A 72,089-nucleotide genomic window follows, 5' to 3' on the forward strand; every position below is an offset into this window, starting at 1 on the left:
TGATTTTCATCTTGACATTCAAAGTGTTCTTGGTGTTCATCTTGACATTCATAGTGTTCTTGCATGCATTGTGTGTTTTGATTCATAATTTTTATGTTATGAGTCTTTTTCATGTTTTTCTCTTTCTTCATTAAAAATTCAAAAATAAAAAAATATCTTTCTCTTTTTCACTCATAAATTTTTGAAAATTTGAGTTGACTTTTTCAAAACTTTTTAAAATTTAGTTGTTTCTTATGAGTCAAATCAAATTTTCAATTTAAAAATCTTATCTTTTTCAAAATCTTTTTCATTTTTCTTATTTATTTTCGAAAATTTTAAAAATATTTTTCAAAAATCTTTTTCTTAATTTTATTTCATAATTTTTGAAAATATCATCAAAAATTAATGTTTTGATTCAAAAATTTCAAGTTTGTTACTTGCTTGTTAAGAAAGATTCAAACTTTAAGTTCTAGAATCATATCTTGTGATTACTTGTGAGTCAAGTCATTAATTTTGATTTTTAAAATCAAATCTTTTTCAAAACTAATTTCAATCATATCTTTTCAAAAATATCTTTTTATCCTATCTTTTTCAAATATCTTTTCTAACTTCTTATCTTCTTATCTTTTCAAAATTGAATTTCAAATCTTTTTCAACTAACTAATTGACTTTTTGTTTGTTTCTTATCTTTTTCAAAACTACCTAACTAACTATCCCTCTCTAATTTTCGAAAATACCTCCCTCTTTTTCAAAAATTCTTTTTAATTAATTAATTGTTTTAATTTTTAATTTTAATTTTAATTTTATCTTAATTTTCGAAAATCATTAACTCTTTTTCAAAATTAATTTTCGAAATTCCCTCTCCCTCATCTTCTTCTATTTATTTAATTACCTACTAACACTTCTCTTCATCTCATATCTCTGCTCTCCTCACCCTCGTGTTCTCCTCCCTTCTCTTTCTTTACATTACATTCTTTTCTTCTTCTACTCACACAAAGGAATCTCTATACTGTGACATAGAGGATTCCATATTTTCTTTGTTATTCCCTTCTTTGTCATATGAGCAGGAGCAAGGACAAGAACATTCTTGTTGAAGCAGATCCTGAACCTGAAAGGACTCTGAAAAGGAAACTAAGAGAAGTTAAAATACAACAATCCAGAGACAACCTTACATGAATTTTTGAACAGGAAGAGGAGATGGCAGCCGAAAATAATAATAATGCAAAGAGGATGCTTGGTGACTTTACTGCACCTAATTCCAATTTACATGGAAGAAGCATCTCAATTCCTACCATTGGAGCAAACAATTTTGAGCTTAAACCTCAATTAGTTTCTCTGATGCAACAAAACTGCAAGTTCCATGGACTTCCATCTGAAGATCCTTTTCAGTTCTTAACTGAATTTTTGCATATCTGTGATACTGTTAAGACTAATGGAGTAGATCCTGAAGTCTACAGGCTCATGCTTTTCCCTTTTGCTGTGAGAGACAAAGCTAGAATATGGTTGAATTCTCAACCTAAAGATAGCCTGAACTCTTGGGATAAGCTGGTCAAGGCTTTCTTAGCCAAGTTCTTTCCTCCTCAAAAGCTGAGTAAGCTTAGAGTGGATGTTCAAACCTTCAGACAAAAAGAAGGTGAATCCCTCTATGAAGCTTAGGAGAGATACAAGGAACTGACCAAAAAGTGTCCTTCTGACATGCTTTCAGAATGGACCATCCTGGATATATTCTATGATGGTCTGTCTGAATTAGCTAAAATGTCATTGGATACTTCTGCAGGTGGATCCATTCACCTAAAGAAAATGCCTGTAGAAGCTCAAGAACTCATTGACATGGTTGCTAATAACCAGTTCATGTACACTTCTGAGAGGAATCATGTGAGTAATGGGACGCCTCAGAAGAAGGGAGTTCTTGAAATTGATAAATTGAATGCCATATTGGCTCAGAACAAAATATTGACTCAGCAAGTCAATATGATTTCTCAGAGTCTGAATGGAATGCAAGCTGCATCCAACAGTACTCAAGAGGCATCTTTTGAAGAAGAAGCTTATGATCCTGAGAACCCTGCAATAGCAGAGGTGAATTACATGGGTGAACCATATGGAAACACCTATAATCCCTCATGGAGAAATCATCCAAACCTCTCATGGAAGGATCAACAAAAGCCTCAACAAGGCTTTAATAATGGTGGAAGAAACAGGTTTAGCAATAGCAAGCCTTTTCCATCATCCACTCAGCAACAGACAGAGAACTCTGAACAAAGTACCTCTAATTTAGCAAACTTAGTCTCTGATCTATCTAAGGCCACTCTAAGTTTCATGAATGAAACAAGGTCCTCCATTAGAAATTTGGAGGCACAAGTGGGCCAGCTGAGTAAGAAGATCACTGAAACCCCTCCTAATGCTCTCCCAAGCATTACAGAAGAAAATCCAAAAGGAGAGTGCAAGGCCATTGATCTAACCATCATGGCCGAATCCAAGGAGGAAGGGGAGGACGTGAATCCCAGTAAGGAAGACCTCCTGGGATGTCCAGTGATCAACAAGGAGTTTCCCTTTGAGGAACCAAAGGACTCTGAGGCTCATCTAGAGACCATAGAGATTCCATTAAACCTCCTTACGCCCTTCATGAGCTCTGATGAGTATTCCTCTTCAGAAGAGAATGAGGATGTTACTGAAGAGCAAGTTGCCAAGTTCCTTGGTGCAATCATGAAGCTGAATACCAATTTATTTGGTAATGAAACTTGGGGAGATGAACCTCCCTTATTCACCAATGAACTAAATGCATTTGATAAACTGAGATTGCCTCAGAAGAAACAGGATCCTGGAAAGTTCCTAATACCTTGTACCATAGGCACCATGACCTTTGAGAAGGCTCTGTGTGACCTTGGGTCGGGGATAAACCTCATGCCACTCTCTGTAATGGAGAAACTGGAAATCTTTGAGGTGCAAGCTGCCAGAATCTCATTAGAGATGGCAGACAACTCAAGAAAAGAGGCTTATGGACAAGTAGAGGACGTGTTAGTAAAGGTTGAAGGCCTTTACATCCCTGCTGATTTCATAATCTTGGATACTGGGAAGGATGAGGATGAATCCATCATTCTTGGAAGACCCTTCCTAGCCTCAGCAAGAGCTGTGATTGATGTTGACAGAGGTGAACTAGTCCTTCAATTGAATGAGGACTCCCTTGTGTTTAAAACTCAAGGTCATCCTTCTGTAAACATGGAAAAGAGGCACAGTAAGCTTCTCTCAGTACAGAGTAAACTAAAGCCCCCACAGTCAAACTCTAAGTTTGGTGTTGGGAGGCCTCAGCCAAACTCTAAGTTTGATATTGAACTCCCATATCCAAACTCTAAGTTTGGTGTTGGGAGTCTATAAAATTGATCTGATCACCTGTGTGGCTCCATGAGAGCCCACTGTCAAGCTATTGACATTAAAGAAGCGCTTGTTGGGAGGCAACCCAATTTTTATTTATCTAATTTTATTTTTATTTTATTGTTCTTTCATGTTTTATTAGGTTCATGATCATGTGGAGTCACAAAATAAATAGAAAAATCAAAAACAGAATCAAAAACAGCAGAAGAAAAATCACACCCCGGAGGAAGGGCTTACTGGCGTTTAAACGCCAGTAAGGAGCATCTGGCTGGCGTTCAACGGCAGAACAGAGCATGGATCTGGCGTTGAACGCCCAAAACAAGCAACATTCTGGCGTTCAGATGCCAGGAATGCACACTGAGGAAAGCTGGCGCTGAACGCCAGAAACAAGCATAGAACTGGCGTTCAACGCTAGAAACATGCTGCATCTGGGTGCTGAACGCCCAGAACAAGCATCAATTTGGCGTTTAAACGCCAGAATTGCATGCAAAGGCATTTTACATGCCTAATTGGTGCAAGGATGCAATTCCTTGACACCTCAGGATCTGTGGACCCCACAGGATCCCCACCTACCTCCACTCATACTCTTCCCTCTTCTCATTCATCCTCTCTTCCCAATAAGAACCTAACCCCTCTCCCTCCACTATATAAACCCCTCCATTCTTCTTCATTTTCACACAACACAACCCTCTCTTCCTCTTCTTGGCCGAAACATAAACCTCTCTCCCTCTCCTCCATTTCTTCTTCTTCTTCATCTCTTCTTTCTTCTCTTGCTCGAGGGCGAGCAATATGCTAAGTTTGGTGTGGTAAAAGCATAATATTTTTGTTTTTCCATTACCATTGATGGCACCTAAGACCGGAGAATCCTCTAGAAAAGGGAAAGGGAAAACAAAAGCTTCCAACTCTGAGTCATGGGAGATGGAAAGATTCATCTCCAAAGCCCATCAAGACCACTTCTATGATGTTGTGGCCAAGAAGAAGGTGATCCCTGAGGTCCCTTTCAAACTCAAGAAAAATGAGTATCCGGAGATCCGACATGAGATCCATAGAAGAGGTTGGGAAGTTCTAACAAACCCCATCCAACAAGTCGGAATTCTAATGGTTCAAGAGTTCTATGCTAATGCATGGATCACTAGGAACCATGATCAAAGTAAGAACTCGAACCCAAAGAATTATCTCACCATGGTTCGGGAGAAATACTTATATTTTAGTCCAGAAAATGTGAGGTTGGCATTCAACTTGCCAATGATGGAAGAGAACGCACGCCCCTACACAAGAAGAGTCAACTTTGATCAAAGGTTGGACCAAGTCCTCATGGACATATGTGTGGAAGGAGCTCAATGGAAGATTGACTCAAAAGGCAAACCGGTTCAACTGAGAAGACTGGACCTTAAGCCTGTAGCTAGAGGATGGTTGGAGTTCATTCAACGCTCAATCATTCCCACTAGCAACCGGTCTGAAGTTACTATAGACTGGGCCATCATGATCCATAGCATCATGATTGGAGAAGAGGTGGAGGTTCATGAGATTATACCTCAAGAACTCTACAAGGTGGCTGACAAGTCCTCCACTATGGCAAGGTTAGCTTTTCCTCACCTCATTTGCCATCTATGCAATTCAGCTGGGATTGACATAGAGGGAGATATCCTCATTGATGAGGACAAGCCCATCACTAAGAAAATGATGGAACAAACAAGAGAGCCTATTCATGGAACTCAAGAGACGCATGAAGAAGCTCATCACCAAGCAATCCCTGAGATGCCTCAAGGGATGCACTTTCCTCCATAGAACTTTTGGGAGCAAATCAACACCTCCCTAGGAGAACTGAGTTCCAACATGGGACAACTAAGGGTGGAACACCAAGAGCACTCCATCATCCTCCATGAAATTAGAGAAGATCAAAGAGCTATGAGGGAGGAGCAACAAAGACAAGGAAGAGACATAGAAGAGCTCAAGGACATCATTGGTTCCTCAAGAAGAAAACGCCACCATCACTAAGGTGGACTCATTCCTTGTTCTTAAATTTACTATTTTTCGATTTTTGAGCTTTATGTTTATTTATGTTTGTGTCTTATTACATGATCATTAGTATTTAAGTGTTTATGCCTTAAAGTAGTGAATATGAATCCATCACCTCTCTTGAATGAAAAATGTTTTAAAAACAAAAGAACAAGAAGTACATGGTTTCGAATTCATCCTTGAAACTAGTTTAATTATTTTGATGTGGTGACAATACTTTTTATTTTCTGAATAAATGCTTGAACAGTGCATATGTCTTTTGAATTTGATGTTTAAGAATGTTAAATATGTTGGCTCTTGAAAGAATGATGACAAGGAGACATGTTATTTGATAATCTGAAAAATCATGAAAATGATTCTTGAAGCAAGAAAAAGCAGTGAATACAAAGCTTGCAGAAAAAGCCAAAAGCTCTTAAAACCAAAAGGCAAGAGCAAAAAGCCAATAGCCCTTAAAACCAAAAGGCAAGGGTAATAAAAAGGATCCCAAGGCTTTGAGCATCAGTGGATAGGAGGGCCTAAAGGAGTAAAATCCTGGCCTAAGCGGGTAAACCAAGCTGTCCCTAACCATGTGCTTGTGGCGTGAAGGTGTCAAGTGAAAACTTGAGACTGAGCGGTTAAAGTCAAGGTCCAAAGCAAAAACAGAGTGTGCTTAAGAACCCTGGACACCTCTAATTGGGGACTTTAGCAAAGCTGAGTCACAATCAAAAAAGGTTCACCCAATTATGTGTCTGTGGCATTTATGTATCCGGTGGCAATATTGGAAAACAAAGTGCTTAGGGCCACGGCCAAGACTCATAAAGTAGCTGTGTTCAAGAATCAACATACTGAACTAGGAGAATCAATAACACTATCTGAACTCTAAGTTCCTATAGATGCCAATCATTCTGAACCTCAATGGATAAAGTGAGATGCCAAAACTATTCAAGAGGCAAAAAGCTACAAGTCCCGCTCATCTAATTGGGGCTATGTTTCATTGATAGTTTGGAATTTATAGTATATTCTCTTCTTTTTATCTTATTTGATTTTCATTTGCTTGGGGACAAGCAACAATTTAAGTTTGGTGTTGTGATGAGCGGATAATTTATACGCTTTTTGGCATTGTTTTTAGTATGTTTTTAATAGGATCTAGTTACTTTTAGGGATGTTTTTATTAGTTTTTATGTTAAATTCACATTTCTCGACTTTACTATGAGTTTGTGTGTTTTTCTGTGATTTCAGGTATTTTCTGACTGAAATTGAGGGACCTGAGCAAAAATCAGATTCAGAGGTTAAAGAAGGACTGCTGATACTGTTGGATTCTGACCTCCCTGCACTCAAAGTGGATTTTCTGGAGCTACAGAACTCCAAATGGCGCGCTTCTAATTGAGTTGGAAAGTAGACATCCAGGGCTTTTCAGAAATATATAATAGTCTATACTTTTCCCGAGTTTAGATGACGCAAAAGGGCGTTAAACACTAGTTTTACGCTGCAGTCTGGAGTTAAACGCCAGAAACACGTCACGAACCAGAGTTGAACGCCAAAAACACGTTACAACTTGGCGTTCAACTCTAGAAGAAGCCTCTGCACGTGTAAACTTCAAGCTCAGCCCAAGCACACACCAAGTGGGCCCCGGAAGTGGATTTATGCATCAATTACTTACTTCTGTAAACCCTAGTAGCTAGTTTAGTATAAATAGGACTTTTTATTTACATCTTTTACATCTTGGGACGTCTAGTTCTTAGATCATGGGGGCTGGCAATTCGGCCATGCCTGAACCTTTCACTTATGTATTTTTCAACGGTAGAGTTTCTGCACTCCATAGATTAAGGTGTGGAGCTCTGCTGTTCCTCATGATTTAAAGCAAAGTACTACTGTTTTTCTATTCAATTCAACTTATTCCGCTTCTAAGATATCCATTCGCACCCAAGAACATGATGAATGTGATGATTATGTGACGCTCATCATCATTCTCACTTATGAACGCGTGCCTGACAAACACTTCCGTTCTACATGCAAACAAGCTAGAATGAATATCTCTTGGATATCTAATACAGGGGACCGAGTCCGAGTTATTAGTGTCTTCGTGGTATAAGTTAGAACCCATGGATGGCCATTCTTGAGATCCGAAAAGTCTAAACCTTATCTGTGGTATTCCGAGTAGGATCTGGGAAGGGATGGCTGTGACGAACTTCAAACTCGCGAGTACTGGGCGTAGTGACAGACGCAAAAGGAGGGTGAATCCTATTCCAGTATGATCGAGAACCTCCAGATGATTAGCCGTGCCGTGACAGAGCATTTGGACCTTTTTCACAGAGAGGATGGGATGTAGCCATTGACAACGGTGATGCCCTATATAAAGCTTGCCATGGAAAGGAGTAGGAATGATTGGATGAAGACACCAGGAAAGCAGAGGTTCAGAGAAACGAAAGCATCTCTATACGCTTATCTGAAATTCTCACCAATGAATTACATAAGTATTTCTATCTTTATTTTCTGTTTATTTATTATTATTATTCGAAAACTCCATAACCATTTGATATCCGCCTGACTGAGATTTACAAGATGACCATAGCTTGCTTCATACCAACAATCTCCGTGGGATCGACCCTTACTCACATAAGGTTTTATTACTTGGACGACCCAGTGCACTTGCTGGTTAGTTGTATCGAAGTTGTGACAAATTATGAATTAAGATTAGAGCACCAAGTTTTTGGAGCCATTACCAGGGATCACAATTTCGTGCACCACATGCTTTCCAACAAAACAATAAGTACAAGTATTTAAAGTTGTACCTTTCACGGGAAGTGAGTGCTTCTTGGCTAAGATGCTTAGTCCTTTCTCGCTCAAGTGAGCAAGACGTATATGCCACAAATCAAAAGAGGAATCATCAACTACATTCACCTCTTCTTTGCACAACTTTTCTTGTAACCGGTAGAGAGTAGTAAGACTATTGTCTTCTTTAGCAAATATGAGAGCCCCTTTAGTAATCTTGCATTTTTCACTACCAATGGAAGTGTAATACCCCTCTTGATCCAAAGCCTTCACTGAAATAAGATTAAACCGTATATCTGGCGCATGTCTAACATTCTTCAACTGCAACTTGCATCCCATGTTGGTTTCAAGCCACATATCACCCATACCAATGATATCACACACTCTTTTATCTCCTAATTTGATCTTGCCAAAATTTTTAGTAGCATAGAAAGTGAAAAATTCACGCCTCGGAGTGACATGACATGAGGCACCACGGTCCATAATCCAAGTGGAATCATCACAGACAAGATTCACATAATTTTCATCATATGTGATAAGAACATCTTCATAAACAATAGCAGCAGTTTCTTTATCACTATCTTTACCTTTGTCTTCGTTTCTTCCTCTTAATTGTTCTCTTTTCAAGAACCTACAATACCTCTTGATATGGCTCGACTTGCCACAATGGTGATAAATGAACTCCTTTCTTGGCTTGTACTTTCCTCTTGACTTGCTTCAACTCTCTGACTTGTCGGAACTGTGAGGTTTTCTACTTTGACTTCTTTCCCGTGACTCTGAAATAAATGCTTCTGATTGGGAGGAGGCATTAGTCAAACCTAGCTCTCTTTTTCTGGCTTCTTCATTCAACATACCATTGCTAACGTCAACTTTCCTTTTGGAGCTGAATTAGTCAGTGTCACAACTAGAACTTCCCAACTATCAGGCAAAGAGCTCAACAACAACAAAACTTGTAACTCATGATTCAAAGTGATTTCATTATTTTTCAGTTGGTTCACCATCTCCTGAAAAGTGCTAAAGTGCTCCGGCATTGATTTACCTTCAATATACTTTATATTAACAAGCTTCCTAATCAAGAATGCTTTGTTTTGCACATTCTTTCTCTCATATAACTCCTTTAATTTCTTTCACATATTCTCAGCATTCGTTTCGGTGTCAACATGTGGATACACACTAAGATCAAGCCATTGCCTAATCAAAGCAACTGTCTTCCAATTCAGCTTCTTCCATTCAGCATCCGATTTAGTACCTTTGGATTTATCCCCCTTCAAAAGATCATACAAGTCCTTTCTATACAACATATCTTCCATGAGGGTCTTCTAAATTGAATAATTTTGGAAATTTAGTTTGACCATATTCGGTCCATGAGTATTTTCTTCCATTTAATCAATACAGAGATAAACAACCAAAGCTCTAGATATCACTTTGTTGGAAAAACTCAATAAAGGTTCAAACAAGAACCTGTCTAACAGCGGAAGTACCAAAAATAAATTTTCCACAACATGTGCGATTAAATAGGCAATACCAAAAATACTCCAAACAGTAAATATAATGGTAGATAATCAGACACCAGAATTTTAATGTGGAAATACCCCCAATACAGGGACAAAAAACCTACAGGACCTAGTCCAGAAAAATCTTCCACTATCAAAATAATGGGTACACAAACAGTCTTCCTAGTAGCACTAGTGTAATGACCCAATTTTTAGTATGTCTAGATCATACCGGAGACTGAGCGTTACCAACTTGTCTTCCTAATTATTATCTATTATTTACTATATGAGCCTGATTCGCTGTTAAAAATGTAGTTATTTTGGGAGGTTTTTTTTTTTTGAAACGTTTGGATTAATAGACGAAATCATTCATAATCAATTCACAAGTAATAATAGATAAAATAGTTATAAACAACCACACATACATACATCACAAGTAGCTGACAACATTCGGTGATTCAGCCTTTATTAGAGTATAGACTTTTAGTTAGAACACCCCTAGATATAGATAGATAATAACTATATACATATATATACATACAACATCCCAAGCCCTGACTTGTTCATGAAGTCCCTAAGCTGGCACCCAAGCTAGCCTAGACTCTATACTCACCTAGTCTTTCTAAACTACTAAGCGAGGGAAAGTATGTTCTAAGTCTTCAAAACTGAAGTCAGGTGGAACGTCATCGAAAGGTAGAACATCATCTGTTACTCCTCTGCACAATCAGACATTGCCACATGACGTCTCTCTGGTACCTCATCAAGTAGCCACACAACAGGAGTCTCGTACACAGGATTTAGGTTAAAGTTCACGTACAAACGGGGTGCAGACATTGGCTGGTCTCACTGTATATACATATAAACAGAGAACGAGATTCACCCTAGACTCAGAAGACTACCTAGAGCGGAATCTTTTTTGGGAACGATCATCAGCGAACTACGGAAGGGTACTCATGCTTCCATCTGAAGGGGGAAGGGAGAGAGAAGGGATAAGAACTGGGGAGTTCTTAGTAGGGTCGGGGTTATTAGTTAAGTTCATTAATTCTATGTTGTTTGGTAGACGAATAACAGAATATAAAGAAGCAGTAAACAGAAGACAGATAAATAGAGAAGATAGAGAAAACAGATAGCAAAACACAAACAGAAGAATACAAGAAAATAACACAAACACAGACATAGAGAATAGAATACAAACAAAGAAAGCATACATTCATGCAACAATCATAATAGAGAAAATGCACAACCAAGTATGATGCATGTCTGTCCTATGCAGGCCATGAGCTCACGTGTCAGTTTACACCCTGTAGCCCGACATTACCTAGGAACAAGTCCTAGATATGGTTTCCCTTTGTGTCCTTAGTGCATACGTGTCGGTGGTAAGAATACCACTCCTTCGTGACTACCGGCAGTTGGCACAAAGCTCGACCCCTTAATATACGCACAATGGGAAACAGTGATCTTCAGTTCGTGGGCGTCCCCGAGATCAATTCACAAACAAAATAATGATCCTCAATTCGTGGGTTTCCCCGAGATCAACATGCAACAAAAACGATCCTCAATTCGTGGGTTTCCCCGAGATCAATACACAACAAACACGATCTTCATTTCTTGGGTTTTCCCGAGATCAAAGATTATCAACAGTTCATAGGTTATTCCCGTAACCAATGATTATCAATTCGTGGGTTTTACTACTCTTCTCTCTTTATCTCTTTACTCTGCTCTGATTATTCTTTTCTCTTAGTCTCTTTACTCTACTCTGTTTACTCTTTCCTCTTAGTCTCTTTACTTTGCTCTCGTTTTCCGGTTTAACGTATGTATTTAAAGCTTATGTAAATTTCAGTATGAATAGTTAGCCTGTCTCAAGTATAGGTTCATTAAGTCTATACTGAAATAGTTTAACTTTTCATATTATACCTAACCTTAGTCGCAACTCAAGGACTAACTATGTTGCTCTAGTTCGTTCACTAATCTCTGTCTATTTTTCTGTCATTAAAACTTTACAGACTTTTCTTTGGTTTTTATCTTTTCTTTAACTCTTTATCTTTCTTTTATCTTTGCCTCACTAATATGTTATTACCACTCCTTAAGTGTTTTATGAAGATAATTATGAGATTCTGAGCTTAAAGTTGTCTTTCTAAAGCTTTTACAGAAAACTGTCTTTTTCGTATTATTTTATTATTTTTATTAAAATATTATTTTTAATTAAATATTATTATCTAATACTTTATTATTATTTATTATTTTATTATTAAATTTTCAAAAATTAACTTTACTTTAACTTTTAACCTTTAAAATTCACTTTTTACCACCGGTAACTTTTAATATTTCTACTTTAACCACCCTAACTTTCAGAAATTACCAAATAACCCCTTAAACACCAAAATTTTTACTTCCTTGCCCTTTTAAAGATCTAAAGCCTGTTCTTGATTGTTCTTCATGACATTCAAAGTATTCTACATGTTCTTCATAAATTCTTCAGATTCTTTCTCTATTTTTACTATAATTTTTTAGTCTTTTCTACATGATTTCAACACAAATTGAACCTCAATTTAAGCCTAGAGTTTCATTTTTCCAACAGCCCCAAGAACATGAACTCAAAGCTTGAATTTCATCAAATTTCATCAAAATTTCACCAAATTTTCACCAAGAATCAATCATATATGCAACCAATTTTTAGCACAGCCAAATCATACAACATTCACACAACTCAAACACAAATAATCAAGATTAATTTCGTCAAAACTTACCTGGTTTTGCTGCTCCTAATTCGGTTATACTTTCAGGTGGTCCTTAAACACTTTTTTCTCCTAAATCACCACAAGAACAACTTTAAATCCACAAATCCTCAACTGACCAAATCTCTCTCAGCACATTAGGAAGGGATATCTCACCTTAGACTTGCTGGAAATTAATGTTTCTTGGCCCTCAAGTCAAGCTAAGCAAGAGATCTAAGGAAAAACATCAAGAAAACACTTGTTTAAGTATATTTCCTTGAAAACCGAATTGAAGAGGGAGAGAGACAGCCATCTCACCTTATTTCCAGCCTTGATATATTATATGGTTATGTAGAGGAAGAAGAGAGGATCATTTTGGTGAAATCGGAGTTTTGATTTGAGTTTTAGTTCAGAAGAAATCAAGCTTTGAAGATTAAGTGTTCATGAAAGTTTCTCTCTTTTCTCTCTTCTCATTTTCGTCCAAAGAGAGTAAATGACCAGTCTTGGAGTGTCTTGGGGGTGTAGAGTGAGTTGTGATTGGTTGGCTTGGAGGTGAGTTAAAATAATATTAAAATATCTCAGGTGTATAACTACTAAAACTAGGTGTATCGGAACACTTGTAAAAACATCTCTAGAAATTATTTTCTGAGCTACTAGCATAAATGACGCTAGTAACATATTTATTATGAGAATAGAACATGTATGATGAGGCCTTAGCATTACTAAAGTCATCAGAGTGTGCTGGTGCTAAGCTGCACCAGTAAACTGTGAACCCGGTTAAACCGATTTTTCGTTTTCAACTAAAACAGACCAAGTAACTTTATAATATCATTCAAGAAGCTTCTAATACTAATATAATGATAATATCATCCTATTATCTCTCTTCTCTCATAAATCGAGTCCGGTTTGTCAAACAGAGACTATTTACAAAAATCAGAATCAAAACTCCTAACCGATACGGTTCAAAAACTAGGTTCTTCGTGATTGCGTTATCGAGCTTATCTCTACTACGGTCCTGAATTAAAGATAATATAATGACAATGAGGATTGAGATGCTTGATGATACAACAGAGGTGTTTCCTTTACTGATCTTCCGGAGGATTCCGTGCCTTTAGAAAAGATCTCGCATACTCGAAAATCAGGGTTGTTACAACTAGGACATCTCAACAATCAACAAAATACATCATCAAAACTGATGAAATCAACATAAACCCTCTACAAAGTGGGCATCTCAAATCAGACAAAAAAAAAGTAATTACTAGCAAGTTAATCCTAATGTTCATCTCTATACGAGGAATAACATACTAAAATTTTATAAAAAATTGAGCATGTTTACCGGTTCAATCGAATAAAAAATGACTTGCTATTTTCTCCAAAATTTTCTTCTTCGCCTTCGACGATGAACCCTTCCTGTTCCCTTTTTTCTTTTTGTTTCAAAATGAGAGCTCTAGTTCTCTCTCCCTCGTGGCTTTAGCCACTTCTTTCTTTATTATTATTATTAATTTTTAGTTGTGTGGGCCTCATTTGAGATTGAAGACCTACCAACAATATTCTAATAGAACAACAATATAATATCCATCTAACTTTTTTATTTTTTGATAAAATATATTAGATAGTATTATTTTGTAATATATATATATATTTAATTTATTTATAAATTGAAAAAACTTTTAAAAATATGAAGCAAATTAATTTAACATTATTATTTTTACAATTATTTCTTTAATAAATATATAAATGAGAAAGAATAAGTAAGTAGGTAAAATAATTTAAAAGATTCATTATTAATATTATTGATAATTTTGTAAATAATTTTATATTTTTAATTCTAATATATTCTAAATAGTTTTTAATAGAAATAATATTCAAATGTCTTATCTTTTATTTTGGAATAATATATATTACTATTGAGTAGTAAACAAATAGTGTGTAGAGACAAAAGGGGTCAAGCGAGTGAGTGACGAATGAGAATTAGCATCATTCTTTTCGGGTAGCATTGCTCTTTTTGGAGGTTTGTTATTTTTTTTGTTGTTGGGAATTGGAATTGGAAAAGAATTGGAAAGTGTGCATTGTGCAATGTTAAATTGTCAATGGAGTTGGGATAATAATAAAGGTGCAGGGATGTTATAATTAGGGGTAAGTACGATTTTGGTCCCTTAAGTTTAGTGCCAGAATCGAATTCGTCCCTCTTGTTATTTTGCCATTAAAGTCGTCCTTAATGTTTTTTTTCGTATTAAAATCGTCCTTTTCAATAAAATTTTTTGTTTTATTCCTAAACTACCCCTATCCTATTTTAATAATAAAAATTATAAAATAATAATAAAAAAAGAAAACGCGTAAAAACGCGTTAGGGGTGGGAGAAGAAAAGGGTTACGAAACAAAGGGGAAGGGGAGGGAAGGGGAGGGGAGGGGAAGAGGGGGACGGGGACGGCGCCGGGGAGCCTCCGTCATCGCCGCCGTGACCTCGTCGTCGCCTCCTCCTCCTCCAGAACTCTGATGATGATGACGATGAAGGGGGAAGGGAAGCCGCCGTCCCGCCGCCGCAGTCTCGCCGTCCCGCCGCCGCCTTGCCGCCCTCCGACACCACACCGCACCACCATCACCTTCTTCTTCTTCTTTGTTGATTTGTTGCTTTCTATTTTTGCTTGTGTTAAATTTGTGTTGGATTTGTTGATTTTCTGCTTTGTTTCTGCTTCTCTGATGGTGGTGGAGGTGGAGGGTGGGGGGAAGGGGAGACGGGGAGACGGGGAGGGGGAGGTGACGCGGGGTGGGAGTGTGGGCGCTGGGAAGGGAAGGGAAAACGGGGAGGAGGGGTGACGCGGGGTGGGAGTGGGGGTGCGGGGAAGGGAAAACGGGGAGGGGGAGGTGACGCGGGGTGGGGTGGGGGTGCTGGGAAGGGAAGACGGCGAGGGGGGGTGACGCGGGGTGGGGGGTGACGCGGGGTGGGGGTGGGGGTGGGGGTGCGGGTGCGGGGAAGGGAAAACGGGGAGGGGAGGGGGAGGGAACGCGGGGCGGGGGTGGGGGTGGGGGTGCAGGGAGGCAGGGAGGGGGAGGGGGAAGGGGACAGGGGGGAGGGGGAGGGGGAAAGCGGAGAGGGGGACGGCGGCGGCGTTGGTGGTGGTGCTGGTGGTGGAGGTTTTGGCGGTGGTGTTGGTGTTGGTGGTGGTGGTGGAGGAAGTAATTATGTTGGTAGTGGTAAGGGTATTTTTGTCCAAAAAAAATAAAAAGGACGATTTTAATACGAAAAAAAACATTAAGGACGACTTTAATGGCAAAATAACAAGAGGGACGAATTCGATTCTGGCACTAAACTTAAGGGACCAAAATCGTACTTACCCCTTATAATTAATTACTTTGCCTGAATTTTTGGATAAGCAAGTGTAAATGGCCTTCTTTGATGTGATAAACGTGAGTGAATTTTTGAAGGTCTAAGACCATCTCCAGTAGGGAACTCATCCCAGTTTCTGTTTATGGTCCACCTGTCATAAAAAGTAACTCCACATCAGCTTTTGCGTCATAAACAATAAATAGGAATTTAAAGCATCTCTCTCTTCTCCATTAGGAGGAACTAACTTTAGTCCCTATTGTGGTCCCACTTAATTAATTAATTAAAATACTTAAAATTAATATAATTAATTTTTTTCAATAATATTATTTAAATTTATAAATTTAAAAATAATTCATTATTAAAAGATATTAATATTAAATAAATACATATATAATAATAATACACAATATATAATTCGAGATTATACTAATTTATAGTTTTGTGTTTACAACTGCTAATTTTAATAATATCATTAGCATTTTAAATTTAAAAAAAAAAATAACCAACTCAACTAAAAATTATTTTATAAGGTATAAAAATTAAATTTATTTTTTAATGTAAGTAAATTTAATTAATTATAATTTAATATTAATTATAATATAAATAATTAATTAAATAAAAACTTAATTATTTAATCTAATTAATTATTTAATTAATTATTATTTAAATAATTAATATAAATTATTAATTAAATAAAAATATAATTTTTATTATAATTATTACTAATTTAATTATTATTTAATTATTTAATTATTTCAGATTTTATATTATTATTTTTTTATAATAACTTGCCAAATGGCAAGTTGTTATTGGTTAATTTGAGTCCCTACTTAGAGCACCTCCAATGGTGAGTTTCTCTTTGACTTTTTTCTAACATATAGGAACTCTAACCATTGGAGGAGAAAAGGAGTGAGTTCCTGCACAAGGATCAAGGTAAGGGAGTCCCTCTAAGACCATCTCCAGTAGGGAACTCATTCCAGTTCCTATTTATGGCCCACCTGTCATAAAAAGTAACTCCACATCAGGTTTTGCGTTATAAATAATAAATAGAAACTCAAAGCATCTCTCTCTTCTCCATTAGGAGGAACTAACTTTAGTCCCTATTGTGGTCCCACTTAATTAATTAATTAAAATACTTAAAATTAATATAATTAATTTTTTTCAATAATATTATTTAAATTTATAAATTTAAAAATAATTCATTATTAAAAGATATTAATATTAAATAAATTCATATATAATAATAATACACAATATATAATTCGAGATTATACTAATTTATAGTTTTGTGTTTACAACTGCTAATTTTAATAATATCATTAGCATTTTAAATTTTAAAAATAAAAATAACCAACTCAACTAAAAATTATTTTATAAGGTATAAAAATTAAATTTATTTTTTAATGTAAGTAAATTTAATTAATTATAATTTAATATAATAATATAAATAATATTCAATATTAATTATAATATAAATAATTAATATAAATTATTAATTAAATAAAAATATAATTATTTAATATAATTTTTATTATAATTATTACTAATTTAATTATTATTTAATTATTTAATTATTTCAGATTTTATATTATTATTTTTTTGTAATAAGTTGTCAAATAGCAAGTTATTATTGGTTAATTTGAGTCCCTGCTTAGAGGAACTCCCTTACCTTGATCCTTGTGCGGGAACTCACTCATTCTCTCCTCTAATGGTTAGAGTTCCTATATGTTAGAAAAAAGTCAAAAAGGAACTCACCATTGGAGGTGCTCTAAGTAGGGACTCAAATTAACCAATAATAACTTGCCATTTGGCAAATTATTATAAAAAAATAATAATATAAAATCTGAAATAATTAAATAATAATTAAATTAGTAATAATTATAATAAAAATTATATTAAATAATTATATTTTTATTTAATTAATAATTTATATTAATTATTTAAATAATAATTAATTAAATAATTAATTAAATTAAATAATTAAGTTTTTATTTAATTAATAATTTATATTAATTATTTATATTATAATTAATATTGAATATTATTTATATTATTATATTAAATTATAATTAATTAAATTTACTTATATTAAAAAATAAATTTAATTTTTATATCTTATAAAATAATTTTTAGTTGAGTTGGTTATTTTTATTTTTAAAATTTAAAATGCTAATGATATTATTAAAATTAGCAGTTGTAAACACAAAACTATAAATTAGTATAATCTCGAATTATATATTGTGTATTATTATTATATATGAATTTATTTAATATTAATATCTTTTAATAATGAATTATTTTTAAATTTATAAATTTAAATAATATTATTAAAAAAATTAATTATATTAATTTTAAGTATTTTAATTAATTAATTAAATGGGACCACAATAGGGACTAAAGTTAGTTCCTCCTAATGGAGAAGAGAGAAATGCTTTGAGTTCCTGTTTATTGTTTATAACGCAAAAGCTGATGTGGAGTTACTTTTTATGACAGGTGGGCCATAAACAGGAACTGGGATGAGTTCCTTACTGGAGATGGTCTTAGAGGGACTCCCTTACCTTGATCTTTGTGCGGGAACTCACTCTTTCTCTCCTCCAATGGTTAGAGTTCCTATATGTCAGAAAAAAGTCAAAGAGGAACTCACCATTGGAGGTGCTCTAATTCTTCACATATTAATTTTCGGTAAGTTTTCTCGTCCAAAGATGTGTTTTAATGTGTTTCGTCCGTTGGAGTGGATCTAAACATTTTGGTATATATGAATTAAATTTTATATAATTTTTAAAATTTTTTTTTGTGTTATTTTTATAACATAAAAATAATGTATACATGATATATGATTAACGAATTGTCTTTTTTTTAAGATTTTATCAATATATATAAAAAAATAGTATTTTTTTAATAATTTTATTTTGATACGAGAATTACATAAAAAAAAATAATATCAATAGTATTCTATAAAATTAAAGATATTAATATTTTTTATGGTATGTTTAGTTAAAAAATTATTATATATTTTTTTTAATTAAGATCAATTCTTTTAAAATTTTTAAAAACTTAAAAATAAATTATAAATTATAATTATCTCAAAAGTATTAATACTTTTACAAAATAAAAAATAAAACTATAATAGTAATTATAACATCCCAAATTTTTAAAAAAATTAAATAATGATGTATTATTTTATTTAAAGAATATTATTCTTCTAAAAATAATTAAATTAAATTTTATGATAATTTAAGTTTAAAATCTATTAAAATTTTTAAATTATTTTTATTATTATAATAAGATACTTATATATATATATATATATATATATATATATATAATGTTTAAAAGAAAAAAAAAGAAGTGGCCGAAGCCATTTAGAGCAAAAGATAGAAAGGAAATGAAGCATAGCTTATATGTATATATACATATATATAACCAATGCCACCAAATTACCATTTATTATATTCATTACCTTAGTTCCATATATATATAACCGTGAGCCTTTAAGGGAATCAAAGAAAAGAGATTGAAACGTGGCTCATATGCATACCTCTACACATATATAACAATGACACCTCACCATCTTCACTAATCAAATCTCTACCTATTTCCTTTCATTAATTCATTATTGCCACGGACAGGGAGAAGAAAGAAAGGCCAAGAGAGAGACCGTGGGTGAGGGAGGAAACCATGACTCCCTTTGATCTTTCGGTTTTGATTTCTTGACATCCGTAATTTTAATAAAAAATTTAATCCGATAAAAGTATTCGTATTTTCCTTCTTTACATGTTGGCATTATTTTTGTCCAATAGAAATCGACGGTGACGTAGCTCTCCTACCCCTTGAGTTTGGCCAACTGGAGTTTTAGGAGGTACAGATGATTTCTGACGCTTTCTTCTTCAGTAGCTCGATCAGAAAGTTTTTCCGGAGCTTTCGTTGATTTTGATTTCATACGGAGGTAGCGGGTTTCGTTTTTAAAATTACAAGTTTTTAATTTAAGAATGCCAAAAAGCTTATTGAGTAATTGCAAACAATTTACACGTATTTTGTGTGTCTAATTGATGAGAATTGGTTGTAATTGTGAGTGTTGGTCAATTTGGTGTTGCTTGCTAAATTGAAATGTGATTTGAGTTTATGAATTGGATTTGAATTGAGACTGTGTTTGATGTTGGAATTTATGGTTATGGAAGTGGATGGTAACTGATTTTGGTATTAGTATGATGATGAATAGGTGCTGATGAAGGACTGGTAAAAATACGCAAGAATGTGATTTTGGTTAGTATTAAATGTTAAACGAGTATGGTCGGAGGGATTTGTAAAGTCTGAATGAAAAAATGAATTTCCTTTAATTTCAAAAGCATAAGATTTGAAACGGGCTAATTTTATTGAAATAGAAAGAGGCTTAACTTTAAAGAAAATGATTTGATTCTATTTGATATTTTGAACGGTGTGAATATTGAAAATGATTTGTTACTTGAAAATGTTTTGAAAAGGTGGTTAGGTTGGGATCCTTGAAGGGTGGCAAAACCCAAATTTTAAAGTAATTGTTGCCAAATTTTTATAAAACTCTAAGACTTTATTTAAAGTGTTATTTAAAAGCAAATTTAATTTAAGAATATTACTTGATTTCGATTTATTACGAAAAGAGTTTTGTTTTCAAACCGATTTATTAAGAAAAGTATGATGTTTTAAACTCAATCTTTTGAGAAGGAATTTTGCTTTAAGTTATGTTTTGGGTTCGGTTTGATAAGAAAGAAAAGAAGAGGAAGAACGAAAAGTAAAGGAAAGAAAGATAATTAAAGGAATCTCTGCCATAAGAGAGCAGAGAACAAAGATTAAAGGAATATATGAATTAATGAAATGACTGCCACAGGAGAGCAGATGTGACATTGTTTGGGCCTTAGTGCCAAATGTAAAGTGGGGACGCCCACACACTGAGAACTGTTTTCCAGATGTACGCTTATTGATTTGGAAAGTCACACTGTATGCGGCCTAGCCGTACGACTTAAAGTCACACTGTATCCGACCTAGCCGTACAACTTATAAGCACACTGTATGCGTCTGAAAAGTCATATCTGGGACTTGTGCTCGGGTAATGTCGGGAGCGGGTAGGCAACCGACACATGAGCTCATGGCCTGCATTAGGAATAGACATGCATCATGTTGTTTGCACATTTGTATTTGGTTGAGTTTGCTTGTATTACTTCTATGTGATTGTGCTGTTTGACTTGTTTGTATGTTGGTTTGAATCCCTTACTTGTGCTGTTAGTTCACGGATGTGTTGAGGGGAGATGTTGTGGTTGAAATATGATTATGTGGCTGAGAGATGGTTAGTATGATTAATTTTGTGATTAAAATCTATTTTGAGTTTAGAAATTTAAAGAAAAGTAATTATTTATCTAAAGTAGAAATAAAAGTATTTTCAAAGGTTTAACAAAATAGTTTTACTAAGTAAGTTAATTATTTGCATTAAATTTATTACTTTTATGGCATTCCCATTTCCTACTGAGAACGTATGGTTTGTTCTCACCCCAAAAATCTTCAACCCTTTCAGTGACACAGGTTCGAAGACTCAGCTTGAAGCTGCGGATGGTTATTAGTTTTATCTGAGTTAAGTTATGAGTTGAGTTGTTTTCATAGAGTTTCCTCGCCTCTGTTAATTAGGAGTTTATTTTACCCAGAGGGATAAGTAATATTTTCAAGTTTTATATTGAATTTGTTTGTATGAAATTTATTATTAGTAATAACTATGTGATTACTATTACTTGAAGATCTTTGATATGTGGTTTTAATTAATAAAAACACATTTTCTAGAATTTTCTTAAAAATCGAAACGCGATATCGACGTAAAGGCTCAATATTAAATAGATAATAAAGGAAAACAGGTTAGTAACCCCTTATTTTTGGTACGATCATGACGTGCTAAAGTGAGGGTGTTACAGTAATAAATTATCATGAAAAAATAAAGTAAAAAAAATTTAACAATATAAGCTTAGAAGAAAAAATATCTAAAGTAGACAATATAATTAATACCTAAGCATTTTTAGTAGTTTATAGGATTTTTTTGATAATTTTCTTAGATTTTAATCAAAATTCTTATATTTTCTAGTGAAATTTCAAAACTAATCAAGTATTTAGGGTTGTTTTAGTATTAATATTTTCAGGAATTTTTGTTCTCAAAATAATCAAGGATTAAAGCCTTTTTAACAAGAAAACACAAATACAATCTAAAGGAGGCATAACTAGGACTCAAAACCTCACGTCCAACAGCCAACAGCCACACCCGGCTTCCAAGCACCAACGCCCAGTGGCCTTGCTCAAGTAGACCCACGCCCGGCGGCCTCCTCTCCAAAGCCCGATGACCCTTGCCCTTGGAAGCACAAATGGGCCAAATACTAGAAGCAACGCCTGGCACTCCAAGCTTCAAACCTCTCGGAATACAACAATTGCCAAGACCCAACTCCAATGATGCACTTTTAGGAAGCCGTAATCTCATCCAAAAATTCAAGATTCAAGTGATTAGTTAGCATTTAATTCCTACTAGAAAGATAAGATTTCACTGTTAGAATTTATTTTTAGATTAGATTTGAAATATTGTTAAGATTTGATTTGAATTTAAGTAGGTAGTTATCTTATCATTCCTAAAGATAAGATTAGGGTTAGTTTTGAATTTGAATTTTAGATAGAACTTAAGATATAAATAAGTGAACAAAGTTCACAAGAGAGATAATTCGGAAGGGATCTAAAATTACCATATATACATCTCTCTCATCTTAGTTTTCTTTATCGTGAGTCACTAAACCTCCATTGTTGAAGGTTAAGAGCTCTGTTTGGTTTATGAATTTATAATGTGAGTGTTTTCTTTATTTTAATTAAAGGTTCTTTACTTTTTCAAGAACGAGCTTCGTTCTTCATCATTAATGGTTAGAAGTATTGGAAAATATTCTAATTCTATCTTAGATTCTGTTATTACTTTGGAAAAACTAATTTCAGAATTAGCTTGAAACTCATCTCATAATCTTCAATTATTTAGAACTAGTTTTAAATACATGACATATAATTCAACTAGGGATAATTTTTGAATATTGTGTGGCTAAAAAATCAAAACCGTTTTTTACCTCTTTTCTTGATTACTTGGCCAGGGGATTGACAATTAATTGGGTTAAGAAAAATTAAATTTCCAAGGAATTGAAATTTGATTATAAATGATTTTTCGCAGAAATTTTTTGCATGAGTTAAAATAAGAAAGCATAAGCATTGTTCTTCCAAGAATCAAACATCTCCGAGGCCTTCAACTTTCTCGTTCATTGATTTTCTTCCAACTACATAAAGCATTCTCTCATTCTCTTCTTCATCGTTCTTACTTCTAATTCAAGATCCACAATCATCTTGCCAAGATTTGATTAATCTAATTAGATATTTAATTAGACGCTGATTGCCTCAATTCGTTAGTCCTCTTGGTAACGATATGCATTCGCTGTAGTATTACTTGAATAATTTGGTACACTTGCCAATTTCCAAACACATTAATTTTCCGCTCATCAATAATTATTAAAACAAAATTGTGTATGTCATTATATCTATAGAGATAAGTATATAGAAATTAATTTGAAAAGTTATAAAAATTTGAGTATATGATATAAAATTAATTAAGTAAAAATATCAGTAAAAAAATAATTAAAACTTAAACCCACTACATTATTAAAAATAATTACATATAAAATTACTAAATATTTTTTTATCAAACACATATTTTATATATATACTTTTTCAAAATTTTGAAGGGGGTCTAGGCCACTACTTGCCCCTTATCCGTCCTTGGTTGGAGAGGAGCTTTTGGATTCTCTAAAAAAAGTCAAGTTAAAAGTGTGTTTGGTTTGAAAAAAAAATATTATCTCATTTTTTAAGATCAAATTTTAAATCAGAAAATATAATGTTAAAAATAAAATACAAAACAAAGCAGTAGAGTGTTAAAATTTGCTAAGTGATATGTTCATCAACAAATTTAACTCGGTGATATTTTCAGCAACAAAAAAAATTGCTAAGTAATATGTTCAGCAACAAATTCAACTTACAGGATCAAATTCAGCTCATTGATAATTTTTAGCAACAAATTTAATTATAATTTTCAGCAACAAAAACTATAGTTCCAAATATGATTTACAACAATAAAAAAATAAATAAAATTCAACTTTTAGCACCAAATTCAAGGTGTAGTGATGATTTACAGCAATGAAATTGAAAAAGAAATAACAAGGTTAAAGGAAGCTCACCTCAGCACCTACCCAGGGATTAACTGACGGTGAAAGAAGGAAGCTAGCCAACTGAACTGACGGCCGAAGAAAGAAGAGGACAACGGCCATCACCTGAGGGACCACAAGCTAGTTCAATTGTTCTGCCACTGACGAAGTGAGCGCAAAAAGGTGTCGACTGAGCTTGAGATGGTGATTGCCAGACCTAGAGAGAAGTGAGACAACGGAGACAAGAGTAGCATGAGAGAGGTGAGAGAGCTTGAGTGAGTAGAGAGTGATGAGAAAGAGACACCAGAGAAGATTAGAGAGACTTTACCCCAGAGAAGAGAGACTTAAGAATAAGGGCTTGGGGGTTAGTTTAGAAATGATGTCATTTCTATTTTTTTAATATTAAATCTGTCCGAGTCAAACTGATTTTCACCAGGTACAATGCATGGATATGGTCCAACAAGTGGCTCAGGACAGACGGTAGAGACGCAGAAGACAGAACATTGATAAAGTGAGAGTGAGTGAGTCACAATAGCGAAGAGTGAGAAAGGAACGAGTGACCAAATCCTAAACCCTTTTTGCTTTTCTTTTCTTTTTTTTCTTTTTTTTTTTGCCAAAATGCATAATGATATCATGTATGTTGATATTTTTATTTTATAATTTTTAGACATTCTCTTTTTTTACATTTTTTTATATGGTAGAATAATACCATGTATACATATTTTTAAATCAAAGAATTTTCATCTAAAGTGAATCTATATTAAATATAAATTTAATCTAATTATTAACAATCTTATTAGTGTTAAAATCAAAATGAATCACACAGATTTTATTTTTAAATAAATTATATATTCGGTCAAAATCAATATTATATATAAAAATTATACGTTTAAATGATAATATCACATAGAGTAATAATAAATTTGAATATTGATATCTACCATAACTAATTTCTAGATAAGAATAATAAGTTTTTAGTTATATATAATTTTAAAAAATATATATTTATTATTAAAAATTATGTTTTTATTATAACATAGATTTAAATAATAATATATACTATGAATAATGTCTAAATAAAAATAATAAATTTTTAATAATATATAATTTTAAAAAAATTATATATTTATTATTAAAAATTATATATTTATTATCACGAAGAATAATAATAAGTTATAAAAAAATATCTATTTTAAATAGTAAATTTTTTCAAATTATACTCATAAAAGATGCACATATCTTGTAATAATATGATATGGTATAAATATAAATAATAAAATCTTTTTAAAAGATAATTTTTTAAAAAACGAACAAGCAAAAATTTAAACTATATATAAAGACATATTTTAACATGTCATTAGAAAATTATATTCACAATATTATTTTAATTGTATTACATATATATTTAGGTGCTTGACATGGGTAAGTGAGAATCATCTAGACCATCTCAACGTAGCGAGAAAAAAAGAGACACAACAGAGATTAGCATTAATGTCATTGATAACCAACTCTTGCATCATCTGTACTTCAATTATATACCTCACATACCTCAATATTTTTATTCTATGTACCACGATTTTTACACTGCTGCAGTATATTCTAACCAATCTCTAACAACCATGCATCCATCGCTATACAACCTATTTCCACCATCATTTATCGTGGGTCTAACTGTCACAAAATTTTGGCCTCCTACTCTCTTATATCCTTTTCAATCTACTAATCCAAGTGATACATATAAAATTTTTAAACTACTAAAGTCTCCACAACATCATCAGTCTGACTCTATACAAATAAAAAGCATCAAAACATACAAGTGTATACGATAAGAAGGTATCTACAGCCAAGAGAAGAATTGTCTGCAATCCACATTTGTCTAAGAATATGGTCGGTGTGAATACTGTCTCTATCAAAGATAAATTTTTAAAAAATAAAAAAACTACACTAAGGATCTCACACAAATTTCTAACTGAGGAGCAAAAGACACTTTTAAAAAAGAGTACACCAAGTGGATATTCTATTAGCATGCATTCTCTAAACAACAAAAAGGCCGAGCACAATAAACGGAGAATTGAATGGTCGTCCGTAAGTTTGTATATTACAAGAATTTGCATCAATCAGCTAACTTAGTAATCTCACCAATTCTTTTATTTTGCAGTGAATCCGATTTTATTTAAGCCTCTTGCATACATGGATTTGGATGACTTAGATATTAAAATAGGAACCTATGTATTTGCACCAAATAAAAGAAGGTTATATATCTCATTATCTATCTATTAAGGCTTTAAAAAATGGTACTAAACTAATCTGTTTCATGTTTGTAGTGATGAAGTATTGGCGACAACAAATAAGTTTAGTAGAACTCGTGACAATTTCAAGTCATTAAGGTGGTAAAGTGTGACGATTTAACGAAAATGTGTAGTTCATTTAGTGTGGGTCGCGTTCTGATCGACACATGCATGTTCGATATGATCAATGAGTGGGTTCATGTTACTATTGGGACGAGCGAATTCGACGTCCTTGTGAAAGAGGTTGGTAGAGAAATGTATGGAGAAGAGTGCTTTCCGAACACAAAGGTTGAACAAAAAAATAAACGTGAAGTGGTGCCGAAATATATGCAGCATATTAAAGTAAGAAATGAAGCTAGCAGTGGTGTTGAGCCGATGGTGGCTGGATGGGATCCTGAGGCAGAACGTACGGTGGTGGAATCATTGGAACAAGACAAGGGCAAAGTCGGAATTCTATCTTGTGAATTAAATGAATGGAATTTTCAAAATTCAAAAGGCCATTATGTGAGAACCGGTTGTCCGCTGATTAATGGAAAGGAGGATGTTACGGCAATTATGGCAACTAATATGGATGAGGACTCGGACTGCACCGTATCATGCACTTATGAGGAGATCCAAAGGGGATATCCTATTTGTGGGCAGAAGAGGGAGCATTCAATTGCTAATAGGAGGATTAATAAAGGGTTATTGGCAAAAAGGCCCAAGGAAGTGGAACATAAGGGTGGCAAAAATAAAAAGGATAAGGCCCAATTGGAGGAATATGGCTTTGGAAACAATAAAAATAACGTGGCCCAGCTGGAGGAGTGTGGCCTTGGACAATCAAACCTGGTGATGGATGACCCGGTTGAAGGAGATGAGACCCGGTTGGCTGCATGTGCGCTGGAGTGCATCGTGCCGCGAGGACAAGCAGGGGAACAAGACAGGGACGGCGGGCCTACAGATAGTGCGGCGGAGGAGATGCTTACGGTTGGAGGTGAACCAAGCCGAGGCCAAGAGGAGCATGACCAGTTCACGGGTGATGCCACAATTGGAAACCAATTCGAAGGTTTTTATTGCAAAATGAGTAATATGAAGCCGGATGAGGTGGAAGGAAGAGTACAGGCTGCGGGTGATGCAAAGAGCTAGGAGTCAAACAAAGACGGGACATTGGAGGTGGGTTTGGGGCGAGTGTCGGGGTTTGGAAAAGCCATTGAACCACAAGACCGAGTAGAGGAAGGGGTAGCCACAGAAGAGGATTTACACGAAGATTCAGTGATATGCAGAGACAAGAAAATCAGGAGTTGGGAAGAGGAAATGACAGAAAATAAAGAAGCATGGAAACTGGCAGTCGAATCAGGAGCAGTACCATGCAGCGATGAGGAGGACATCATGGCAATTCTTCAGGATCAAAATGAAGCCATAGCTATAAAACGAAGACAGTCGAAGCGAAAAGAGAAATTCAGAAGAAGTCACCCAAAATGCCACAAGCAGGTGTGTAATAATCTTGGTAAATGATTTTAAGTTGTTGGAATATTAGGGGGTTGGGAGGTGTTGCAAAATCGAACATGATAAAAAAATTTAAAAATAAGTTTAGAGTAGATATGTTGGGGTTGATAGAAACAAAAAAAGAATTGCTGAACAAATATGATGTAGCTAGAATTTGGGGCAATGATAGAGCTAGTTGGGAGTGTGTTGATTCTATTGGAGCTTCGGGAGGGTTACTATTAATTTGGGATGACTCTGTATTCAAATTGTTAAATTGCTATAAAGGAGATAGGTGGTTATGTGTAGAAGGAGTGATGACCAAAGATAATTTTCACTGTGTAATTTGTTTGGTGTATGGTCCACATGTGAGAGATGAAAAACTCTCAACGTGGGAGGAATTAAGCTTTATTACAGGATTGTGTCAAATCCCGTTTTGTTACATGGGAGACTTCAATGAAATTGTGCATATAGAGGAAAGAAAAGGGGCGACCAACTTGTCAGCTTCTGCTAAGGACTTTAGAACATGGATCAATGACATGGAGTTGGTGGACTTGTCAATTAATGATAGGAAGTATACATGGTTTAGAGGTCAGTCATGCAGTCGTATTGATAGATGCCTGGTGAGCTTGGAATGGCTGGATGTGTACCTGGATACTCGTTTAAGAGGGGGCCCGAGAGGTCTCTCAGATCATTGTCCTTTGATTGTGGAAGATAGAAGAATAGCTCAAGGACCAAGACCATTCCACAGTTTAGACGCGTGGTTCACGCATGAAGGCTTCCTAAGAATGATGAAGGAAGAATGGAGGGGCTTGGGCGACGCACAGTTCTTAGATAAACTAAAGGCGCTGACAAAACCACTGGGTAGATGGCACAAGCAGCACTTTGGGAATATACAGGAGAAGATACAAAGGTTTGAGGAGGAGATCAAGAAAGTAGATGATCTGGTGAGCAGCGGAGTATATGATGGTACAGTAGAAGCAAGAAGGAAGGCGCTGGTAAGGTGTTGTGAGGTATGGTATGAGAGGCAAGATATACACTGGAAGCAAATGTCTAGATCTCGACATGCCAAGGAGATGGACAGGAATACTAGGTACTTCCACAATATTGCATCAGCAAGGAGGAGGAATAACAGGATTGAGTCTTTAGTAATTAACGGAAGGCTGGTAAGGAATCATGCAAGAATTAAGGTTGCCACTAGAGATTTCTACAGGAATTTGTACCACCAAGAAAAGTCGCCAAATATTAGCTTCCGAGATGGCTTAGTTAATCGCATAGAGGAAGAGGAAGCACAAGCACTAGAGGTATTACCGACAGTGGAGGAGGTAAAGGAGGCAGTATGGGACTGCGAATCAGCTAAGGCCCCAGGTAATGATGGATATAATATGAATTTTATAAAAAGATGCTGGGAAGAGATTGGAGCAGATTTTACAAAAGCTGTGATAAGTTTCTTTGTGACAGAAAAGCTACCAACAGATTCTAACGTTACTTGGGTAGCGCTGGCTCCAAAGTTTGTGGGTGCGAAGGAGATAAAGGATCTTAGACCAATCAGTATGGTGGGATGCGTGTATAAGGTTATATCAAAAGTGTTGACAAGAAGAATGAGGAGCGTAATGCCAGGGCTAGTCGGGAAATCACATAGTGCATTTGTTAAGGGCAGGAGGATACATGATGGAGCGCTAATAGCATGTGAAACTGTACAGTGGCTAAAACTGAAGAAGAAGGCATCAGCAATCATCAAACTGGACTTCCACAAGGCTTATGATAGAGTCAAATGGAACTTCGTTGATATTGTGTTGGAAAAGATGGGATTTGGTAGAAGATGGAGGGCATGGATTACAGAATGCATTAGAACAGCGTCTATATCCATAATGGTTAATGGGTCACCGGCTAAACCATTCAGGATGGAAAGGGGGCTTCGGCAAGGCGACCCGTTATCACCGTATCTATTCGTCCTGGATGTAGACGTGCTGAATAGGATGATTGGGGAGGCGATAAGAAACAAGAGAATATCACCCCTCTTAGTCAGTAGGGATAATATAGAGTTATCACATCTCTAGTTTGCTGATGATACTATATTATTCTGTCCACCGGAGGAGGAGACAGTGAGAAATTACAAGAGACTCCTGAGGTGTTTTGAAGTTATGTTTGGGCTGAGCATTAACTTTGACAAGTCTAGTTTGATACCGGTAAATTGCAGCCAGGAGTGGGTTGGCCAGATGTGCCAATTATTAGGATGCCAAGCGGCGAACCTACCAGTGAAGTATCTCGGAATTAATCTAGGAGCAAACCCGAGGCTTGTAAAAACGTGGAAGCCGATAATCGATAAGGTAGAGGAGAAATTGAGTTTGTGGAAAGCAAAGGTACTCAGCAAGGCAGGAAAGTTGGTCCTCATAAAGTCCGTAATTAATAGTCTGCCGACCTACTATTTGAGTCTGTATAAAATGCCAGTCACGGTGGCCAAAAAAAATAATTTCTTTACAAAGGAAGTTCTTTTGGGGGAAGGACGATGGACGACATTGGCTAGCACTTGTAAAATGGGAAATGGTACAGGCGCCGAAGAAACTAGGAGGCCTCGGTGTGGGAGATGCGATGATCCGGAATACTGCATTATTGTTTAAGTGGTGGTGGAGATTCTCGAAGGAAGAGTGTCCTTTGTGGAAAAAGGTAGTGTGCTCCTGCAATAATCTAAACCCCAGACAGTTATTGTCTACTCAAGAGATACCGGCAAAAGGGGGTCCGTGGAGAGATATATGTCACCTGCAGATAAAAGAGTAACAGGTCAGACAAAGGATGATTGACGGGCTGGCTATGGAAGTCGGAGATGGTAGATTAACAAGATTTTGGGAAGATACTTGGCTACAGTTGGAAAAACTGCAAGACTCCTTCCCGAGACTATACTTGATTTCAGATAACAAAGGATCCATGATTGCGGAATGTGGGTTTTGGGATGGGATTGAGTGGGTGTGGAATTTTCTATGGAGGAGGGAACTTCGCTAATGGGAAACTGACAGCTTGAACCAAATGCTTGATACCTTGCAAGATGTGAGACTGATAGCTGACACACAGGATAGAGTGGTGTGGAGATTTGATAAGGAAGGCGTTTATAGTATTAACTCATTTGTGCAGGTTTTGCAGGAACAGACCCTGACGGACGATATTCTTAGCTACAAGTTCACAAATGAAATCTGGAAAGGAATGGTCCCTCCTCGGATAGAGTTGTTTACTTGGTTTGTGTTTGTAGGTCGAGTCAATACAAAGGATCGGCTAAGTCGATTGGGCATCATTGAATGAAATGATAATGTCTGTGTTATGTGTAGTAAGGAAATTGAATCTGTACAACATCTGTTTGTTACGTGTGAGTATGCTTGGCAGGTGTGGTGCGCTTGGATTAGACATATGGGTCATGTTTGGAGCATCCCAGGTTCCATAAAAGAACACTTTGAGAGTTGGAGGACTATGCCTTTGAGAAAAGACGTGCGAAAAATATGGTTAGTTGGATTTTTCTCAATTATTTGGAATATCTGGTTGTGTAGAAATGAACTTATTTTCCAGAATAAGACAACAGATGTGGTAGACTGTATGAATAGGTCGTTTTGTTGCTCTAGAGAGTGGTGTAAAAGTTGACTCGTGTTGTTGATGGCTATGCCGGAGATGACATAGGAGTTGCTAAATTTCATGTAATGTATTTCTATATGCTCCACTGCATGTGTTGAGCTTGACTCTCTTTTCAAAAAAAAAAAAATTCCCAAGGAATAGGTGCATGGGGATGTAAGTGCATTGTTACTATCTCTAGCATACTTTTAATTCTTAATAAATTTATTAATTACCACATAGGTGCTGGATTTGGTTGCTACTATGCTAACTATATAGGAGAAAGGAATAGGATGTCAAACACATTGGTATTTGCCCGTTATGTTTTCGGTACGATATCTCTTTTTCAAGCTTGTTACCGTTTTTATTTATTTTATCTTATTATATAATTGTTGTCACTGGCTTAGCTCCTAACTATTAAATTCAGCAATTCATACTGGATTGTGATACCAAAATTGAAGTTTTGTTAAAATATTATAAAAAAGAATTCATGAAAAAAGTTGACGAAGGTCTAGAAAAGGTATATGATTTATTGTATTTTTTTCATTGTTTAATGGCTTTTATCTTTATGAATGGAGCTATATTTTTTATTTTTAAAATTTTTTGTATATAGTAATATTCTAATACGTGAAGGGTGGTACTAGATTGTTTTTTACCTGTCAACGAGAACAACATGCATTGGTATCTAGTTGTTTTTTATTTGTGCAATCATATTCTGCTAGACTTCCTATCGATTGTTTCAAATAAAGAGGGAAAGAGATCGACTATTGTAAAACTGGTAAATTAAGTTTTTCCATTTTTCTTTTAAATTATGATATTTTTTTAAAAGTTTCAAATATTATTATTTTTTTCTTATATGAATAGGCTAAATATCTGGAAGATATCCTCAAGTATGACTTGTTCTATAAATAAAACACTCCATTTAGGTTGTGGATACTTGAATTTATATTTGTGGATATTCCAGAAATAGGAAAACAAGCTCCTGACTCGTAAGGAATATCTGTATTTGTATTTTTCTCTTTGAAATGTTTATCTGCATAAGCTAACTGCGTCTTATTTAACACAATAATGACTGTGAGGTATGAGTGGCAACTTGAATGACAAATTACAAGAAGACATATAGTTATACAATAAATATAATTTTTCTTTTGCTTGAAAAAAAAAAGATGAATAGTACCTCATTTACTAGTGTGCATGATTTTGTTGGTAACTTAAAATATTTATATTTTTAGGTTAATGATGCTACAAGGATGCGACTTGCATTGGATTTGATTCTAAAGCCCACAACTTGATACTGCATAACGTCATTGACTCTGCTACTGGGAATTATAATAAGTATAAGCAAGAAGATTCAAACAAAAATTAAAAATCTGTAATTGTCATGTAGTCGTGTTTGATTTATATTTAGAATTGTTAGTTTAATCACTTTTACTTAATATTTATATTACTTGCTTCCTCTAAAAAGTTTAAATTTCTACTAGCTATTCATTACTTTCTATTTTTTTTTTGTTAGTATTGATCATAATTCATAACTCGTGACTTTTCCTTACCAAGGCAAGTGTATATTATCTTGAAAATTATTATCAGTTAGAATTCTTGCCAAATGGCATACACTCGTAGATTATTACACAATCTAAAATCAACTTTATTAGTATTTGCTAAATTAATTAATGACATTTGATAGTCACGAATATTCAACAAAATTTATTAATCATTTTATTCTTTCTCAAACTTCTGATGCTCTAACATAATTCAAGATTCAATTTTAGTAATATATTCCTTAAAAATTAAATTAAATGCATAACTCTTTTCATGAAAATCAATAACTCCGTCTGTTTCAGTCTTACACGTGATAACACGGTAATATTAAACAAAAGCCTCACTCAAAACTCCAAACTAAAATGGATATAGACAGGTGAAAAAAAATATTGTCTCCAGAACAAAATTAAATCCTAATAGAGGATCACCATCAGTTCTTAATAGCATGATGCCATTCTCAAGGAGCAACCAAAGTTTTTCCAGCAACTTGGTCAAGATCCTTTCGTCCGTTTGAAGTTATTCTCTTACCCCTAAAATACAAAAGGGAAAAAAAAAGAAAAATTACCATACAATTAAGTAAAGCATCATGGTTTCTCATGCCAACGTCATTTTAAATAACCACACTTTGAGACGCACAATACTAAATTTCCAAATAAAATATATATAAATAAATAAAAATTTAAAAGTAGTAGCTATTCAATAATTGCTACTACTTCGGTATGCTCAGTGGCTTCAGTGCAGTGAATGAAGTAGCGGCATAAGAAGAAGAAGGAGGAGGAGGCTGCATTCATGAGATTCGATTTTCTTTGAAGGCTGAACTTGTAACACTACCCATACCCTCATACTTGGTGGCGTGCCTATATATCAAGGTACTAACTTTCATAATATTGATTACATTGCGTCATTTCTTCTTTCTTTAAGCTTCCTCCTGCATTATTACATTCACTACCTTGCTTTTACTCTCACTCAAATATTCATCTTTCTGATTTTGGAGCCATACACTCGCAGACTATAGACTCTTCCTCCTGCATTATTACATTCACTACCTTGCTTTTACTCTCACTCAAATATTCATCTTTCTGATTTTGGAGCCATACACTCGCAGACTATAGACTCTGGTTAGCATTATTTTATATAATTATGTGTTTATTTTAAGTCGTTTAGTTTATGTAATAAGGCTTTGCTGTTGTTTGTTAACATTTGTAAATAGTGTTTATGCCCTTAGTTCATTTTGTACCCTCGAGTATTTTTTGATTTATAAGAGCTAGAAGAGAACGAAACTGAACCTCTTTGAACCTGTGAAACTGGTCATCTTATGAGGAACCTGGATGATTTTGGCAAAGAAATGCAAGAGTTAAGAGTAAACATGTGTTTATCATAAAAATGTACTCAACCTGGTAGAGTCACAACTCCATTGGGAGTAGCCTATAACCATTAAATCTTTTTTCTGTAACTTATGAATAATATTTGAAGATACAATCAAAAGTTTACCATATATTAGAACCACAATAAGAACTAAAAATCTACCAACAACATACTTCTCTATCCTGATTAGATGTAGGGGATAAAGCCCTTAACAACCACATGCAAATAAATGTCACATTGTACATAAAACTAAGGGTTTTCTTGCATTTTTGTCAGTGATTATAGGCGGATAAGTAGAAATAACATGCAAACTACACTAATCCATAAATATAAAAATGTTCTATTTACTACACAATAAACCAACTGAATGTGAAGTATGAGCTTCAGAATCCTAAAACTCAACACAAAAATCAAGCTTAAATTTGATCAAACGAATAAAATAACTAGTATATGGTACACAACAAATTATAACATCAATTTCAGAACTTCAATAAATGTAATCTCATAAATTTTCCAGTAGACGCATACTAATGATAGAAACATGTATATATATATATACAAAAATATAGACAACCAGAATATTTTATCACCAGTAGAAGTAATTAAATGATTAGACATGAAGCTTGGCAAATGACCAAAGTTGAAATCTATAAGCAGTGCATAAATAAGTAGTACAATCATAAGTAAAGGTAGTATGTTGATTTGTGAAAGTAGAATGTTCTAATTTTGCTAAACTGACAATTATTAGTAAACGGTGGTAATATACAACTTTCTGGTCTTTAAGATTTCCAACGAAATCCTTCATCACAAAATTAACGAATGAAGTTAATCTGCAAGTCATAAGAAAACTGATCCAAAAATTAATCATTAAATGCAAAATAGTGGATAATTTCATAGCAACTCATACATAGATGCACAGAAAGTATATAAGAATGGCAATACAACAAATAGACTACCTTAGACCAAATTTTAGCATAGATCGTCAGTTAAATAAAGCTATTTGTCAAATCACCAAGATTCTATAAGAAACGCAGAAGAAAAAAAGAAAACAAAAAAAGAAAGAATACTAAATTGGAGGCTTGGAGCTATTGGGGTTGCTTTCAGTCAAAGCAACCACCCCAGCATTGATATTTGGCTCTTGAAGTCTTCCTACAACCACCGTTTTGAAGTCCTTGCCGCTGCCGGAGGAGGTGTTCTAGCATTTCTCTCCTTCTCATCTAAACATAACCTTGTTCTTAGTATGATGAAATTGCAAAACATATTTATAGAAAATTAGCAGCTCTAAAGGTTTTAACTTACACGGTACTGGTTCCCTTCTAGCGAAGATATGCGATTCGACCCGGATTCATGAATTCTATGTATCTTTTCCGTGAACATACACGGTGAGTACACTGAATTAAACAGCCTTTATTATCAGTATCTGTATTAAACATTTAAATTTAAGTTATAAGGTTTGAAAAAATTTTGAAACTTATCTGTGGGAACGACTACTTCTATTGTTAAGTGCAGCAGAACTGACAGCACTGTTGACCTCACTAAGTTTCATGAAAGTCAGAACATCAGCTGTAGATGTCACTAGACATAATATAGCATAAGGAAGACTCAATTCATCATCATTGCAGCTCCTAATCTCTAACTTGTTCATTGTAAATCTTGACCATTTGAACATAAATGTCATATGTTATAATGTCTTTCCTGTCATTAGACATTCGAAACAAATTGTTAACAGCAAGATAATTGTGTTGAGGAGATAATTTTCATTAAAATCGTTACCATGTTTTTATTATGAAGAGAAGCAGCAAAGTTTTCATCAATATTTTCTTTGGCTTCCAAGATGCAATCAACCAGTAGCTTCACAAGTGATTCTACATTTTCCTCTACATCCAATAGAGTAATTAGAAAGAATGGAATTAGATGAGTATGAAGAATACTTTGAAATCACTTTCAGTAGCTGTTTTTTTATCACTTGCAACCAAAACAATATATTTCATATCAGCAGATGATGCAAAATTAGATACAATATATGAGCAAGACTGAGTGATCAACCTTCTCGTTTCTGAAAATTACTCTCAACAGAATGCACTTTTTTCCTATGGCAGAAAAATCCAATCGCTTACATGCATCAGAGGGAAATGCAGCTGCAGCTCTCGAATGAATTCTACTGGCTGGCTTCATAAGTAATGGAGATCTTAAGTGCCTGTTGGAGGATCCATTCTAGCCATTTGTCATCAATAAAAAGTCATTACCAAGCAATTCAATAAAGTGGATTAGTAAAAACATCATAAGGTGAATCAAATTATTCACAGAGAGAGAGAGAGAGAGAGAGAGAGAGAGAGAGAGAGAGAGAGAGAGAGAGAGAGAGAGAGAGAGAGGGGAGCAACTTAGGCAACCTTGTTGAGCGCAAGACAACTTTGGAGCCGTCACGCAGGCGAGGGTCGGCCGTGGAAACCTGGCAAAGTAGGGCTTGGACGTCGTCTTTGTTAAAGCAGAAAAGGTCGAGGTTCTTGCCTGTAGAGGCTCTGACAACCAGCAAGAATTCCTCCGACGGGTTGCTGAGTGCGTACACAGGGAGGTCGTGAAGGAACAGAAAATTGACAGGGAGGTCGTGGAGGAACTGGGTTCTTCTTCTTCTTTTCCAAAGACAAATAGGTGCAGAGAGGAGATGATTCGAGCAGAACTTCATCTTCTTCTTGACCAGAGACGAGACGAACAGAGCTTGATTGGAGAAAGAAGAGCAGAGAGGTGACGGAAACACCTTCGTCTTCTTTGTCCAGAGAGAAAGAACACTAAAATCTAAAGAAGATCAAACACTTTTTTTATTTTTTTATTTTTCATATATATTTTTGTTTTAAACTTTTGATTTTTAAATTGTTTCAAATTTAAAAATATAAACCAAAATTAATTGAATTTTGACAAAATTAAAAAGATCAAAGTAGTTTTTATAAAAGAAAAAAATATTTAAGTCTTTTTATAAAATTAAATAACAATTATTTTTTATTTTTATTAAAATATAAAAGTGATTTAGTAAAAGTATTGATATGATATGTATTAAAAAAAAAAGAAATTAATTACTGACATGAAAAATATAATCCACATGTCAATGATCTAATCTATCTACATTTTTATTGTACCAATACGTATGAATTTATTATCGGACCGAAAAAAAACCCATTAGTTAATATACAATATCAACGAACACATACATAACTCGGTAATGATTCTAGTTGAAACCCAATAATGATTCTAGAAGTTACTATTAAATATTCCAAGAATATACAACAAATCTCTTAGGTAAAATTTTTCCAATTGCTAAATTCACCCCAGATCAAGTAACCAATCATAATGTTGAAACCAAATTACTGATTCAAGAATCCAAAGTCACAAGCAGAACGGGAAAGTTACCATCACGTTATCCCCCTACAATCATTAACACTAAGACCTTCAAAAGTTCGAAGAAAAACAAGTAGTTCTAACTTTCATAAACTTTTAACCCGTTTTGGGGGAGGCGCAATCAACTGCTCGTCTCCGGGTTCCTGTTTATCATTGTCGTCGTTCTGGGGTTCTGAATTTTCATTTGTATGTAGCCCCGTGCTTGATAGTGGAGCAGAGGACGAGCCCTCTATCTGTTTCTCAAACATCATCTGAAGACGCTTCCCTTGGTCTTCAATTTGAATCTGCAACTTTCTTTGTATCTGCATAATACGCATAATATCAGAACATTACTAGTGGCATCTTTCCTACAAAATTTGGGAACAAAAACAAATTAAGTACCTCAAGTTGTTCATGAAGCCGCTTTTGAAGTTCCATCTGCAATCTCAATGCTTCAGTTATCCCCTTACTCCTGCAGCCACAATCCAGTGTGTGTTTCAGGGCATTAATTACTCACTTCAATGCAGTTAAAGCAAACACATAAAACGGTACATATCAGAAATGCGAATGATTAAGTAACCATGGGGAAAATTGAAACCTTCTTGTCCAGTTTTAAAACCTACTTAATGTTGCATTTTGTTACGGTCTAGCTCCCAGGCTGGTCTTAAACTATGACCGGCCCAAAAGCACCCTTCCCGGGAGCATGCTGGCTGATAAAGGACATAATCTGGATCATATTCATGTAGGATTCTGCGTATATTCCGCATGGATTTATCTGGATCCTTCCCAGATTCACCCACCAAACACCATAAATAGAGGGCGTAACACACACCCAAGGTATGCTATCTACATCCAATCCTTATACCTCTTAAACTATTACTGACTTAAGCATCGGAGCCTCTTGCAAGTACACGCCCACCTCTGGAGATGCCAGCCCAGAGCAAGGAGATCCGCCTCAGCCTCGTATCCCAATCTTATTCATGTTCCACTACTACAAGAGGTAATCACAATCTCACCTCCCGAACACATTTTAAATTCAAATGTATATGATATTAGAAGTTACATTGAGGACATTACACTCTATGCTTGACGAAATAAAAGGAGATGACCATCGCCAGCAAAAGGATCAGTCAATCAAATGTGTTGGTGCCATAAGAAAATATTCATCATTAAGAAGGTTACAAGTAACTCACGTTTTTAAGTCTAGAGGCTTCATTTCTTCAATTGAATCCGTCAACTTTTTCTCAGGAGCTCCTGCAATACATGCAGAGAACAGAAAATCATTCAAACTATTATTTCTCAAACTCGCCAAAAAGAACACAAATATGCAAGTTAGTCCGCGACAAGAATTTTAACATCAAGTAGATTCCTATATCTTAAAAGTATGAATGTGACAACACTTTGATCTTGAAAGATGCAAGTGACATCGAATAGGTCCCTAAGAACTCCTTTTGGAAGAAGTTAAGAGACCTGTATATCACATGGAACAAAATGTGCTTTATGAAACATTTTGGGGTGAGGAAATGGAAGAGATACTAAGTAAATTTACACATACCTTCTGATGGCTCAGGTTTGTATCGGGCAGTTCTATATTTCTGAAACCAAGATAGCCATATTCCATGATAAAAAAAACCATTGATAAATAAATACACGTCCTCATAAGAGTTAAAAAGGAAAAAGATATAAAAACAACCACCTGAAGGTGGCTTTTCACATGATATATGGTAAGGCCTTCAACTCTCATTAGGTTCAAGACTCCCTTTGGAGTAGCCTCTGTTATGTTAAACACGATGAGACGACAACAAATTAAGAACTTCTAATATCACTCAGTGAGAAGGACAAGTGCAACATTGTGAAGAAGTTAACATACTCTCACTACCACCAAGCTGATTCACTGCCTCCACAAAGGCCTCATGAAGCTCCGGAGTCCAACGCATTCTTTGCTTAGTTTGGGGTGCGGTTGAGACAGAGTCTGGAAGACCGTTAGCTTCAACAGGTGGCACTTGCTGCTGTATTGATAACTGACTTTCCTACATCATGAGAGAAGAATACACTTCTGTACCTTAAACACAAAAGTACATAAATAAACTGTGCACAAAAGAGTTAAGGTGAAAGACGACTACAGATTTCAAGCTATTTAGAAGAAACTGTGGCTTTAAATTGCCGTTTGCAATTACAATTGCTGCTGCAATACTTTTGTTGGGTACACTTCGCATTCACTTCGTAGCAACAACTGCTACCGCAACCACAATTTAAAAGGCGATGAAATATATGCACTTCCTCATACCAAGTGGTGGATGAAAGGAGAAAAACAAGAGAACTGCATTCCGCCATGCACACTTTATGATTGTGCACAGAACTAGATGTATGTTGACCAACTAAAATGACTTTTCGTCTTCATTAGTAACTACTAACTACTAACGAGGTGTGAACTGCCACCGACATGTTCTAGTTAACTTGACATGTAAGACAGCATTTAAGACTTGCACGGTGAACCACTATAAAAGTGAAACAAACCTTTGGTTTTGGCTCTGCTACATTGGTATCACTGACAAACTGGTTCCAATTCAGCTGAAGAGGATCATCATCAGACATGAAGGGATCAACCCACTCAAAATCAACAGCCTTTGGATTATCACTGGATGTGTATGGAGCACTATATACTGTATGATCATTCTGGAAAGGAGCGTTGTTATTATCAGGAAACAGAAGAATATTGTCGAACAGATCCGCTCCCCAGGAAACATCATCAATTTGTCGCAGCGGCTGAGAAGCTTGTGTTGTTGAATGGATTTCGGAAGCGGTGGGAAATGGCACGCCATCATCAGGGAAATCAGCAGGGGTTGAGAACATGTGACCAACACTTCTGATGTTGGAGTTTATTGATGAAGCCTGCGCTGCAGATGTAGGAAGAACAGGAAAAGATGAAGACATGGTTATCTCTGGTGGTTCCCAATCAAATTTGCTTTGCAATGACCTGCAACATATTTATGTGAATCGCTGAACCAGCAATAACAATAACTAAGTCTTGTACCACGAGGTGGCATCAACTACGTAAACAAGACTATGCTACAATGTTTTACTACATTGAAATCATTAAATCACTCAACCAATAATGAGAAATGATCTACACCCAGAACATAATTTGACAATTCATATATTTTGCAACTAAACCAAAAGAGCATAGGAAGACTCTAGAAAATAGTTGAATTACAAGGGCACTAACAAAAGTAATATTTTAATTCAATTGTTCACAAAAACGGAGTCAGTCCAAAACTGCAAAGTGGGATTAGAGAGTGAAAGATATCATGAGAGTTTGGTGATGATGAAGGTTTCTCTAAGCTAACCAATTTCACAAGAGTCATCAAATTGGAATTCAGTGATTCACCATTCACTACAAAAATCACATCCAAAACACCCATCAATCAATTAAATTATTATTAATAATACAACAAATGAACAATAAAAATAACAAACAACCACCCAGCTTAGAAGATGCTTTTTTTTTCCTTTGTTTTATTAGATAATCATAATCTTCTCTCTTGAGGGATCCCAATACAAACCAGAGCAGAACAAATCAAAACCCACTTGCACTTTCCAAACTTTGATAACAACCCATTAGAATAAATAAATAAATAAGTAAATAAATTATAACTTTAATAGCAGCTATGATGAAGTTAAATTGATTTCTCATACAAAATTCCTGGCAAGACATAATTAACAGAAGAACATACTAAAAGGAAAACCAAAAAGCTAGTAATAATCTATCTGATATGATGGGAAGGAATCCATCCAAGTCAGAATAACAATAATTAATAAATAAATAGAATGAAAGCCGAGGTTGATAGAACTTGACAAGTTGAAGTTACCTAGAAACAAAAGGCAGGATTCAGCAAAAAGAGCAAAGATTGTTGGGAGCAGAAGGTTTTAATGAATAATAGGAACTATGTTTTGGGGTTTGTTAATGTTGCTGTCGTCCCATAAAACGGAGGGGACGTACGAGGCTGCCGCTACTTTTTTCCCAAGGTTTTTGTTTTTTTTCGAGTTTGACCCTTTTCCTCTCATTTATGATTGTACTTCCAAACTCCCCGAGTTGACGTCACGTACAAATTATGGAGTCCCCATGTTATCCGAACCGGACCAGATCGGTTGGTTTGACCAAAAACCGATAAACCGATAATCCAGCCGGTTCGATTTGCTATGTGGATCGTTCATGTAATTCGTATCGAACTGGGAGCGATCAACCGGTGATCCTGCGCCTCCATTAATAGACTCACAACGTGTTAATTACCGTAGGATATTAACTATGAAAAGCCTTTCAAAAGGGAACAAGCAAGAGCGAACCTTGATTCTGGGAGAAGGAAAAACTTTAACAATATCATGTTGCCCACCAAGCCAAATAACTCTTTGATATATATAATACATGGAACTCATAATAATATATATTATATCAACACATTTGAGTGTCACACGTTTTTTTTGTTATATACTTTATATTTGCTCATAGTTATTATATGCACCTTATATATTACATATATACAAATATATAAAGGCATGGATCATATTATAATATATATATTACGTTTTATTATAATTTAGACATAATATAATTAAATTAAATTTAAATAAAGATTTATTTTTTTATATTTATATTTTTTTTATATTTATTTTTTTATATGTATATACTATAATTTATTTGTTGGAATCTATCTTTTAAGTGAGATAATAGGAAAGATTTGGAGAGCAGTTACTTATTTTGGCCAAGTAAAGCCAATCCCTCTTGTCGTGTCTGACCTCTTATTGGGTAAATGGTAGAGACCATCCTTTTTGGGTGGGCCTTTTTATCCTTATTCGGCCTGCCTTTATGTTTTGTGTCAGGATATGATCAGTGCCCCTACTTGAATTTGAGCTTTCGTGATGTCGGGTTTAAGCATTTTGTGGCTTCAATTTTCGTTGTCGGGTACGCCGCCTTCAAAAGGTCAGGTACTTGACGTGTTTTGAAATTTTGAAACGTTACTCTGAAGGAGCGAACATTACGCGGCAGTTCTCTTGGAATCCACACATAGCTTTGAAAAGAGGTGTAAAATGTCCCCTTTGCCCCTTCTCTCTTATAAAAAGCTTCGCACCCTCCTTCTTTTCCCTTTTCTGTTTTTGAAAACGTTTCATTTGTCTTTGCTTCCTTCATCGAAAAAACTCCTTCACTTTTCTTCCTTTGTTTCTTACTTTGTAACCATTTTTTAGTTTCAAGAATTTCTTGATCTTGGTTCTTTTGAAGAGTTCTTGGTGCTTCGAAGAGGATCGTTCGTGTTTTTGCTACTTGCTGTGCCCTTCTGTTTTTGAATTTCATCAAGGTTGATGCTTTTATCCATTTTTGTTTGTTGTCTCGACTGTTCTGGGTTCTTGAAATGGTTTTGAATGGTATCCTGAGTAGTGATTATGAAATGTCGGTGAAAAATTTTGTTTTTATATTGTCGATACTTGTTATGTCTTAGGATTGAAAGCTGTTTAACTGTTGCTGTTTTGTTGCTATGGATTGTAATTGTGTTGCCCCCAAATGGCGTCGCTATCCTTTGTTTCAGAAGTGGCGCCATTTCTAATTCATGGATTTGAATGTAGAAAAGAAAACTTTTTGTAATCATATTCATCAAACTATTTGTTGAGAACCCGACTTCTTTTGCTTGATGCCCGAGTTCTTTAATGACGATTTCTTTATTGCATTTGTAGGTATAGCTTTATGTCTCGATCCGTTGTTCACGATATGTGAATAAAAGTTTCTTCTTCTCTTTTAACTTGGGTAGATACTTTTGTACTTATCGTTGTCCCCGTAATCGATAAAGAATACGCTGAGACCATTCGTAGGCATCATAGGCTCTGTAAGAATCGGAAAGATGAGTAAACCTAGGGTTAAGTACGATTTTGGTCCCTAATGTAGAAGCCAAAAATTTGTTTCGTCCCCAAGTTTTTTTTGCTTACAAAATCGTCCCTAAGATTTAACCTAATTTTAAAATCGTCCTTCGGACAATTATACCCTTACCCCCTATCACTGTTTCTTCATCTCCTCTCTTGCTCTGCTTCTTCATCCATACTTCTTCATCTTCTTCATCTTCAGCAGCATCAAGATTCCATATTCAAGCCAAATCAGAAACAAAAATTCACCCAATCAACATAGCATGACATTGCAGCAACATCAACATATCCAAAACCCGTATAATCAATAGACAAACTCGATATTCCACAAGCAAAAAAATTCCACAACAAAAAATTTAGATATTCCAAATCAGAATCACCAAGCAAAAAATTCAGATATTCCACAACAAATTTAGATTATGTAAGACAAATAAGAAATTCAGTTCACAAAGAAGAAGAAAAAGAGGGTCATGGAGAGGATGCGAGGAGCAGTGATGAGCGGCGAGGAGAGCAGCAAGGAGAGCGGCGAGTAAGGAGGAACAACAGCGAGCGGTGAGGGGCGAGGATCGGCGGTAGTGGTGGCAGCTGCGGCACTGGAGGACGCGAATCCCTTCAGCTTGCGCATCCCTCTCTCTCTCTCTTCGGGGTTAGCGACGGTGGCTCAACGGCGGCAACGAACCTACTACGACGACGCAGTTCAACAGCGGCGACAAACCCAGTACGACGGCGGCTCCCTCCTCCCCCCTTTCCCCCTTTCGCCTCGTGATCCCTTCCTCTTTCCTCTTTCCTCTTCCCCCGCCTTGATCCCTGATGAGCGGATATTTTATACGCTTTTTGGGGTCAATTTCATGTAGTTTTTAGTATGTTTTAGTTAGTTTTTAGTATATTTTTATTAGTTTCTAGGAAAAATTCATATTTCTGGACTTTACTATGAGTTTGTGTGTTTTTCTATAATTTCAGGTATTTTCTGGCTGAAATTGAGGGAGCTGAGCAAAAATCTGATTCAGGCTGAAAAAGGACTGCTGATGCTGTTGGATTCTGACCTCCCTGCACTCGAAATAGATTTTTTGGAGCTACAGAAGTCCAATTGGTGCGCTCTCAATTGCGTTGGAAAGTAGACATTCAGGGCTTTCTAGCAATATATAATAATTCATACTTTGTTCAAGGATAGATGACGTAAACTGGCGTTCAACGCCAGTTCCATGCTGCATTCTGGCGTTAAACGCCAGAAACAGGTTACAAGTTGGAGTTAAACGCCAGAAACAGGTTACAACCTGGCGTTTAACTCTAGAAACAGCCTAAGAACGTGTAAAGCTCAAGTCTCAGCCCCAGCACATACCAAGTGGACCCCAGAAGTGAATTTTTGCACTATCTATCATAGTTTACTTATTTTCTGTAAACCTAGGTTACTAGTTAAGTATTTAAACAACTTTTAGAGATTTATTTTGTACCTCATGACAATTTAGATCTGAACTTTGTACTCTTTGATGGCATGAGTCTCTAAACTCCATTGTTGGGGGGTGAGGAGCTCTGCTGTGTCTCGATGAATTAATGCAATTATTTCTGTTTCTATTCAAACACGCTTGTTTCTATCTAAGATGTTCATTCACACTTCAATATGATGAATGTTATGATCCGTGACACTCATCACCATTCTCAATCTATGAACGCATGCCTGACAACCACTCCCGTTCTACCTTCGATTGAATGAGTATCTCTTGGATTCCTTAATCAGAATCTTCGTGGTATAAGCTAGAATCCATTGGCAGCATTCTTGAGAATCCGGAAAGCCTAAACCTTGTCTGTGGTATTCCGAGTAGGATTCAGGGATTGAATGACTGTGACAAGCTTCAAACTCACAAGGGTTGGGCGTAGTGACAGACGCAAAAGGATCAATGGGTCCTATTCCAGCATGAGTGAGAACCGACAGATGATTAGCCATGCGGTGACAGCGCACCCGGACCATTTTCAACGGTGATCCACCAACACACAGCTTGCCATAGGAGGGACCTTGCGTGCGTGAAGAAGAAGACAGGGGGAAAGCAGAGATTCAGAAGATAAAGCATCTCCAAAACCCCAACATATTCTCCATTACTGCATAACAAGTATTTATTTCATGCTCTTTTATTTTTCGCAATTTAAACTGATAATCATAATTAATCTCCTGACTAAGATTTACAAGGTAACCGTAGATTGCTTCAAGCCAACAATCTCCGTGGGATCGACCCTTACTCACATAAGGTATTACTTGGACGACCCAGTGCACTTGCTGGTTAGTTGTGCGGAGTTGTGAAAAGTGTGAATCACAATTTCGTGCACCAAGTTTTTGGCGCCGTTGCCGGGGATTGTCCGAGTTTGGACAACTGACGGTTTATTTTGTTGCTTAGGTTAGGAAAAATTTTTCTTTTTGGTTTAGAGTCTTCTATTATTGTTTTTGGTTGAAATTTCTTTTTTTTTAAATCCTTATTTTCTCTAAACTGATAATTGAGTTTTTCTGTTTGAGTTTAGTTTTATATTTTAAGTTTGGTGTCAATTGCATATTTTTATTTTCTTTTAAATTTTCGAAATTGTGTTCATTGTTCTTTCTTAATCTTCAAGTTGTTCTTGTTTATTTTCCTTGTTTGATCTTTAGTTTTTCTTGTTTTGTGACTTTTCTTGTTTTTCTTGTGCATTTTCGAATTATTAGTATCTAAAAAAAATTATTTATTAAATACCTTATTAAAACACGTTAAATTTATAGCTCAATTGGCTAGAGCGTTGTGCTTATGTTCTTGGTAATTGGCTATCTTCTTTTTAAAATTTTTTCAAAAATAATTTTTCTTTGAATAAATCTTGTGCCAAACTTTAAGTTTGGTGTTCTCCTATTAACTTTTCTTTAGTTTTCAAAAATTTTATTTTGGTTTTCTAAAAATTTTAAGTTTGGTGTTCTTTCTTCATGTTTTTGTGTTCTTGTGAGTCTTCAAAGTGTTCTTGAGTCTTCCTTGTGTTTTGATCTTAAAATTTTTAAGTTTGGTGTTCCTTGGTGTTTTTCCTCCAAAATTTTCGAAAACAAGGAGCATTAGATCTAAAAATTTTAAGTTGTGTGTCTTTTGTGTGTTTTCCTTTTTCATCATAAAATTCAAAAATAAAAAAAATATATTCTCTAACTATTTTTGAGCAAATATTTCGAAATTTTTCAAAAAAAAAAAATCAGATTTTTATTTTAAAATTTCTATTTTATCTTATCTTAGTTTTAAAAATTTCAAAATTCAATTTTTTTTTCAAAAAAATCATATCTTTTTCAAAATTTTATCTTATCTTATTTCAAATTTCAAATTTCAACTTCCAAAATTTCAAAATTCAAATTTCAAAATTTAAGATTCAAAATCTAATTTTCAAATTTAAAAATCAATTCTTTTCAAAATTTAAATCTTTTTCAAATCCTTATCTTATATTGTTGACTTTTTTGAAAATTCAAAAATTCAATTTTCAAATTTTAACTTTCAAATCTCAATTTTCAAATTTCAATTCTCAAAATTTCAAATTTCAAATTTCAAATTTCAAAACTTTTTAATTTAAATTCCTTATCTTCTCTTACGTAGCTTATCTTATCTTTTCTAATCTCAAATCTTAAAATCAAATCTTTTTCATATCTTTTCTTTTTTTATTTTATTTTATTTTTACAAGTATCTTTAATTTTAAGACATATCTTTTTCAAAACTTCCTAACCAATTTCTCTCTCTTCATTTTTTTTGAAAATCCTCACCCACATCTTTTTCAAATCTTTTTAATTAATTAATTTAGTTTTTAATTTTCTTTTATTTCTTTTTCTTCTAATTTTCAAAATTATAGTCAATTTTTCATTTATTTTATTTTAATTTCGATTTTCAAAAAAAAAATTTAAAAATATATTTTCTTTGCAATTCATATCAATTCTATTTTATCCATCATGGATCTAAGTGAAAATGAATAGTCCAAAAGGACTCTGAGGTCATATGGTAATCTCACTACTGCTGCATATGGGAGTAGTATCTGTATACCCTCCATCAAAGCAGGCAGTTTTGAGCTAAATCCTCAGCTCATTGTCATGGTGCAGCAAAACTGCCAGTATTCCGGTCTTCCACAGGAAGAACCTACTGAGTTTCTGGCACAATTCTTGCAAATTGCTGACACAGTACGTGACAAAGAGGTAGATCAGGATGTATACAGGCTATTACTGTTTCTGTTTGCTGTAAAAGATCAAGCTAAAAGGTGGTTAAATAACCAACCCACAATAAGCATAAGAACATGGAAATAGTTTTCAGACAAATTCCTGAATCAATATTTCCCTCCAAAAAGAATGACACAGCTAAGGCTGGACATCCAATGCTTTAAACAAGAGGATGGTGAATCCCTTTATAATGCCTGGGAGAGATACAGATGGATGCTAAGGAAATGTCCTTTTGAAATGTTTTCAGAATGGGTGCAATTAGACATCTTCTACTATGGACTTACAGAAAGAGCTCAGGTATCTCTAGACCACTCAGCTGGTAGATCTCTACACATGAGAAAAACTATTGAAGAGGCTCAAGAGCTTATTGATATAGTTGCTAGAAATCAGCATCTGTACATAAGTAGTGGGTCCTCCATAAAAGAAGAAGCCAAAACAGTGTCTACTGAACTTGGTCCTCCAGAACAAGTTGTTGAACTCAATCAACAATTGTGTTTTCTAACAAAACAGCTAGCAGAATTCAAGGAGATGCTACATGACACTAAAAATGTTAATAAAAATACGGAAGCACAATTGAATCAGACAAAACAACAATTATCAAAGCAGATAACAGAAGAGTGCCAAGCAGTTCAATTAAGAAGTGGGAAAACATTAAATACCTCACTTCAGAGTAGCAGAAAGCCAAGAAAAGAACAACTGACAGGGGATGAGCAAAATATTATCCAAAATTCCTCTGAGGACAGTAAGAGCCCAGAGAGGAACAACTCTGGCATTCAAACGCCAGAAAAAGATGCAAAGCTGGCGTTAAACGCCCAACCCACGCAAAGTTCTGGCGTTCAAACGCCAGGAACAGGCAAGGAGCTGGCGTCAAACGCTCAATAGAGGCTCAGTTCTGGCGTTCAAATGCCAGAAACAAGTAAGGAGTTGGAGTCCAACGCCAATCCAGCTCCTAACCCTGGCATTCCAATGCCAGTGAGGGATCAGACACACCCAAGTGCTGATAACAACCCCTCTAAAAAGGCTTCTCCAACCACCTCTGTAGGAAATAAACCTGCAGCAACTAAGGTTGATGAATACAAAGCCAAGATGCCTTATCCTCAAAAACTCTGCAAAGAGGAGCAGGATAAGCAATTTGCCCGCTTTGCAAACTATCTCAGGACTCTTGAAATAAAGATTCTATTTGCAGAGGCACTTGAGCAAATACCCTCTTATGCCAAGTTCATGAAAGAGATCTTGAGTCATAAGAGGGATTGGAGAGAAACTGAAAGAGTTCTCCTCATTGAAGAATGTAGTGCAGTCATTCTGAAAAGCTTCCCAGAAAAGCTTAAAGATCCCGGAAGCTTTATGATACCATGCATATTAGACGATAATTGCACCAAGACAAATTTATGTGATCTTGGAGCAAGCATCAACCTAATACCTGCATCCACTATCAGAAAGCTTGGTTTAACTGAAGAAGTCAAACCAACCCAGATATGTCTCCAACTTGCTGATGGCTCCATTAAATACCCATCAGGCGTGATTGAAGACATGATTTGTCAAGGTTGGGCCATTCGCCTTCCCCACTGACTTTGTAGTGCTGGAAATGGAGGAGCACAATAGTGCTACTCTCATTCTAGGAAGACCCTTCCTAGCAACTGGACGAACTCTCATTGATGTCCAAAAGGGGGAAGTAACCCTAAGAGTCAATGAGGATGAGTTTAAGTTGAATGCTGTCAAGGCCATGCAGCATCCAGACACACCAAAAGACTGCATGAAAGTTGATCTTATTGACTCTTTGGTAGTGGAGATCAACATGGCTGAGAGTCTCGAATCAGAGCTGGAAGACATCTTTAAAGATGTTCAGCCTGATCTGGAGGATTCAGAGGAATTGAAAGAGCCTCTGAAACTTCCTCAGGAAGAGGAAAAACCTCCTAAACCCGAGCTCAAACCATTACCACCATCCCTGAAATATGCATTTCTGGGAGAAGGTGACACTTTTCCGGTGATCATAAGCTTTGCTTTAAATCCACAGGAAGAGGAAGTACTACTCCAAGTGCTAAGGACACACAAGATATCTCTTGGGTGGTCCATAAGTGACCTTAAGCGCATAAGCCCAGCTAGATGCATGCACAAGATCCTATTAGAGGATGATGCTATGCCAGTGGTTCAACCACAGAGGCAGCTAAATCCAGCCATGAAGGAGGTGATGCAGAAAGAGGTCACCAAGTTACTGGAGGCTGGGATTATTTATCCCATTTCTGACAGTTCCTGGGTGAGCCCTGTCCAAGTTGTCCCCAAAAAGGGAGGCATGAAAGTGGTTCATAATGAAAAAAATGAACTGGTTTCTACAAGAACAGTTACAGGGTGGCGCATGTGTATTGACTACAGAAGGCTCAATACAACCACCAGAAAGGATCATTTTCCTTTACTATTCATAGACCAGATGCTAGAAAGACTAGCAGGTCATGATTATTACTACTTTTTGGATGGCTATTCAGGCTACAACCAAATTGCAGTAGATCCCCAGATCAAGAGAAAACAGCATTCACATGTCCATCTGGAGTGTTTGCTTACAGAAGGATGCCATTTGGGCTGTGTAATGCGCCTGCAACCTTTCAGAGATGCATGCTCTCTATTTTCTCTGATATGGTGGAAAAATTTCTGGAAGTCTTCATGGATGACTTCTCAGTATATGGAGACTCATTCAGCTCCTGTCTTGATCACCTGACACTGGTTCTGAAAAGATGCCAAGAGACTAACCTGGTTTTAAATTGGGAAAAATGTCACTTTATGGTGACTGAAGGGATTGTCCTTGGGCACAAGATTTCGAACAAGGGAATAGAGGTGGATCAAGCTAAGGTAGAGGTAATTGAAAAATTACCACCACCTGCCAATGTTAAGGCAATTAGAAGCTTTCTGGGGCATGCAGGATTCTATAGGAGGTTTATAAAGGATTTTTCAAAAATTGCAAAACCTCTGAGCAATCTGCTAGCTACTGACACGCCATTTGTGTTTGACATAGAGTGTCTGCAAGCGTTTGAAACTCTGAAAGCTAAGCTGGTCACAGCACCAGTTATTTCTGCACCAGACTGGACATTACCATTTGAACTAATGTGTGATGCCAGTGACCATGCCATTGGTGCAGTACTGGGACAGAGGCATAACAAGCTTCTGCATGTCATTTATTATGCTAGTCGCGTTTTAAATGATGCCCAGAAAAATTACACAACCACAGAAAAAGAATTGCTTGCAGTGGTTTATGCCATTAACAAGTTTAGATCATACTTAGTAGGATCAAAAGTGATTGTGTATACTGACCATGCTGCTCTTAAATATCCACTCACAAAGCAGGATTCAAAACCCAGGATCATAAGATGGGTGTTGCTTCTGCAAGAGTTTGATATAGAAATAAGAGACAGAAAAGGGACAGAGAACCAAATGGCTGATCATCTGTCCCGGATAAAGCCAGTAGAAGGGATGTCCTTCCCCTCTATTGAGATCTCTGAAACCTTTCCGGATGAGCAACTATTTGCCATCGAGGAAACACCATGGTTTGCAGACATTGCAAACTATAAAGCTGCAAGGTTCATACCCAAGGAGTACAGCAAGCAACAAAAGAAAAAATTAATTACTAATGCAAAGTACTACATGTGGGATGAACCATATCTCTTTAAGAGATGTGCAGACGGAATAATCCGTAGGTGTGTGCCTAGAGAAGAAGCACAGAAGATCCTATGGCATTGTCATGGATCACAATATGGAGGACATTTCGGAGGTGAGCGAACAGCCACAAAAGTCCTCCAATGTGGCTTCTACTGGCCCACTCTCTATAAAGACTCCCGAGAGTTTGTGTGTAACTGTGACAGCTGCCAGAGAGCTGGTAATCTGCCTCACAGTTATGCCATGCCTCAGCAAGGAATCTTAGAGATTGAGTTGTTTGACGTATGGGGTATTGACTTTATGGGGCCTTTCTCACCATCATACTCAAACACTTATATTCTGGTGGCAGTCGACTATGTATCCAAATGGGTAGAGGCCATTGCCACACCCACTAATGATACTAAGACAGTGCTGAAGTTCCTCTAGAAATATATCTTCAGCAGGTTTGGTGTCCCTAGAGCACTAATTAGTGATGGGGGCACTCACTTCTGCAACAAACAACTTTACTCTGCTATGGTCTGGTATGGAATTAGTCACAAGGTGGCAACTTCGTATCATCCACAGACAAATGGGCAAGCTGAAGTCTCTAATAGAGAAATAAAAAGAATCCTGGAACGGACTGTAAGTACCCGTAGAAAAGATTGGGCGAGAAGCTTGGATGATGCTCTGTGGGCTTACAGAACAGCATTCAAGACTCCTATAGGGACCTCTCCATACCAGCTTGTGTATGGTAAGGCCTATCATCTGCCCGTGGAACTGGAGCATAAGGCCTACTGGGCAACCAGATTCCTAAACTTTGATGCCAAATTAGCTGGAGAAAAAAGATTGCTCCAGCTGAATGAGCTAGAGGAATTCAGACTCACTGCTTTCGAAAATGCCAAGCTTTACAAAGAGAAAGCAAAAAGGTGGCATGACAGAAAGCTGTCATCTAGAGTCTTTGAACCAGGACAGAAAGTTCTGTTGTTTAACTCTAGGCTCAGGCTATTCCCTGGGAAACTGAAATCCCGGTGGAGGGGACCATATGTGATTACAAGTGTGTCACCATATGGCTATGTGGAGCTTCAAGAAATTGATTCTGATAAGAAGTTCATTGTTAATGGACAGAGAATCAAGCATTATCTTGAAGACAATATTGAGCAAGAGTGCTCAAGGCTGAGGCTAGATTAAAAGCTCAACAAGGTCCAGCTAAAGACAATAAAGAAGCGCTTATTGGGAGGCAACCCAATTTTTCCTTATCTATGTTAATTTTCTGTTTTCCATTTTTATTTTATGTTTTCTTTAGGATGATGATCATGTGGAGTTACAAAAATCAAAGCAAAGTCAAAAACAGCATTAAACCAGCTCACCCTGACGGAAGAGCTTACTGGCATTTAAACGCCAGTAAGAAGCATCAGACTGGCGTTTAATGCCAGAAAGAAGCATCAAGCTGGTGTTAAACGCCAGAAACAAGCACCAAGTTGGCGTTCAATGCCAAGAAAGGGGAAAAGCTGGCATTTAACGCCAGAAACAAGCAGCAGTCTGGCGTTAAACGCCAGGATTGCTCACCAAGGGCATTTTGCATGCCTCCATGGAGCAGGGATGCTAAGTCCTTGACCCCTCAGGATCTGTGGACCCTACAGGATCCCCACCTACCTCACCATTCCAATTCAAACCATTTCCCTCCCATACCCATCCATTCATACACCTCCTTCTCCTCCACTTCTCCTTCTACTCCCTTCTATCTTCTTTTGCTCGAGGACGAGCAAATCTTTTAAGTTTGGTGTGGAAAAAAGCGTTACTTTTTGTTTTTCCATAACCATTAATGGCACCTAAGGCCAGAGAAACCTCTAGAAAGAGGAAAAAGAAGGCAGTTGCTTCCACCCCCGAGTCATGAGAGATGAAGAGGTTCATCTCAAGGATCCATAGTTCAGTGGTATAGCATTTGACTGCAGATCAAAGAGCTATGAGGAAGGAGCAACAAAGACAAGGAAGAGACATAGAGGAGCTCAAGAGCACCATTGGTTCTTCAAGAAGAGAAAGACGCCACCCTTACTAAGGTGGACCCGTTCCTTAATCTCCTTGTTCTTATTTCTATGTTTTTCGTTTACTATGCTTTATGTTTATTTATGTTTGGGTCTTATTACATGATCACTAGTATCTAAGTGTCTATGTCTTAAAGATATGAATGTCCTATGAATCCATCACCTTTCTTAAATGAAAAATGTTTTCTGAAAAAGAAAAAGAAGTACATGAATTTTGAATTTTAAAATAGTTTAATTATTTTGATGTGGTGGCAATACTTTTTGTTTTTTGAATGAATGCTTGAACAGTGCATGTCTTTTGATATTGTGGTTTATGAATGTTAAATATGTTGGCTCTTGAAAGAATGATGAAAAAGGAGAAATGTTATTTGATGATCTGAAAATCATACAAATGATTCTTGAAGCAAGAAAAAGCAGTGAATAGAGAAAAGCTTGCGGAAAATAAATAAAAAAAAATAGCAAAAAAAAAGAAGAAAAAAAAAAGCAAGCAGAAAAAGCCAAAAGCTCTTTAAACCAAAAGGCAAGAGCAAAAAGCCAATAGCCCTTAAAACCAAAAGGCAAGGGTAATAAAAAGGATCCAAGGCTTTGAGCATCAGTGGATAGGAGGGCCTAAAGAAATAAAATCCTGGCCTAAGCGGCTAAACCAAGCTGTCCCTAACCATGTGCTTGTGGCGTAAAGGTGTCAAGTAAAAACTTGAGACTGAGCGGTTAAAGTCGAGGTCCAAAGCAAAAATAGAGTGTGCTTAAGAACGCTGGACACCTCTAATTGGGGACTTTAGCAAAGCTGAGTCACAATCTGAAAAGGTTCACCCAGTTATGTGTCTGTGGCATGCATGTATCCGGTGGTAATATTGGAAAACAGAGTGCTTAGGGCCACGGCCAAGACTCATAAAGTAGCTGTGTTCAAGAATCAACATACTGAACTAGGAGAATCAATAACACTATCTGAATTCTGAGTTCCTATAGATGCCAATCATTCTAAACTTCAAAGGATAAAGTGAGATTCCAAAACTGTTCAGAAGCAAAAAGCTAATAGCCCCGCCCATCTAATTAAGACTGATCTTCATAGATGTTTTTGGAATTCATTGTATATTCTCTTCTTTTTATCCTACTTTGTTTTTAGTTGCTTGGGGACAAGCAACAGTTTAAGTTTGGTGTTGTGATGAGCGGATATTTTATACGCTTTTTGGGGTCAATTTCATGTAGTTTTTAGTATGTTTTAGTTAGTTTTTTGTATATTTTTATTAGTTTCTAGGAAAAATTCATATTTCTGGATTTTACTATGAGTTTGTGTATTTTTCTGTAATTTCAGGTATTTTCTGGCTGAAATTGAGGGAGCTGAGCAAAAATCTGATTCAGGCTGAAAAAGGACTGCTGATGCTATTGGATTCTGACCTCCCTTCACTCGGAATGGATTTTTTGGAGCTACAGAAGTCCAATTGGCACGCTCTCAATTGCGTTGGAAAGTAGACATCCAGGGCTTTCCAGAAATATATAATAGTCCATACTTTGTTCAAGGATAGATGACATAAACTGGCGTTCAACATCAGTTCCATGTAGCATTCTGGCGTTAAACGCCAGAAACAGGTTACAAGTTGGAGTTAAACGCCAGAAACAGGTTACAACCTGGCGTTTAACTCTAGAAACAGCCTAAGCACGTGTAAAGCTCAAGTCTCAGCCCCAGCACACACCAAGTGGGCCCCAGAAGTGGATTTCTGCACTATCTATCATAGTTTACTTATTTTCTGTAAACCTAGGTTACTAGTTGAGTATTTAAACAACTTTTAGAGATTTATTTTGTACCTCATGAGAATTTAGATCTGAACTTTGTACTCTTTGATGGCATAAGTCTCTAAACTCCATTGTTGGGGTGAGGAGCTCTGCTGTGTCTCGATGAATTAATGCAATTATTTCTGTTTCTATTCAAACACGCTTGTTTCTATCTAAGATGTTCATTCACACTTCAATATGATGAATGTGATGACACTCATCACCATTCTCAATCTATGAACACATGCCTGACAACCACTCCCATTCTACCTTCGATTGAATGAGTATCTCTTGGATTCCTTAATCAGAATCTTCATGGTATAAGCTAGAATCCATTGGCAGCATTCTTGAGAATCCGAAAAGTCTAAACCTTGTCTGTGGTATTCCGAGTAGGATTTAGGGATTGAATGACTGTGACGAGCTTCAAACTCACAAGGGTTGGGCGTAGTGACAGACGCAAAAGGATCAATTGGTCCTATTCCAGCATGAGTGAGAGCCGACAGATGATTAGCCGTGCGGTGACGGTGCACCCGGACCATTTTCACTGAGAGGACGGATGGTAGCCATTGACAATGGTGATCCACCAACACACAGCTTGCCATAGGAGGAACCTTGCATGCGTGAAGAAGAAGACAGGGGGAAAGCAGAGATTCAGAAGACAAAGCATCTCCAAAACCCCAACATATTCTCCATTACTGCATAACAAGTATTTATTTCATGCTCTTTTATTTTTCGCAATTCAAACTGATAATTATAATTAATCTCCTGACTAAGATTTACAAGGTAACCATAGATTGCTTCAAGCCAACAATCTCCGTGGGATCGACCCTTACTCACGTAAGGTATTACTTGGACGACCCAGTGCACTTGCTGGTTAGTTGTGCGGAGTTGTGAAAAGTGTGAATCACGATTTCGTGCACCAATCCCTTCCCCCATTTAACCCCTTTTCTTTTTAATTTTATATTTTTAATTAAAGGTATTTTAGTAATAAAAATTAAAATTTTGGTAAAAAGGATAATTTTAAAATTAGGTTAAACCTTAGGGACGATTTTGTAAGCAAAATAAACGTGGGGATGAAACAAATTTTTGGCTTTTATGTTAGGGACCAAAATCGTACTTAACCCGTAAAACTATGAAATAGTAGTGGCCAATCCCGTGGAGAGAGTATGCTTTCTCCCTTTAGATAAGTCGGAATACCCTTTTTTTTTTTACCCATATGATTGTTTTTTCTCGAAGCTAGACGTTAAGCTTCCTTTTTCTGACTTTGAGAGTAATGTCTTCTGGACTTGCAATGTTGCTCCTTTCTAACTTTACCCTAATTCTTGGGCCTATCTCAAAATATACCAACTTTACCCTAAAATTTCGAAATTAAAAAGAAAGGTAAAACACTAAAGGGACACCAAATTTAAAATCAGAAATTAAAAAGAAAATAAATAGGGCAAAATTCGAAAATAAAGAAAGATAAATAAAATTAAAAATCGAAAATTAGAAGGAAAAGTAAATAAACAAAAACTAATAAAAATACCTAATCTAAGCAACAAGACAACTAGTAGTTGTCAATCACAAATAATCCCCGACAATGGTGCCAAAAATTTGGTGCACGAATTGTGAACTCACACAGCTTAATCGGCAAGTGCACCGGGTCATCCAAGCAATACCTCAAGTGAGTGAAGGTCGATCCCACGAGGATTGTCAGACTGAGCAAGCAATGGTTATCAGGTTGGACTTAGTTAGGCGGACATAAAAGGGGTTTTGAAGGTTGCAATTTTCATGAAACAGTAAACAGGAAAATAGAGAAAACAAATAAGGGTTTGGTGTGAAAACAGTATGAGAAAACAGTTAAGGCTTCAGAGATGTTTATCTTTCCGGATTAAAAGTTCTTACTAACTATTTTAACAATTTATGATTCATTCCATGGCAAACTGTAAATGTCTAAACCCTAATCTCTTAGTGATTTAGCTTCCTCTAACCTTCATTAACTGCCACTGTCGTGGTCACTTAATTCCGATTAGAGGGTTAAGTTCAAAAACTAGTTTATGGCCACAAAAACCCTAATTACCTAAAGCTAACAGGATTATATGCCACTTATCCTAATTAGTTCATGTAATTAGAAATTTAGGAGGAATTTGTTTTCAAGCTGTAGTTCAAGTGAGATAACTCTCTCGAGAATCACAAGAACTCAAGTAGAATAAGAGTCATACTCTCGTTCCACCCAAATTCATAAGATTAAGAACGAAAATAATCTTTAGAATTGAATCAAAACATTAATTAAAATAGAAGAATAATAGTTCTAATCCATAGAAATAAACAGAGCTCCTAACCTTAACCAAGATGTTTAGTTGCTCATGACTTACAAAAAAACAGGGTTTTGAAAGGTGCCGAAGGAAGAAGATCTGAAATACAAGCAATCTTTTCCTTTTTATGATAACCTAATTTTATACGGAAAATAAATTAAAATAATAAATTCTAAACCTAAAAGATATTGTTTGTAAATAGAATTTACAAAAAGAAAATAAAATAAAACTAATAAATGCTAAATCCACTAGTGAAGCCCAATGAGAGGGTGAATTCGGCCGGCTGCTGGCGTTAAATGCCTCTTTGGGCGTTTAACGCCCCAAAGGGAGCAGCAACGTTCTGGCCTGAGGTCCCTTGCTGGCACTAAATGCCACTTGGGCGTTTAGCTCCCAAGGAGGGTGCTGCCAGCTTTTTCCTTTTTAGCTCCAAACTCCGCCAAATTGCTTCTAATTTCACTTGAAATTATAAAAACACCAAAACAACTCAAAGTAGCTAAGAAGGTTTTAGCACTGAAATCAAGTAAAACTAAATAAATTCTAACTAAAAACAACTAGAAAATGACAAGAAAAAGGGTATAAGATGCTCACGCATCACAACACCAAAGTTAAACTGTTGCTTGTCCTCAAGCAACCAAAACAATGTAGGACCAAGAAGAGAAAATGTCTGGAACTTGAGTTGTCTTTTAAGCTCAGGTTCGGTTACTGAATGGGGCTTATGACACTCTAACTCTGAATAGCTTCGGCATCTTACTATCCTTTGAAGTTCAGAATTATTAGTATCCCTTAGAAGTAGAACTCGGATGATATTATAGATTCTCTTCTTTAGGCTCTAATTGATTCTTGAACACAACTTTTCTTTTCTTTGGTGCTTTGCACCTTAAGCCTAGCCGTGACTCTAAGTGTTTTGTTTTCAAGCTTATCTTGATACACAAACACCACAAGCACATAACTGGGGAACTCCTTTGGGTTTGAATTATTCTTTTTCTATTTCTCCCAGACAGTGGTGCTCAGAGCCTTAGGCATACTCTGTAATAGCAATGGGTCACGACCTTAGGTGCTTAGTCTCAAGGGTTATTGGACACCTTCACACCACAAGCATATGGTTAGGGAATTCCACTCTTTTGAGATTTAGATCAGTTTTGACCCTCCTAACCATTGATGCTCAAAGCCTTGGACCTTTTTCTTTTGATTTTCTTTTCTTTTCAATTCTTTTTGCTGTTTGTTTTGCTTCAAGAATCAATCCTTTTCATATTTCAGAGAATCAATAATATTTTTCTAAGTTTCTGTTCCTCAAGAACCAATATTCTCAACTCCAAAATCAATTATGCACAGTTAATTGATACATTCAGAATAAGAGATAGGACGACCACATCAAAGTAACTAGAATACATAATATATAACTCAAAATCTCATGCATTTCACTACTTTTTCTTTTGATATCTCTTTAAGCTCGGTACAGAATACACGAGACATCTTTTTAAAATAAACATAAAATACTAAAATAAACAACTAAACTAGAAAGCAAGGAAATTCTACTAGTGATCATGCAACTTTCAATAGAAAACAAAAAATAGAATGAAATACTGAAAAATAGACATAAAATAAAAGAAGGCAGAATGAAACTCAACCATCTCAGTGATGGTGGCTGCTGCTCCCTCCGGGAAATCCTCTAGAGCACTTAAGCTCTTCTATATCATGTCGCTGCCTCCTCTGCTCTTCCATCATCTGGTTGAGGAGTGCAGCATGATCCTGATACTCCAGTCTCAATTGATCAACTGATGATGTCAGCTCCCCTATAGATATGGTCAACTGATCTCAGTAGTCACGAGGAGGGAAGTAAACTCCTTGAGGCATCTCTGGAAGATCCTGTGGAGGTAATGGAACTGGCTCCTGCTGCGGTCCCTCCTCAAACTCTCTAGCGTGCTCCATATCCTTCTTTGTGATCGGCCTTTCAACACGGATTAGGGTATCTCCATCAATGTGAGCTCTAGCTGCTGCACATAGGCGGTAGATGAGATAAGGGTAAGCCAGTCTCGCAATAGTGGAGAATTTGTCAGCTATCCTCTAGAACTTCTGAGGGATCACCTCGTGCACCTTTACCTCGTTGCCGAGCATAATATAGTGAATCATCACTGCCCACTCTAATGTAACCTCAAAACGGTTACTCGTAGGAAGGATGGAGCGTTGGATGAACTCCAACCATCCTCTAGCAACTGGCTTGAGGTCATGCCTACCCAGCTGGTATGTCTTGCCTTTGGAATTCCTCCTCTACTGAGCTCCGGGGAAGCAAATGTCCTTGATGCACGAAATTATGATTCACACTTTTCACAACTCCGCACAACTAACCAGAAAGTGCACTGGGTCGTCCAAGTAATACCTTACGTGAGTAAGGGTCAATCCCACGGAGATTGTCGGCTTGAAGCAAGCTATGGTCATCTTGTAGTCAGGTGGATTCAAATGGTTATGAGATTTTGATAGTTAAGAGATAAATAAAATATAAAATAAAATAAAGATACTTATGTAATTCATTGGTAAGAATTTCAGATAAGTGTTTGGAGATGCTTTGTTGCTTCTGAACCTCTACTTTCCTATTGTCTTCTTCCAATCATGCGTGCTCCTTTCCATGGAAAGCTGTATGATCCTCTCAGATGAAAAATACCAGGTACGATCTCTGCACGGCTAATCAACTGTCGGATTTCTCGTCTCGAATGAAAAATACCAAGTACAGCTACCGCACGGCTAATCATTTGTCAGTTCTCACTAGCGTCGGAATATGACCCTTGTCCTTTTGTACACTGTCATTGCGCCCAACATTAGCAAGTTTGAAGCTCATCACAGTCATCCCTTCCCAGATCCTACTCAGAATACCACAGACAAGGTTTAGAATTTCTGGATCTCAGGAATGCTGCCAATGGTTCTAGCCTATACCACGAAGGTTCTGATCTCAGATTCGGATACTCTATTGTCAGGAGAGACGATGCGAATCACGGATCAGAGACCCAAGAGAATATACTTCGGCTGTCATCCAATGACTACGTTGAACATCATGTAGACCGCTTTGTGGTTGTCAGGCACGCGAATCTTGGCTAAGCGAGTAACGAAGATTGGGTGATTGTCATGGGTCACCCCTTCATTCTGACTTAACTGAATTAAGTACGAGAGTATATCTTGGAGAAGAAGTAGGCATGAATTGAAAGAAAAACAATAGTACTTGCATTAATTCATGAAGAACAGCAGAGCTCCACACCTTAATCTATGGGGTGTAGAAACTCTATCGTAGAAAATACATAAGTGAAAATAGTCTAGGCATGGCCGAATGGCCAGCCTCCCAAAATGATTCAGGATGCGAATACAATAGTAAAAAGTGCTTTTTATACTAAACTAGTTACTAGGGATTACAGAAAATAAGTAACTAAGTGCAGATAGTGCAGAAATCCACTTCCGGGACCCACTTGATGTGTGCTTGGGCTGAGCATTGAAGCTTTCACGTGCATAGGCCATTCTTGGAGTTAAACGCCAGCTTAGATGCCAGTTTGGGCGTTTTACTCTAGAAAATGGTCTTTGGTGGGCATTTGAACGCCAGTTTGGGCCATCAAATATCAGGAAAAGTATGAACTATTTTACATTGATGGAAAGCCCAAGATGTCTACTTTCTAACGCAATTGAGAGCGCACCAATTGGGCTTCTGTAGCTCTAGAAAATCCACTTATAGTGTAGGAGGGTCAGAATCCAACAGCATTTGCAGTCCTTTTTTCAGCCTCTGAATAAGATTTTTGCTCAGGTCCCTCAATTTCAGCCAGAAAATACCTGAAATCACAGAAAAACACACAAACTCATAGTAAAGTCCAGAAATGTGATTTTTGCATAAAAACTAATAAAAATATAATAAAAAGTAACTAAAACATACTAAAAACTATGTAAAAATAATGCCAAAAAGGGTATAAATTATCCGCTCATCACAACACCAAACTTAAATTGTTGCTTGTCCCCAAGCAACTAAAAATAAAATAAGATAAAAAAAAAGAGAATATACAATAAATTCTAAAATTATCAAGGAAGATTAGTTTTAATTAGATGAGCGAGGCTAGTGGCTTTTTGCTTCTGAACAGTTTTGACATCTCACTTTATCCTTTGAAGTTCAGAATGATTGGCATCCATATGAACTCAGAGTTCAGATAGTGTTATTGATTCTCCTAGTTCAGTATGTTGATTCTTGAGAACAGCTACTTTATGAGTCTTGGCCGTCACCCTAAGCATTCTGTTTTCCAGTATTACCACCGGATACATAAATGCCACAGACACATAACTGGGTGAACCTTTTCAGATTGTGACTCAGCTTTGCTAGAGTCCCCAGTTAGAGGTGCCCAGAGCTCTTAAGCATGCTCTTTTTGCTTTGGACCATGACTTTAACCGCTCAGTCTCAAGCTTTTCACTTGACACCTTCACGCCACAAGCACATGGTTAGAGACAGCTTGATTTAGCCGCTTAGGCCAGGATTTTATTCCTTTGGGCTCTCCTATCCATTAATGCTCAAAGCCTTGGATCCTTTTTACCCTTGCCTTTTGGTTTAAAGGGTTACTGTCTTTTTTTGCTTGCTTTTTTTTTCTTTTTCTTTCTCTTTTTTTTTTCGCCCCCCTTTTTTTTCGCAAGCTTTGTGTTTCACTGTTTTTTCTTGCTTCAAGAATCAATTTTATGATTTTTCAGATTACCAATAACATTTCTCTTTTTTCATTATTCTTTCGAGAGTCAACAATTTTAACATTCATAAACAACAAATTCAAAAATATGCACTATTCAAGCATTCATTCAGAAAACAAAAAGTATTGCCACCACATCAAAATAATTAAACTAATTTCAAGATAGACTTCGAAATTCACGTACTTCTTTTTCTTTTTCAGAAAATATTTTTCATTTAAGAAAGGTGAAGGATTCATGGAATCATTCATAGCTTTAAGACATAGACAATAAACACTAATGATCATGTAATAAAGACACAAACATAGATAAAACATAAAGCATAGAAACCAAAAAACAGAAAAATAAGAACAAGGAAATAAAGAACGGGTCCACCTTAGTGATGGCGGCTAGTTCTTCCTCTTGAAGATCCTATGGAGTGCTTGAGCTCCTCTATGTCTCTTCCTTACCTTTGTTGCTCCTCCCTCATGGCTCTTGTTGAAGTCCATGAGTGGGCTCTCTTGTTTGCTCCATCCTCTTTCTAGTGATGGGCTTTTGAGATGAATTTCTCCATCTTCCATGACTCAGAGTTGGAAGCAACTGCCTTCCCTTTCCTCTTCCTAGAGGTTTTTCCGGCCTTAGGTGTCATTAATGGTTATGAAAAAATAAAAAGCAAAGCTTTTTCCACACCAAACTTAAAAGGTTTGCTCGTCCTTGAGCAAAATAAGATAGAAGGAAGTAGAAACAGAATGATGCAATTAATTTTGAAAACTTATTAATGTATACACAAAAAATTAAAAAGAGTTGAAAAGAATTTGAAAAGATATGTAAGTTTTGAAAACGTTTTGAAAGGAATTGAAATGAATTAAAAAGAGAATTAAAAAGAATTGGAAAGATTATTAATATTTGAAAATAGAAATTGAAAGATGAACGTTTAAAATATGTTTGATGCAAAAATCATGAATTAAAACATGAAAAATTGAAAAAAATCGAATTGGAAATAAAATTACCTCCCTTGTGTCATCCTAGCGTTAAACGCCCAGAATGCTATCCATTCTGGCGTTTAACGCCCACTTGACTGCCTCTTTGGGCGTTTAACGCCCAGCCAGATACCCTGGCTGGTGTTAAACGCCAGGAATCCCTCTTTACTGGGCATTTTTCTGAACGCCCAGAATGCTGCCATTTCTGGCGTTAAACGCCCAGAATGCTGCCCATTCTGGCATTTAACGCCCAGAATGCTGCCTGCATGGGCGTTAAACGCCCATTCTGCTATCCTTACTGGCGTTTACACGCCAGTAAGCCTGTCCTCCAGGGTGTGCTATTTTTGATGCTGTTTTTGATTCCGTTTTAATTCTGCAGCTATTTTTGTGACTTCACATGATCATCTACCTAAAGAAAACATAAAATAACAATGGAAAACAAATGTCTATAAATAAATATAATTAAATAATATTGGGTTGCCTCCCAATAAGTGCTTCTTTAATGTCAATAGCTTGATAGTGAAGCTCTTGGAGAGCTTCACAGAGACTCAGAGTTTAAGGGTGGTCTCCCAACACCAAACTTAGAAGTTGAGTGTGGGGGCTCTGTTTGACTCTGTATTGAGAGAAGCTTTTCATGCTTCCTCTCCATGGTTACAGAAGAAGATCCTTGAGCCTTAAACATAAGGTAGTCCTTATTCAGTTGAAGGACTAACTCTCCTCTATCCACATCAATCACAACCATTGCTGTGGCTAGGAAGGGTCTTCCAAGGATAATGGATTCATCCTCATCCTTCTTAGTGTCTAGGATTATGAAGTCAGCAGAAATGTACAGGTCTTCAACCTTCACTAAGACATCCTCTACAAGTCCATAGGCCTGTTTCATTGATTTGTCTGCCATCTCTAGTGAGATTCTTGCAGCTTGTACCTCAAAGGTCCCTATTTTCTCCATTACAGGGAGTGGCATAAGGTTTATTCCTGACCCAAGGTCACACACAGCCTTCTCAAAGGTCATGGTGCTTATGGTATAGGGTATTAAGAACTTTTTGGGATCCAGTTTCTTCTGAGGTAATTTTAGTTGAACAAAAGCATTCAGTTTCATGATTGCTCCTAGATACCGAGCTACTTGCTCTTCAACAATATCTTCATCTTCATCAGAGTAAGAATCTCATCAGAGCTCATGAACTGCAGCATTAAGTTTCATGGAATCTCTATGGTCTCTATATGAGCCTCAGATTCCTTTGGTTCCTCAATAGGGAACTCCTTATTGGTCGGTGGACGTCAAACAAGGTCTTCCTCACTAGAAATCACTTCCTTTTTACTCTCTCCAGGTTCGGCCACTTTGGATATAGTTATGGCCTTGCACTCTCTTTTGGGATTCTCTTTTGTATCGCTTGGGAGAGTACTAGGAGGAGTTTCAGTAACTCTTTTACTCAGCTGACCCACTTGTGCCTCTAAATTTCTGATGGAGGACCTTGTTTCAGTCATGAAACTGAGAATGGTCTTAGATAGATCAGAGACTATGGTTGCTAAGTTAGAGAGGCTCTGCTTAGAATTCTCTATCTGTTGCTGAGAAGATGATGGAAAAGACTTGCTATTGCCAAACCTATTTCTCCCACCATTATTATTATTGAAGCCTTGATTAGGCTTCTGCTGATCCTTCCATGAGAAATTAGGATGATTCCTCCATGAAGGATTGTAAGTGTTTCCATAGGATTCTCCCATGTAATTCACTTCTTCCATTGAAGTCAGAAGTTGGTGCAGTAAAGTCAACAAGAACCTTCCTAGCATCTCCACCATTGTTGTTGGGTTCGGCTGCCATGTCTTCTTCTTTTTCAAAATTTTCTGTAAGGTCCTCTCTAGAGTGTTGTGCTTTAGCTTCTCTTAGCTTCCTCTTTAGAGTCCTTTCAGGTTCAGGATCAGCTTCAACAAGAATGTCTTTATTCCTGTTTCTGCTCATATAAAAAAAAGAAGAGAACAGAAAAGAAGAGAAATCCTCTATGTCACAGTATAGAGATTTCTTTATGTGTCAGAGGAAAAGAAGAATAGAATGAAGAAGGAAGAAGAAGAAATTCGAACACACAGAGAGAGAGAGGGTTCGAATTATGAGTAGAAGAGAAGTGTTAGTAAATAAATAAAATAGAAAGAGATGAGAGAGAGAGAGAGAGTATTCGAATATTAATTAAAAGAAAAGAAAAATTTTTATTTTAATTATAAGTTAGAATTCGAATTTTAAGAGAAGAAATAAAATAAAATTAGAATTTAAAACAATTGGTTAATTAAAAAGAATTTTAAAAAAGTGGTTAGTGGTTTTTGAAAATTAGAGAGAGAGAAAAGTAGTTAGGTGGTTTTGAAAAAGATAAGAAATAGAAAACTTTTCAAAATCAAACAAAAAGTCAAGTGGTTAATTGAAAAAGATTTGAAAATAAATTTTGAAATCAATTTTGAAAAGATAAGAAGTTAGAAAAAGATTTTGAAATTAAATTTTGAAAAAGATATGATTGAAATTTATTTTGAAAAAGATTTGAAAAAGAAATTTAAAAAGATTTGATTTTGAAATTAAAGTTGATGACTTGACTAACAAGAAACTAAAAGATATGATTCTAGAATTTAAAGATTGAACCTTTCTTAATAGGAAAGTAACAAACTTGAAATTTTTGAGTCAAAACATTAAATGTTAGCAATAATTTCGAAAATTATGAAATAAAATTAAGAAAAAGATTTTGAAAATTTTATTTTGAAGAATTTTCAAAAACCATGAAAGAAAAATGAAAAAGATTTGATTTTTGAAAAAGATTTGAAAAGATAAAATTTTTAAATTGAAATTTTGACTTGACTAACAAAAAACAACTAAATTTTGAAAATTTTTTACTAAGTCAACCCAAAAATTCGAAATTTATGAGTGAAATAAGGGAAAGATATTTTTTTTTTATTTTTGAATTAATGAAGAAAGAGAAAAACAATAAAATGACACATGACATAAAAATTTAAGATAAAAACAAATAATGCATGCAAGAACACTTTGAATGTCAAGATGAACACAAAGAACACTTTGAAGATCATGATGAACATCAAGAACATATTTTTGAAAATTTTTAAGTAAAGAAAGACATGCAAGACACCAAACTTAGAAATTTTTAATGTTTAGACACTATGAATTCGAAAATGCACAAGAAAAACAAGAAAAGACACAAAACAAGAAAATTTAAAGATCAAACAAGGAAAATCATCAAGAACAACTTGAAGATCAATGAAGAACACAATGCATATATTTTCAAAAACTTGGTGCACGAAATTCTGGTTCACACTTTTCACAACTCCGCACAACTAACCAGCAAGTACACTGGGTTATCCAAGTAATACCTTACGTGAGTAAGGGTCAATCCCACGGAGATTGTCGGCTTGAAGTAAGCTATGGTCATCTTGTAAATCTCAGTCAGGTGGATTCAAATGGTTATGAGGTTTTGATAGTTAAGAGATAAATAAAACATAAAATAAAATAAAGATACTTATGTAATTCATTGGTGGGAATTTCAGATAAGTGTTTGGAGATGCTTTATTGCTTCTGAACCTCTGCTTTCCTATTGTCTTCTTCCAATCATGCGTGCTCCTTTCCATGGCAAGCTGTATGATCCTCTCGGATGAAAAATACCAGGTACGATCTCTGTACGGCTAATCAACTGTCGGATTTCTCGTCTCGGATGAAAAATACCAAGTACAGCTATCGCACGGCTAATCATCTGTCGGTTCTCACTAGCGTCGGAATAGGACCCTTGTCCTTTTGCACACTGTCACTGCGTTCAACATTCGCAAGTTTGAAGCTCGTCACAGTCATCCCTTCCCAGATCCTACTCAGAATACCACAGACAAGGTTTAGACTTTTCGGATCTCAGGAATACTGCCAATGGTTCTAGCCTATACCACGAAGGTTCTGATCTTAGATTCGGATGCTCTATTGTTAGGAGAGACAATGCGAATCGCGGATCAGAGACCCAAGAGAATATACTCCGGCTGTCGTCCAATGACTATGTTGAACATCATGTAGACCGCTTTGTGGTTGTCAGGCACGCAGATCTTGGCTAAGCGAGTAATGAAGATTGGGTGATTGTCACGGGTCACCCCTTCATTCTGACTTAACTAAATTAAGTACGAGAGTATATCTTGGAGAAGAAGTAGGCGTGAATTGAAAGAAAAACAATAGTACTTGCATTAATTCATGAAGAACAGCAGAGCTCCACACCTTAATTTATGGGGTGTAGAAACTCCACCATAGAAAATACATAAGTGAAAATAGTCTAGGCATGGCTGAATGGCCAGCCTCCCAAAATGATCCAGGATGCGAATACAATAGTAAAAAGTGCTATTTATACTAAACTAGTTACTAGGGATTACAGAAAATAAGTAACTAAGTGCAGATAGTGCAGAAATCCACTTTCGGGGCCCACTTGGTGTGTGCTTGGGCTGAGAATTGAAGCTTTCACGTGCATAGGCCAGTCTTGGAGTTAAACGCCAGCTTGGATGCAAGTTTGGGCGTTTAACTCCAGTTCTGGTGCCAGTTTGGGCGTTTTACTCTAGAAAAGGGTCTTTGGTGGTCGTTTGAACGCCAGTTTGGGCCATCAAATCTCGGACAAAGTATGAACTATTATATATTGCTGGAAAGCCCAAGATGTCTACTTTCCAACATAATTGAGAGCGTGCCAATTGGGCTTCTGTAGCTCCAGAAAATCCACTTCGAGTGAAGGACGGTCAGAATCCAACAACATTTGCAGTCCTTTTTTCAGCCTCTGAATCAAATTTTTGCTGAGGTCCCTCAATTTCAGCTAGAAAATACCTGAAATCATAGAAAAACACACAAACTCATAGTAAAGTCCAGAAATGTGATTTTTGCATAAAAATAATAAAAATATAATAAAAAGTAACTAAAACATACTAAAAACTATGTAAAAACAATGCCAAAAAGAGTATAAATTATCCGCTCATCAGTCCTCAAGGACCTGATCCAAGCGCTGGTTAGTATTGACCCTCCGAGTGTATAAGTGAGGGTCCTCTTCGGATGGTGGTAACTATAGTACCACCTTCACACTCTCTGGGATGAAATCCATGATATGCCCTCTGACCATGGTACGCAATTCTTCGGCTCCGGGTTCACGCCTCTGACATGTTTGTAAGTGACCCAAGCATTGGTGTAGAACTCCCATACCATCAATGCTCCAACCTCAGTCACAGGATTGACCAGAACTTCTCAACCCCATCTCAGAATCTGATATAGGATCTCCGGGTACTCCTTCAGCTTCAGATCAAAGCGGACCTTGGGAATCAGCTTCTTCTTGTACACCACCTCATAAAAGTGGTCCTCATGTGTTTTGGAAAAGAACTAGGTGAATTCCCATAGATCGGATGTGGGAGCCTTCTCTTTCCTCTTCTTTGAGGAGGATTATCCGGTCTTAGGTGCCATGGAGAAAAAATTGAAGAACCAAAGCAGACGCCTACACCAAACTTAAAAGTTTTGCTCGTCTCTGAGCAAAGTAAGAATAAAAAATAAGAAAAAGAAAATAAAAATGGATAGGAGGGAATGGATGGGAAGGCTTCGGCCTTGGCTATGGGAAAAGGGAAAAGAAAGAAAAGGGAGTGTGTATGGTGTGGTGAAAGTGGATGAAGAGAGGGGTATTTATAGGTGGAGAGGTGATGACAAGTCATCTTATGCTAGTTTCACAAGCATTTTTCATTAGTTTCATTAGGTTTTAAGCACTTTCTTGAGCAATAAGTAAGTAATTGGATTGGAGTTTCATGCATTTCCTAAGTCAATTAAACATGGTTGTTTATGTGCTTTCTCATAAGGTTTTATGCTAATTTTTCTTGATGTATTGAATGATGCAAACATCTTGTGATTATAGCCAACTTTGATGCAAGTGTTTGATTGATTTTAGGTGAAAAAAGAAGCAAGAAAGAAGCAAGAAAGAAGAAGAAGAAGCAAAGCAATGTAGTGTTGGAAGATAAGGGACAGATAACATTGGTGGCTAACGTTGATCCACCAACGTTGCAGGCAACGTTTTGAAAGGAAAAATTGGGTGCCAACGTTGAGGGCAAACCAACGTTGGTTCAAACGTGGAGTTGGAAAATTCTGCAAGATTGTTGGTGCTGGCATTGGAGGGAACATTGGTGAGCCAACGTTACCTCCAACGTCTTCGATGGTTTTCAAAAGATGGAGCAAGAAAAATTTTGGGCGACGCGTACGCGTCGATGACGTGTACACGTGGATATGTAAAGCACGCATATGCATGAGCTGCGCGCCCGTAGAATGGTAACATTCACCATCAACGCGTACTCGTGGGTCACACATGCGCGTGACGGAACGAACGTTGGAGGTCCAACGTTACCTCAAACTTTGCATCCAACTTCTGTGACGAGCAACCCAAAATTTGATTTGGAAAAGTGCAATCGGTGTGTACGCATGGACCACGCGTACGCGTGGATGCAGATTTTGGCTAGACACGCCAACGCGTGATCAACGCACACGCGTAAAACGCTGTTTTGATGCGTACGCGTAGGCGACGCGCACGCGTGGGTAGAAAAACGTTGATGCACCAACGTTGAGTCAAACGTTGGCGCCAACACTTATTCCTTTGGAAATCCTCTCTCTAAGCCAACGTTTGACTCAACGTTTCCTTGCAAACGTTGAGGCCAACGTGGACACCAGCGTCGATAGAATTCAACACCCTTGCAAACCAAAAATGTGAATTGTCAATTGCCCCTCTTCAACATCACTAAGACCCGTTCTTTTTTATTTCAAGAAGGCCCAATCCAAGGACTTGAAGACCAATTCGGAAAGTGTATAAATAGAAGGAAATTTGATTTAGAAGGGAGAGTTAGTTAGTAGGGAATTTCAAGCTCTGGAGTTAGTTGGCAGATTTGATTTTTTTGCATTTTCCCTTTGGTATTTTTCTTCTGCACTTTTCTCTGTAACTTTCTAATTTCTGGTTTTACTTGAGCAATGATGAACTAAACCCCAAATTCATTAGGGGGAGGAACTCTATTGTAATTCTAATGAATCAATGAAATTCTTCTTCTTCTCAATTCATTTGTCTAGCTATTGGGTATCTTCTGCTTAAACTGTGAATTATTCACTCCGGAAGGGGTTTTGATTCCATTGAATGTGGGTGTGAGTCTCGGAAGGGGAATCACCTGCATTAGAATTGAAGCTCTATCCTTCACAATTCTCCTAACCAACACCATTCAGGAGGAATTGAGGTTTTGAGAATTTGTGTGGCTTATGGATGAGAGAACGTGCTCTAATTCTTCTCATGACAATTAGATCAATGAATTGGCAAGATTGATTATGATTAGAGAGATTGGATTACCAAGGAATTGGGATCCAATCAATTTTAATCCGCCATAGATCTTCTCATATGATTGAGAAAAGAGTTGAGAATCATTTGATTCATGAAGGATTATGATATCTCCAATTCCTGATGAATCATTCCCTTTGATTTTCTTCACTCTAGATCCTCTGATTTCATTTTTAATTCCAATTGTTCAACACTGTTTAGATTCCTTGCATCCAATTCCCTTTATAATTCATGCAATTTAAGTTTCCTCGCAATTTAGATTCTGCAATTCTAATTTCTTGCACTCTAAGATTCAGTTATTTACATTTCTTGCAATTTAAGTTTCAGCTATTTCAGCTTCTTGCACTTTAAGTTTCAACAATTTACCTTCCTTACCATTTAAGTTTCTGCTAATTTACATTATGCACTTAAATTTCCTAGCAATTTACATTCTGTCAATCAATTTCCACACAAATCACCCAATATCAGCTTAACTAAATTCATCACCATACTAAAGTTGCTTGATCCATCAATACCTGTGGGAAGAAGAAGAAGAAGAAGAAGAAGAAGAAGAAGAAGAAGAAGAAGAAGAAGAAGAAGAAGAAGAAGAAGAAGAAGAAGAAGAAAATCAAGAGATGGAGGGTAACCTCCCTAATACACCAGAGGAAGTGGCCAACAACAATGGCCCACCTCCAAAGAGAGTTCTAGCCTCTTACACCTTCCCCAATCCAAGAAACTGTGGGAGCAGTATACTCACTCCCAATGTTTTATGCAAATAACTTTGAGTTGAAGCCTCAACTTATTACTCTGGTGCAGAACAATTGTTCTTATGAAGGAGTGATGCACCACTAATTCGTGGTACATCTTTTGCTTAATTGAGTGGATTTTATCCACTATTCGCACACTTATTTATACTAATTGCATGGTTTTACATTTTCCTTCCTAATCTTGTGCTATGATTAAAAACATATTTCTTTGGCCTTAATTTTTCTATGTTTAATCCCCTCTTATTACCATTCGATGCTTTGATATGTGTGTTAAGTGATTTCAGGGTTTATAGGGTAGGAATGGCTTAGAGGATGGAAAGGAAGCATACAAAAGTGGAAGGAATACAAGAAACTGAAGGAACTGCTAAAGCTGTCCAGCCTGACCTCTTGGTACTAAATTGACAATAACTTCAGCTACAGAGGTCCAAATGAGGTGGTTCTAGTGGCATTGGAAAGCTATCATCCGGGGCTTCGCAACGATATATAATTTGCCATATCTACCCCGAAGATAGGTGACGCGCACGTGTGACTTTGCCACGTGCTGGACGTATCAGAAAATGTTGGGGGCAATTTCTGGGCTGTTTTTGACCCAGTTTTCGGCCCAGAAAACATAGATTAGAGGCTATAAAGTGGGAGAATCCATCCATTCATTGATACAACATTCATATTCATAATTTTAGATTTTAGATGTAGTTTTTAGAGAGAGAGGCTCTCTCCTCTCTCTTAGGTTTTAGGATTTAGGATTTCTCTTAGGTTTAGGTTTATTTCTTCTCCATTCCAGGTTCAATGTTCCTTTAATTTAGTTTCTCTTCTACTTTTATTTACTCTATTACTTTAGTTGCTCTATTTCACTTGCTAATTACTTATGTTGCCAAATTGACTTATGAACTCTTCATGTTAGATTTGAATTTCTATTTAATGCAATTTGAGGTATTTCAGATTTATGATTTTAATTTAGCTTTTTACATTCTTAGCTTGAGTTGAGTAATTGGTGATACTTGAGTTATCAAACTCCATTGTTGATTG

At 36.2% G+C, this 72,089-nt stretch overlaps 1 protein-coding gene, 1 long non-coding RNA gene and 1 other non-coding gene across 4 annotated transcripts; all 3 read right to left on the reverse strand.

Annotated features, from left to right (window-relative positions):
* Positions 1-1,572: 1,572 nt before the first annotated feature.
* On the reverse strand, positions 1,573-1,680 carry LOC148544882 (small nucleolar RNA R71). The gene has a single exon (XR_015900372.1). It is a non-coding gene; the product is annotated as a small nucleolar RNA R71 (small nucleolar RNA).
* A 33,297-nt stretch (positions 1,681-34,977) lies between these two features.
* LOC107616581 (uncharacterized) lies at positions 34,978-36,939 on the reverse strand. Its single transcript, XR_001614563.3, has 5 exons — positions 36,519-36,939; positions 36,175-36,342; positions 35,902-36,005; positions 35,428-35,823; positions 34,978-35,345 (listed from the first exon to the last, which is right to left on the reverse strand). It is a non-coding gene; the product is annotated as an uncharacterized LOC107616581 (long non-coding RNA).
* A 333-nt stretch (positions 36,940-37,272) lies between these two features.
* LOC107618959 (protein PHOSPHATE STARVATION RESPONSE 1) lies at positions 37,273-41,743 on the reverse strand. Of its 2 annotated transcripts, none has more exons than XM_016321152.3 (8): positions 41,367-41,743; positions 40,015-40,474; positions 39,368-39,527; positions 39,194-39,270; positions 39,053-39,092; positions 38,691-38,751; positions 37,900-37,969; positions 37,273-37,820 (listed from the first exon to the last, which is right to left on the reverse strand). In XM_016321152.3, exons 2-8 carry the CDS (start codon positions 40,429-40,431, stop codon positions 37,605-37,607), a joined length of 1,041 nt encoding a protein of 346 aa, XP_016176638.1. In that variant the 5' UTR covers positions 40,432-40,474; positions 41,367-41,743; the 3' UTR covers positions 37,273-37,604. The 2 variants fall into 2 exon arrangements, with proteins under 2 accessions (XP_016176638.1, XP_088355915.1); XM_088499789.1 differs by having other exon boundaries at positions 40,015-40,394; positions 41,367-41,508.
* Between the last annotated feature and the right edge of the window lie 30,346 nt (positions 41,744-72,089).

The sequence above is a fragment of the Arachis ipaensis genome, chromosome B9 (genome assembly GCF_059453495.1).
Source record: "Arachis ipaensis isolate K30076 ecotype BB chromosome B9, ASM5945349v1, whole genome shotgun sequence".
Taxonomy (NCBI): domain Eukaryota; kingdom Viridiplantae; phylum Streptophyta; class Magnoliopsida; order Fabales; family Fabaceae; genus Arachis; species Arachis ipaensis.

Coding starts and splice junctions, on each gene's coding strand:
- LOC107618959 (XM_016321152.3), bottom strand. CDS start 40,431: ATGTCTTCATCTTTTCCTGTTCTTCCTACATCTGCAGCGCAGGCTTCA. Junction 37,970..38,690: donor AAGCCTCTAGACTTAAAAAC/GTGAGTTACTTG, acceptor TTGTGGCTGCAG/GAGTAAGGGGATAACTGAAG. Junction 37,821..37,899: donor GGCTTCATGAACAACTTGAG/GTACTTAATTTG, acceptor CGTATTATGCAG/ATACAAAGAAAGTTGCAGAT.